The 70,485-nt window shown below is 57.4% G+C and overlaps 1 long non-coding RNA gene across 1 annotated transcript; it reads right to left on the bottom strand.

Annotated features, from left to right (window-relative positions):
- Positions 1-22,588: 22,588 nt before the first annotated feature.
- Positions 22,589-57,784, bottom strand: LOC138566066 (uncharacterized). Its single transcript, XR_011301825.1, has 4 exons — positions 57,738-57,784; positions 34,374-34,553; positions 27,477-27,522; positions 22,589-22,961 (listed from the first exon to the last, which is right to left on the bottom strand). It is a non-coding gene; the product is annotated as an uncharacterized lncRNA (long non-coding RNA).
- Between the last annotated feature and the right edge of the window lie 12,701 nt (positions 57,785-70,485).

Below are 70,485 nucleotides of genomic sequence, written 5' to 3'. Positions count from 1 at the left end.
ACTCATTGTCCTGGGGTCACTCATGGAAAAGCAGACGCCTTGTCACGCTCTCCGGGTGGGGTCTCGTTGCCAACCTTCCCTGATACTGTTCTAGGTAAGAGTCACGTGATTTGTCTCTGTACTCCCTCTCTCTCATTGTTGGATTCTGTGCGAGCATGGATGAGCAATCACTCTGACCAACTGCGAGATTGGGATCCGGTGTATTGTGACGGCTTGCCTTTCGTGCATGATCGTTTGTTTCTTCCCATGCCCGACACCCGTAACCTGGCCCTTGAATGGTCTCATGATGCCCCCTTTAACGCCCATCCCGGCCAGGAGCGTACCATGGATCTCCTAAAGCGCTGGTGCTGGTGGCCCTCTATGAAGCGCGACGTGGAATGTTATGTCAACTCCTGCTCTGTTTGCGCTCAAGCCAAACATAAAAGAGGCCGCCCAGTCGGCCTGTTGCATCCGCTACCGGTGCCCCCTAGACCTTGGCACACATTGACTATGGATTTCGTGACCTATCTCCCCAGGGTGCAGGGTTTTGATACCATCTGGGTGGTGGTGGATACATTTACTAAAATGGCTCGCTTTGTCCCCTGTAAGGGGATCTCTTCGGCCCCGGTCCTGGCTAACTTGTTTTTCGAGTCTGTATTCACTTTGTTTGGGCTCCCTTCTGTCCTCATCTTCGACCGGGGGTCGCAATTCACGTCTCGTTTTTGGAGAGCTTTGATTAAGCTGCTTGGCATCGATACCAGGTACTCCTCAGCCTATCACCCCGAGACTGATGGGCAGACCGAAAGGACGAACCAATCTATGGAGCAGTATCTCCGGTGTCTTATCTTGCAGCAGCAGTCCTTCTGGTTGAGTGTTTTACGGCTTACCGAGTTCGCCTACAATAACGCGGCTCACTCTGCTACGGGTCTCTCTCCTTTCTACCCCCTCTATGGCCAACACCCCAAGGTCTTGCCCGTCCCTGACGCTTCTGTCTCCTTGAATCCTGCGGCCACGGCTTGTCTTAGAGATCTGTCTGCTGTTCATGCTCGTACTCTGGTCCACCTTACTGAAGCAAAGGCCTCCATGAAGTCCCGTGCTGATGGCAAGCGCTTGGCTGCTCCTCCCATTGCGGTGGGTTCCCGGGTGTGGTTGTCTTCTCGTCATCTCCGCCTGGTTGGTTGTCGGAAACTTCTGCCTCGCTTTGTTGGGCCGTATGTGATCTCCCAGGTTGTGAATCCAGTGGCTTTTCGTCTGGTTCTCCCGAGCTCTTGGCGAATCCATCCTGTTTTTCATGTCTCCCTTCTCAAGCCTTGCCCTGATTCCTCCCGTCTCCGTGCCCCGGTGGCCCCGGTGTCCCTGGCCTCCCCTGATGTCTTTGAGGTGTCAGCTATTCTGGGTTCCCGTTGGTTTAGGGGTGGGCTCCAGTATTTGGTGGACTGGACGGATTATGGCCCAGAGGAGCGCTCTTGGGTTTCCGCCCTGGACGTTAACGCTCCTCGGTTGGTGGCCCAATTCCATCGGGATCACCCGTCCTGCCCACGGGGTCGTGGGCCATTGAGGGGGGGCTATGTTAGACGCTCCTCTGCACACCAGAACACTGCTAGTACCCCCATAACACCTTCCCTGGGTTCCCACACTACTCCCTCCAGGTTTCGAGACTCACGTGATGTGGTTGCCCCAAAGGACCGAAAGCTCCGTACCGGTTACAGTGTACGTGCCCGGTTGCAGCCCTTCCTGCATTGGCAGTTGCCATGGAGAGCATACGGCAGAAGGGTCGGTGGAACGCTTCCGCATCGAACAATCGTCCGCTCACGTGATTCAGAGCGGCGTTTCCCATGTGACGATGGAAGGCGTCACATGACTCGGAAGTGCACAGTATTTAACGCTTGATGCACGGAGCACTCACCGCTTCTCAGCTGTCTTTCGACTCCTGTTTGGCGCTACGTTTGGACTTACTCTGCTGGTTTACCTTGACTTTGGATCACGCACCTGGACTCCCTCGGATTATCCTTTTGTCCCTTTGCTTGGAACTGTTTACTCATTGCTGAACCTCGGCCCGTCCCTCAACTGCCTTCGGATCTAACCTTGGAACTTTATTGGACTTCTAAGCCATTGCCCTTTGGGGACTCACGCTACGCCTCCAGCTCTAGTTTCAGGTGGGCTGTCCTGTGTCCACGTGTGACTCCGGTCCCTGTTGTTCTAGGGATTGCCTCTCATCTGAGTCTCGAACCTCCCTCACTAGGTCTCCCGGGTTTTCCCACCACCAGATAGGTAAGACTATTCAGATCCTGTGATTCTTGTATTCTATTGTATTTGCCTGGTACTTAACCCTGTTTCTTTTCAGCAGCATCAGTGTTCCAGAGGTTCCGTGGATCCGGGAAGTAACATCTCCCACCTGTGACTCCAAAGGTCGCACAGCGGGGTTCTTTTGGTTCCCCTGTGCGTCACTTGGGGACGGAGGTCTCAACGGTCTACACGACACTCAAGTCAGAACAGGATGCAACAATAACTGGCATTAATCACTTCTTCTCTCACAGTATCTGTTACCAAGCTTGAACCTGCAACACTACGCCACAGACCTCAACAGCACCAACAATGCCTAAGGTGCCAGGAATCCCAGAAAAGACAAGGAAGCCAACCACAATGGTAGTAGAACTGTTCAGAAGCGACTCCTCCACCCCTTCAGTGGAGTTGAGAGTGTCACTGCTAATCAGTCCTGGCATAGCTCCACACAATGCCCACCAGGCACCATTAACAACACCACCAAGGGCATTGCATAAGGCACTGGAGACTAACTACCTAGGAGCCTATTTTGATGTGGAAGAGGTGGACCCTCAAGTACAGGGGAGAGTGGATATACTCCTGGATAAGGGAGTACATGGCATTGGAGGTCGAAGAGACCATTTTGAGATACTGAGTATGAGTTCCTTAAGGACCTACAAGATGCCAGAGGTTTGAGCATGTCAACAGAGACAATCATGAATGAGAGGGTGTCTTAGGGCCCCAATGCTGAATTTGTATCTTACATGGCCTTTGTGAGAAGAGCAGTGTGATAAATGAGGGCACAAGGGAGGACCTACCTTTCCTGCCTTTTGAGGAATGCTTCAAGAACCCAATTATGGATTATTTGGGAAAGGTCATTGCCTTTTCCTGCACTGAAACAAACATTCTGCGAAATTACAGGTCTGTAATGGGAGGTCCCTTCCTATATGTAAGACTACCTGGCAGCGGACTCGGTGCTTGGGCATGCTGCAAATACTAGGGGGTGCCTAAGTGCCATTTCTACACAATCTTCAGCGCTTTAGCCAAGAAGGTTTTTAGATCAGGCTTGTTAGACCTTCGCTCGGTTAGTGCTCTCAGTTTACCCTGTAGCAGGTGCTGGATAAAGCTTTGACGCCTCCAGACACATCATTCAGGTGGACATAAAGGAGACTCTGTGGTCAGAGGAATGGCAACCTCAAGAGCGATTGTCAGGGTTTTCACTGATGTGCAGCCAAAGATTATGGCCATGCCCTTTCAGAGGGAGAGCATATTTGAGGACAGGGTGGATCATACCTTGGAAGAGTTCAAGTAATCTGGACTGACTACTAGGTCACCGGGCCTATGTGCAACCCCTAAACTGTTTTTCTAAATTCTAGCAGTACAAGGACACCTCAGCCAGCCCTTAACAGCAGCATTTTGGCTGGGGCACTATAATGAGCACCTGGGTACAGAGAAGGCCATTCAATGTTAGGCGTCAGAGGAATAATGAACCCAGGAATTCAATAGCTGAGGGGGCAGCATCGCCTGGCAAGCTGTTTTAAATAATCCTCAACACATGCAACACCAGTGAGGTCAGGCTGTGGGACTTCTTCAAGCAATAGAGGCCTGTGACCACAGATCAGTGGGTCGGATCTGCGTGATTTTTCCGTCGTGGAAAAGTCAGTGATAGAAAGGTTTGCATGAGAAATGTGCAAACCACAAAAGGTTCACACATTTCCCATGCGAACACGCATTCAAAACCCCTACATACCCCCACCCACACCCCCAACATGAACAAACCCTACTTACCTTTTTTACACACTGAGTCCCTGCAGTGCTAGTTCCCTTTCACTTCCGTGATCGGGAACCGGCGCCACAGGGTCCTTTTGTTTTTTTGGGAGCTGCAGAGGTGTCCCTCGCAACCCGCGCTCGCTATACCACACAGTATAGTGAGCAGGGTGTTGCGGGGACACCCCTGCAGTCTTTTTTTTATACTTACCTACAATACTACCACCAAAGGTTCGAACCTTTGGTGGTAGCATTTTTCTGACTTTTTGTACGGTCAGCCATTTTTTTCCGGTCCGATCGTACAATACCCAGTGGGTCCTGCAGATTGTGGAAAATTGTTACAGCCTCCCATTCTTGAGTTTTCCCTGAGTCTATGCCACACAGTGCAGAACACAGGAGCTTTATCAAAAGGAGTCCCTGTAGTAAGTAGAGCAGATATTTGAAAAACGAGCTATAGAAGCGGTACTCGAAGTAGAACACCATACCAGGGGCTACTCAAGATAATTTCCAATCCGAGAAAAGAGAACCAGGGAAGTTGTGACCCATTCAAGACCGATGACACCTCAGCAAATACATCAAGAAAAACAATTTAAAAATAGTACCAGAGGCTAAGATGCTGGCCATCATGTGTCAAGGCGACTAGATATCATTGAACCTCGAGGAAGAATCCTTTCATATGCCCATTCCACCAACCCACAGGAAGTTTGTTCTCATTGTAGGGGCCGGTCGACACCGGCAGTTCCATGTGCTGCACTTCAGCCGACATTTGCGCACAGAGCGATGACGGTCATGGTATCCCATTTGCAGCTGGCTGAAATGGAAGTATTTGCCCTATCTTGAGAAATGTTTGTTGAAATTGTACAACCGACAATGGATCCTGTCTGTGATTTACAGACCAATGGGCTGCCTTACAGTCTAGGTTTTCCACTGAACGCCAAGAAGTCAAACCTAACCCATACAATATGGCTACAGTTCATATTAGCGGTTCTTGACACAATGTTGATGAGGCCCTTTCCACCTCATGTAATGCTTCAAGCCAGTGAATGGACTATGAACAACCTCAGGATCAGGGCATGGATAGTTCTGAGCCTCCTGGGTTTGGTAGCCTCATGGATCCTGCTTATAGATCAAGCAAATATTTGCATGAGGGAACTTAAGTTTGGTAGGAGCCAGCTGGCTGGGTCCCTTGAGGACAATCCACTGGTGGGCATTGAGTTGGTGGAGGACTTGAGCTGGTGGTACAAGGAGGAAAATGTCATGGTGAGAGAGCCATTTGCACTCCCAGGTTTTTTAGCACAGATCACAGATGCTTTGATGCCGGGTTGCAGAGCCTACCTCGATGACTCGCAAAGCCTCAAGGGCTTAGTCATTCACAACCCACCGGTGTCGGCTTGGTGATTCACTACCTACCGGTGCCCTCCGAAAAGCCCCAGTGTGACCTTAACATGGCCTTTACACAACTGATGGCTCCACCTTTTAAGCCAAAACACAGCTACGACTTCAAAGATCTTATTTGAAAACTACCTTTTTAGAGGACATCACATCGTCAATGCAGGCGATTGAACTCCAGGCCTTGTTGGCTGACAGTCCTTAACATTTTCATGAATGACGAAGTGACGCTTTAGGTGAAGCCATCTTCATAAGCAAAGGCAATGTCCTAAATTAATTTTGCACCAAACAATCAAATAAACTTCTGTCCTTCTTTCCACCTCCCCATCTATCCCAAGTGGAGGAGAACTTGCACAAACTAGACCTGAAATACCCACTACATTCCCAAGTTGGTTGAGTACTGCTCTAAGTTCACCCTATAAGAGGGCATACATTAGGGCAGGCATTAAAGGTTTAGCAAACATATCTGGAAATGCAACGTTTTTTTTCAGCCCAAATGAGAAGGTTTTGATCCAGGAAAACAAGAAAAACAACCATGAGAGAAGGTAAGCACAGTCGAGGTGAATGAGAGGGTGAGGAGGCCAAGTGCAGGGGGAGCAAGAGATCCAGGGGTAGGAATGGCCATTGGCCATAGTCTCCTGCGCTAGTAGATGAACAGGTTAACAAAGAAATAGCTGTCAAAATTAACTTTGCATTTTGAGCCTTCTTATCTGATTGGGTTATCGCCTTACCATTCCATCTGTCGTTTTCTGCCAGCCCGTTGGGGAACTGTTGGATCGTTGTTTGCGGGCAGAAGTGATTTTCTCTCCATGTTTAATCCAGTTAGGGGAGTGTTGTGTTGAACGTTAAGGGTGGATTTACTAGCTATCTTAATGGCAGCTACCTTTAATAATGTTCTCCCCCGCCCCCGGCCCGAGTTTGCGCTTTTACTGTGGAAAATAAATCTTCATGCAAGGGGCACAGTTAACAGAAGATTGTAGGTGATTAAGTTCATCATTTTAATTTTGCAAGTCTGAACCAAGTTTGTTCTGCCGTGAAATAGTTAATGCTCTGTGTCTTTGAGTTCTACAGGGGTCTCGCTTTGGCAAAAGACAATATCCTACATTTGCCAGTCACATCCTTTGCTGTGTTGTGGGTCTTCGCTGGTGATGCCACCTGCCTGTGGAGCTCTCAACAGTGATTTTGCGCAATGTGTCCAACCTGCTAATCTAAGTGTCAAATCAAGAATGTTTTAACCCAAACTCTTCCCAACTGTAGCTTAGTGTTCTGTGCACCATCCTCAAGATCTTTATGTACATTAAAACTGTCCTTATGTGTTAATAAGTTGGACTGCACGTTGCTTGAAGGTGGCGAGGTGTGTCAAAGACATTCATAAATACCCCACCTGCAGAGAAGCATTGATAGTCACCCTCAGGAAAGCTGAACCATTTATGATGTGTCAATGTAGTTTTTAATCATAAAAAGGTGATAACCTTGCTCTTTTTCCTTTTTCTGTTTGGCTTAACTCACCACAGTATTTCAGGAATTCTAATGTCCAGATGCTCTCCCCTCTTCCAGATAAGTCCAAAGCCCTGCTCCTGCACCGGGCCAGTCGCTAGAACTGCTCTTTTTTAATTGCAAAACTGTAGCTATAGTTTTAGAAATACTCAGTATGCACACAACCCATGACCGGTTCTCTCTACCCTAAAGAAATATAGAGTCGAAGCAGTTTAACTGACATGTCCTTGCACACGTAATCTTTTCTTATTAAAAGTTCATGTCCCAATTGAGCTGGGTCTGTGGCTCAATGTGCTAATCTATCCACTGAAAGGGTCTGTGTTTGTCCTATTGTTTAAACTGCACACCGACATCCTTCGGAGGTCAATGAAATGACCATCCTTCGGTTTGGTAACGATATCCATCTGTTATCTTATCTACAAATCCAATATAACCCTGTTGGAATCAATTTGCACTATACAAACATATCTCTTAAGTTACTGGACTTTTTTGGGAGTCTATCAGCTCTATACGCTCCTTTATTGGCTTTCGGCCTACCGTGAGCCAGCATCAGAGGCACGGGCAATTCCCATCCAGTGCAGATGTGTGCCTCTAGCATATGCGGGCAAAGGAAAGGGGACCAGCTCAAGAGGCAAGGAGGCGACGTTGCACCTCAACTGGTGCCACCTGGACATAGATAAGAAAAACCTGTACCCTGATTGGTGCATGTGCCTTTTGCTTCCATGTGTACCTGCCAGAAAGTTTCTAGTGCAATTTGAGATTTCTCTAGGCCATTAATGTAGCTTGCATATTGGATCCTTAATGCTGCAATTTGCATAGACACAATTTCCAGCCAAACGTGTCAGTACATTGGAGATTAAGAATAGGTCCCTTCCCAGTGCTCATAGTGAGTTCCTTCTCTGGTGCTGGGTATGGCACTGGATATTTCTCATTTAGGTTCTGTTCTTTTTCATCATGACACTCCTGCAGACTTGGGTGTTAATATTCCAGACGCTGGTGTGGCGCCTTCAGTTGATGTTCTTTTAACACCAAGGTTCACTTCTATTTCAGACATTTCTCCTACTTAGCATACAGGGCTAAATGTATTCTTGATAAGTCTTCAATGCCCAGTGTCTTATTTTTTATATACAGTAGCTGCCTTTTTGCTACCTCTATCAGGGGGCACTCATGTTGCAATTTCTCAGTGGATTTTTCTCACTCATCCTGTCTTATTGTTCCTCTGATGAGCAGGAGGGAAGGAGGTTGACCATTACAGCATCAGAATAAGATTGGTTGCTTGACTATCAGCCTCATCACGGGTTTGACAGTAACCCTTAAATGCAGCAGTAACGCTATAACCGCTGCATTTAAAGGTCTGCTAAATCATAGGTTTGGAAGGATTTACCCCCAGCTCTGAGCTGGAGGTTAATACGCCACGAATTTGCTGATTTTCAGCATGATTACCGCACGGTAATACCACCGATGGTAGTTGCGCTAAAAATTCCTGAATGTGAAATTCCTGAATTATCCCAATGTGGAATTCCCGTTCCACCAAAGCCGTGATACAGCGCTAACAGCACTGGGGGGTTTGGCGGTAATGCTATTGGCACAGGCAGTTTCCCAGCAGGAATACCGCCAGGATACTGCCCAACTCGTGATGAGGCCCTATGTCTTTTGCTTATTCATTGCATTTTCTTTCTAATAAGCTTATGATTACCATTTCACCTACTCCTGCCCAGCCTGACATTGAGGCAGCACCTATGTACATGGGTACTCCTATGGTATAACCTGTAGCTGCGTCTCTTGTGGTTGAGCCAACTGCTCCCCCTTAGAGGGGCTGACCATTTGGATACTACTTCTCTACTTACTCAGAGTGGATGAGCCATGTGTCCTCTTAAACATATTTTCCAGGAGTATAATCAGTTAAGCAACAGAGGATTTGGGGTTAGTATCACTGGAAAAGTCATTGGGTCTCATTACGAGTAGCGCAGTAAAAACGGGGTCATTACCGGCATGGCGGAATGAGCGGGTCCGTGCTCATATGACCCCGCTAATAGCGGGTGAGTGCGCGAGCACGCGCGAATCCTCATGCCGGTAATGGCCATACCGGCATGCCGCAAAAGGCACTCCAAGCCCCCGATAGCGCCATCACGGGACCCGCCGATACCGCCACCGCCTAGGAGGAACCCCTAAATACTGACCCGATAATACCAACATGCTAATACCGGGCTTGTAATCCAGGACCCGGAAATAACGTCATTGCGTCGGAAAGGGAAATGGGCCGGCGGTCATCTTTAAAAACACAATCCATTGCAATCCTCCAAAACCACCAGTTGATTCCTCGAGAGCTCTGTGCCAATCCTTCCAGAATGTCTAAAGCAACCAGGAAGACCACCCCTCGGCTGCGGAAACAGCGCTTTACCGAAGCAGAGCTAAATATGTTAGCTGTCACCCTTGCAGCACACGCAAACATAAAATCCCACAGCCTGAAGCGTGAGGTGCAGCAGCAGAAAAAGGACATGTGGCAGGAGGTAGCCCGCAAGGTGTCGCCCGTAGGAACCACCCCACGTAGTGTGAAGGACTGCAGGAAGCGGTGGGATGACCTCCGCTTGCGGGTGCGTAACATGGCAAGCAACAGGAGGGAGGCCATGGCCACAGGCGGGGGTGCCCACTCTCCTGTAAATATGACCACCTGGGAGGAGATTGCAAACTCATTCATCAGTCCAGAGACCATCAAGGTATTTGGGGAGATGGAGACGGGTGCGGCATCATCACCAAAAGGGGTGAGTGACCCTGCAGATCCCTGTAGGGGAAACCATGACGTAGCACAAGTGATGGGGAAGAGAGTCTAGGCAAGGCAATGCATGTCCCAACACCCACATGGACACATACAAGTCCAGATGGCGGCCCAAACCCTGCCAGACAGAAATGCATGCTGAGTGCCAATCCCATCGACCGTGCTCATGTAATACATCACACAAACCCCAATTCAATGGCATGCCACCTGCCATGCAGCGAATGCCTAAAGGCCCCCTCAGACTACCCTGTGTGACACACCTTTAAGACATGAATGCATGATTAAATGAATAATGAACAGCTCCACAGTATGCTTCTGACATGTAACACCATCACTGATGCCCTGCATCTCTTCTACCCCCCAGGCACCGATGGTGAAGATGCCAGCGAAGACACCACGAGGGCATCCACCTCCCACCCAAAGAAAAGGGCTACCACCACCACCTCGGGGGCCGCCAAGCAGGCCACTCCTACAGCCAGTGTGCCTGACACTCGAGACCCAGCAGCCCACACCCACACCAGTGGAAGGGGAGTGCCTACAACCACTGGCTACCACTGAGGATGACTTGGAGGAGAATGTGGCCCAGGGGGAAGCCACGGTAGTGACATGTCCACCCACCCCAAGCCCTGTGTCCAGCCCTCACCCATCCACAGCAGTGCTGATCCCTGCCTCCATGATTCGGACCTGAGCCCCTTCCCGGAGGACAGCACCGAAGATGAAGGCCCCGTGAGCGCAGCACCCACCACTCCTGCTCCCACCAACACCTTCTAGTCACGTCTGGCGAGGGTGGAGGCCCGAAAGGAGTCCATGTCGGAGCTCCTGCGGCAGTACATGTCAGATGGCGAGGACACCAGGCGGGAAATCGCCACTGCCATAGCGGGGACCGCTGCTGCTATCAACGCCAATACAGCTGCAGTGAATGCGTCGGCAGTGCTAAGGAGGGACTGCCTGGGGCAGTGACACAGGTACTTACGTCCATACTGCTCCACATGCAGCGGCCACGCCTCGCAGCAGCCGTGGACCCTGCCACCGACTCCTCATCAGCCACCACACCTGCTTCCTCAGTCCCCACCAGCCCTGTGCGTCCTACCAGGAGGAGTGCAAGGCACACCGGAATGCTGTCCCCAGACAGCAAAAAGTCCCGCAAGTAGTGTGGGCAGACAATGGGAATGGGACACATGGTTGGGGGTGAATGTGAGCATATAGTGGAATCGATTGGGGGGGGATTTGGGAGTTCACTGGGGGGGGTTTGGGAGTTGACGGGGGGGGGGTTTGGGAGGGTAGTCACATTTTGGCTGTTTGATCCAATACACCCGTTCTAAGAAAAACATAACGGCTGGATATGGGTCATTTGGTGTGAATCCATTTATTGTATGACAGTGTTCAGTGCCCAAATCCCAACATTCCCTGTGTGCATGTCAACATGGACCGCGTGTGTCACTGCCAAATGTCTGTCAAAGGCCCTGTGGTTCAGAAGTATTCGTGAATCAGTGATTGGCATACTGCATGACCATCCTGTGCATCACGTACTGGCAGGGGTGCTGCTTCACCTCCGTCTCCATCCTCATCATCCTCTCCCGGTGCATGCATATCAATGTCAGGTGGCAGTTGTACATTTCTCCGGATGCACATGTTGTGCAGCATGACACAGGCCATGGTGATTTTCCCCACCTTCTCGGGCCTATAAAGGAGTGCTCCACCAGACCTGCTTAGGCAGCGGAACCGCGCCTTCAACAGGCCAAAGGTCTGCTCAATCACAACACGGGTACGGGTGTGTACCTGATTGTACACTCTTCATGGCTGTTTTGCGGGTTCCGCAGAGGGGTAAGTAGCCACGGCCTCAAGGGATATCCTCCATCACCTGCAAGCAAATACAAATAGGAGTGTGTCACTCTGAGCTGCCACCTTAACGAATCACAGTCATGGCCGCTGCTATTTGGTGTGGACATGCACATGTCCCTGTACATATGCACGAATGTCATCTCGATGCATACTATACTGCTATGAGGTGTGGTAGTCTGGATGGCGTTAAATAGATGATGCATGGTGAAATGACGCATGCTGAGGGGGATTTACTGTGGTTGTACAACAATGTTTAGCCTCCCATTAATGCTGTGTATACAACACAGTAGTCACATTGGCACAGTTGCAATCCTGTTCAGTAATGCATTGCTTGGCATTCACATGGTGGTCAGGTTGTGCGTCTTACATGTGGTCATTGACATGCGTTATTGGTCAGATGTGTGCCAATGATGTGTCATGTTGGGGGGGGGGGTCAGGTCCGGTGTCATCGGTTGTGCGTACATTCTCCACTCATCGTCCATCTCCACCCAGGTGGGGCATGCATTCCCCCCCCCCCCCATCTCCACCCAGGTGGGGCATGCATTCTCCCCCATCTCCACCCAGGTGGGGCATGCATTCTCCCCCCCCCCCCCCAATTCCCACCCAGGTGGGGCATGCATCACAATACATCCCTACCCCAATGCACTGCCATGGCCCATTCACGCGACTCACCAAGCAGCCAGGCACGTGGTCCAGCATGTCGCTCCATGTGACGGGGTAGCGTGGAGTTGCGCAGCACCATGGCATTGTGTGTTGATCCGGGAAATAGGGCGCAGCAATGTGTGATGATCATGCTGGAGTCACATACCATCTGCACATTGGAGTGATATTGCTTGCGATTGCGGTACACCGCCTCTACGGAATGGGGGGACAACCAATTCGACATGGGTGCAGTCCAAGGCACCAACACAATTGGGCATGCCTGCCAGTGCATGGAAGCCTACTTTGGTGTCGGCTATCTCCTGGGCAGTTCGTGTTAGGGATATGTGGGTGCTAGCGTGCTTCAGGAAGGCATCCAGCACTTGGGTCAGCATGCGTGAAAATAGTGGTTGTGAAATGCCATGCAGGTGGCCCACTGTGTGCTGGTAGATGCCTGTGGCCAGGAACTGGAGCACAGACACCACCTTTAGTAGCGGTGGGATGGCATTGTGTATTTCTATGAGGCTGGCAATGTCGTTGCCTATCATGTCCACTATGGTGGTGATGTTGTCCTGGTCCAACCGGTACAGGGTGTGGATCTGCTCAGGGGTTAAGTTGAATGGACTGGGTCTGATGCGAGGGATTGGCGGCTGCCTACGAGGGACTACTGCCTGCGCCGGTGGTAATTGCTGGGTCTGTCTCACCCTCCTTCTCCTCCTGCGTCTCCTCTGTGCTGCCTGTTGTTGCTGCTGTAGTTGTTGTAGTTGCTGTAGTTGTAGCAGTATAGGCATGTCCTCCAGCGTCATGATTGCAACAGCTAGTGGTAGCATTTTGGTGTAGTAAGGGGTGTGGTTTGTGGGTGTACTCATTTTATACTGGGACTGACTCCACCGAATCCACCTGTGGTGATTGTGTGCACCTGTGGCAGTTGGCTTGATTGCTGATTTCTGTTTGCGGGTGGTCCGCGATGCCTGTATGGCCAGCATTGTACAGCCCCTGATTATCGCCTTCGGGATGCCGGTATTTGCATGTCCGCGTGGGTTGTGATGTCCTCGTATTACCGGCATGCCGGTATTTGCTCCCAGAAGGGGTGCGTGTACGAGCACATGCCGGTATTAGGGGGCACAGTATGGGCGGTGCCTGTATTGGCGGGTTGTCGGGTCGGAATGCCCCGGACCCGTTAACGATGCCGCTATTACCATTCCACCTTCCTTTTTTAATTATTTCCATTCTCATGATGAGGCCCATTGTGTTTAGGATCGCTTGCCAGAATTTAACCCATGTACTCATCGCCTTTCTCCAATAAAAACATTTGCAGCATATTTGTGGCAAAACCCCTTTTGCAGAGTGGCTGTTTCCAAAACATAAGTGATACTGAGACAGAATCCAACTATTCATTTTTTGGCAGCCTTCCAAAAAGCGACCATAGTTTTCAGTGAAAAGTAAATCTGTGTCTCTGGATATTTGTTTTCCCAGTTACCAGGCCTTGGTAGGGCACCGTCTGAATCCTAGTTTCTCACCAAACCTGGAAGTGGTAGGCACAGCAGAAATAACAATGACTTATTCCAATAGGTTTTCAGTCCAGTCAAGTCACTAAACTCATTTACCTCATCAGTTAACAGAGCAATATTTACCTTACATTTATAGATGTACAGCAGGAGGTCATCTGCTTAGAATGGTGTTAATGGCCACTGATTATAGAAAACAAGCCCCCTATATGTATGGACCTCATGCAAGAGGCCAGCTGAGGGTGCACTACCAATGGTAAATATTAATATGGATAGGGGACATGCACCCTCATCCTTTTCAGAACCATCAACACGAAAAACATTTCCATCATGTCAGATGCCTTTTGGCACCCAGCAACATAACCTACATCCAGGATATTTGGGTTTAGCCAGTTCTGTGAATACTCACCTGAATTTTTGTCTGGGTGGTCCTTCCAGTTATGAATATAGATTGGTCCAGCAGAGAAACCTTAGCCAGGAGTAGGGGAGTTGAGTACCATAAAGGATCTTTGTGAAGATGGTATTATCCAAGTTCACCTGTGACAAGAAGAGGCAGTAAAGATCATTTATGTTCCACTTAGCCAGCTTAAGGAATTACACTAATAAGCATTGTGTGGAATAGCTGTATAGTGGAGGGCCAGGGTTCAGAACATTTCCTCCATGCAAGTAAACACTGTTAGATTCCCTGTGTTAAAGATCCTCCACCTAGGCAGGATGTGAATGTGGTTGTGGATTTGGTTACCAGGACATCTATAGAGCCAACTGGCTCTTGTAAATGTGACTCTCTCTCCTGGTAGTCTCTCTTTGTGGTTGCAGTTCCTTCTACCAGTGGAGTAAGGGAGTGGTAGGCTCTATCCTAAATGAACCGTATACATATCTTCATGCTCAAAGTGGTGTTAAGGACAGTTCTCTATTCACCCCTATCGGAATTCCATTTGAGGTAGCAAATCTTTGTACACGTGTTTTAACATAGGACATGCATTTCTGCAGAACCTGGATGTGGCTGTGACTTTGAAGTTCTATTTAAACAGAACAAGCCCCTTACATAGGTCTCTAATTTGTGTTTCACCTGCCCATAATGTGGACAAAGAGATTGTTGGCTGACGAATGGAGTTGGGTTTATCTGACGTCTGCACTTTGCATTATTCTCCAATCCTGAGATACTTCATACACATTACAGTGGATCAAAACGATACATCTGCAGCTTGCTAAATGCCTTTATTTTAGGCCGGGCACTTCTACATACCTTGTTTGCTCGACATTTGTTGTCATACACGGTCACTCACTCTGTATTTGTAGGCTGTTTAATCTGTTCCTAGGGATCGGGTGACTTAGATAGCAATATGCATCCTCTTTAGTCGGTAGCTTTCCCTTCATAATCCCACATGGCCGTCTACTTGTGTAAGAGGCAGCGTCATCTTGTTGTAAAAACATAGGAACTGGTGGTTGGCCCCTGTTAGGGAGAATTCTCATTTTATGGCTAATTTCCCTCACCTAGTGAGTCCCCCAGCAGCTTTACTGGATTTCTGGAGTTTGTTTTTTCCACTTGGTAAGAGTGTGCCTCTTTTCCCCACTCTTACCTGTGTTTTGCCATGTGTACTTTATCTGTTTTTGTGATTGTGGACTCTGGAGTGCACCACTTCAGTAGCCCCCTTCTGTGTGTTACACGGCACCTTCAGTGCAGTGACACAGGGTTGTCTTTTAGACTTCCCACCGACTCAATTTCTGGGGCTGACTACAGTCCCCCAGAAAAGGGTAAAGTTTCCATTTACTTTACTTAGTCAAATAACTACAAATCCAGTAACCCAACCTTACATGGAATAATGGAAAGAGTTAATCCTTAGCCCTTTTTTATCTGTCCCTCGTAGAGCTTTGTTTTGCTCTTTTAACATTTAGACTTGGCTGGTGGCAGTGGTATCTGCCCTAAATTTTCTACCGCGATTATACTATTTAAACGTGGTATTGTTTTAGGCTATTATATTAGCCTCGAACATAAACCCGCTTGACCAAATACTTTCTTTTGGCTCTGCTTGGGTTTATTCGCCATTTCTTTTTGTTAAAGTCCTTCTTGTGTTTTACTTTGCGCGGCAAACCAGGTTTGCCTTCTTTGTTCACTGTCTTTTGGCGTTCTTCTGCCAAGAAGCCCTCCTCTGGACGCCTGGGTGTCTAGGTGGGCTGAATGTGAGGGAGGGGTGTAGTCACCCACTGCACAGGGTATCCTAGGAAACCCAAGTCGCACTTTGCCATGATTGGCTGAGGTGGTTGTCCGTGCTGGACAACCACCCTGCTGTGTGATCGACAGCCATGCTCTGCGAATGGTGCATTTTCGCATAAACGGCAGGACTCTTGGGCTGGTAGTCAGAGTCACCACCGGAACTACAAGGAACCGAAGAGAAGCGGAGAAGAAGCCGGCTGCTGCAACTACCTCGTCCTGGTGAAGTCCTGCGCCATCAACCCTTGAACGACCAGAGAAGATCCAGTCCAGAGTCTTCTTCCCTTGAGCTTGGTGGGGTTAACAGCTCATCTTCCACAGCCAGCGGATTCTCTTCGTGGTCGAAATCGCTGCACACTGCTGTAGTGGTCCGGATAGCCATCTGAAGTGCCTCACCTGTTTTAAAGGAGCGCACCTTTTATTCACCGTCGCTGCTGCTGGCTACATCCCTGTGGGTGCAGACCCCTCCAGATGTCCTCCTTGCCGAAGCTCCAGGAACCATGGGTCTGCAGGAAACCAACAGGAACAACTGCTGTGGCATCAGCTTCTTCATTTGAATAAGGTACTGTGTTCTGCTTGAGGAATTAGGGTGAATCCCTTTTCTCCTCTTCCAAGGCTTGCCCTTGTCTTCCCTCCTTCTTATAACTTTTGCTTCCTCTGTTGACAATATCCAAGTACTCCTGGCAACGCTGAATCTTGAACTGTTTGACTGTGTGATCCTCGACAACAGGAACCCGGTTCCACTTGACACTGGCTCCGGCCTATTGACTTTTGTATTTCTGTCAGCGAGTGTTCTCTGATTCTGTCTTCCTTGACAAAAGTATTGCATACGATTTTTGCCCCCAACTCTCTGGTCAGCCCAGGTGCTAAGTGTGTTTTGGCCCGGTAACGTTTCTTATCGCGGATATGCGTTTCTTTAATACGACTGAGTTGTCAAAAAGGGATTGCATATGTGTTCCCGGTAACGTCTTTTGATTCACAACACCGGTCTGCCAAAACACAAGGTACTTACTTACTTTGAGCTATTCTGTACCAAGAGAAAGGATTGGTTGCAGTATATGTTATGTATTGTTTTGAATGAATAAAGTGTTGTGCTTTACAGATGGTTTAAAAATAAATGTATTTTTTACCTGAAACCTTGAGTCAGTGTTTGCTTGAGTCCCAGTAATTGTGGTCCCTTTGTGTAATCTCTGCTACTGCTCATATACTCTTGAGATAAGCCTGGCTGCTCCGCTACTGCTACCACTTTAACATAGTAGTACAGGCTTGTACCAAAGGTGAACTGATCACTTGTAGTCTTAATTGTGTGTAGTGGTCCCCAAGGGCACTGCACAGGATTCTGGCTAACAGCCCCTCTGGAACAGCCCCGTCTAATTGTGTAAGATGTAAAACCATAGGAACTGGTGGTTGGCCCCTCTGGATGCATACCTAGAGGACAGGAAACCGCTGGGACCTGAAATAATGTGCAAATACAGAGGGCGTTCTAACTCTATAGCTGCAGTTCATAATAGAAGAGTATTCTGGACAGTCACAGTTCCCAACAACTTGTGAAGGGGGGATAGCTACAGACTAAGTGTTCCTGAATGACCATGAAAATAATATATCCTGAAGGCTCTAATGTGCACACATTCAAGCCTCCCCCTCGACCCTCATATCCAGTGCACCCATTCTAATGCATATCCCTTCTTTGGTGCCTTCCTGTCCTCCCTGGCATGAGCATTGTTTCACTAAACTCATATTGACCTTTTCACTAAAAGGGTTTACAGAAGTTGTGCAATAAATCACATTTGACAACAAATCCTCTCAAGGACATCCACCACCATCTGGTCTAGCATTTACACAACTCATTCAATCCATATTGCTTGCTTCTGAGAGTGAAAGCCATTTCCTTCCGGCCAGAAGAAAGGCCCGCACTGGGATGTTTGTGGCAATCATCCACAGCCAATGGGCCTAGGCCTTTCTGCATAGCTTGAGGGAGCCCACTTTGATGTACTTGTTTACATAGTGCAAAGCGATAGTGTTGTTGGATCAGCAGTCCCTCCATAGGAGCTGCAGTTGGAAAGCTTGCAGGGCCAGGCGCATGGGCCTCGGCTCCATGATGTGGAGTCATCGAGGTAGGCTCTGCAACCCGGCATCAAAGCATCTGTGATATCTGTGCTAAAAAAAAACGGAGTGCAAATGGCTCTCTCACCATGACATTTTCCTCCTTGTACCACCAGCTCAAGTCCTCCACCAACTCAATGCCCACCAGTGGATTGTCCTCAAGGGACCTAGCCAGCTGGTTCCTACCAACCTTGAGTTCCTTCATGCAAATATTTGCTTGATCTATAAGGATACATGAGGCCATAGCTGCAAGTTGGCCAGCTTTTCCAGGAGTTTACCTAGAAAATGAGAGATGGAGATCAGGCGAGTGTTTGCCAGACAGGAAGGATCAGCAGAAGGCTTTTTAGGGATGCACATGGGAGTGCTTCAGTAGAGAGGGGAAAGTTCCAGTGGCAAAGAAAGGCGAGGAAAGTAGAGGAGGGGCAAGGCGGCCAAAGGGGGCCTGAGAGAAGAGAGGAAAAGGGAAGTGAGGAAAGGATTGGGTTTTATTGTTGAAATGAGAAGCCAAAGCCGGGCAGAGGGCCTGGGAGGGAACGGGACAGACAGACTGCAGTAGGATTGGACAGCTACTTGCAGATTTGAAAGAGTTTGGCGATGTTAAAGGCCACAGAGACGCAGCCTTGAATATGGACCCTCTTCTTGGAGAGTGATTCTCTCAAAGATCCTGCAGTGCAGAGTTAAATACCTTTCTTCGAATTTAAACACATTTTTGTTGGGTTAATATCAGGAGAAAGTATCCAAAAAAGAAAGAAGCACTAAGTGTATAGGGGTCTGGAGAATACTCTGCAAGTAAATACTTGCCCAGTTGCTGTGCTGTAATGGTGAATAACAACATAAGGGGGTGAGATGAGCAGGCTTAACACAGAAGAAAGAAGGCCATTACAGGGGCATGTAAGGGGCGGCGTGCCAATAGGAAGATTACAATGGGGCGGGGAGGCAGCTAGTCACATGATGGTATCGCTCTTGCTTAAAGGGGTGTAAATATGGACTGCTGGATTAAAAAATAAGAAAAGGGAACAATGGCCCAGTTAAAATGGGCTTTGCACATGATACAGGCAGTCCAAAACTGCAGAAAAAAAGTAATAATCTGGGACACGTTTTTATAAATGTGTGCAAAAAGGTAAATTCCACTTAAAAAACTGCAAAATGTACAAAAAAACACAATATTAATTCTATATTTTTTAGCAAAAATTACATTTGCTGCCATGCATTGCGCATCGACAGCACCTGTTCCAAAAAGGAATAGGGAATGCGCTAGTGTCCTGCATCCCATTTGTGAATGCACTTTCAACTCATCTTAAAGGCGCTTAAAACCGGAGACCAGTCTCTAAGCGTGGGACCAGAATTAAAAACTGTTGCTTCCAAGACAAACTCTGCCCCTAAGCTATCCTCTTGGCCCAAGATGAACTGCAACGCTCCCCGATTGCAAAATTGTGCAAAGGGAATGAAAAAGGGCGTGTCAGCGTGCACATCTTTCTTAAGCACATTCATGTGCCCTTTGGAAACGCAGTGGAACTTTTCTGGTGTAAACGAAGAGGGTGCGTGACTAAACAATTGGAGAATTGTGCCCATACTGAGCGCGTCCATCTATAGATGGGGAGGGGGTACAATTCGATACGCCACAAATTGACAGGCACTAAATAAGCTTCCTTCCATCTACACAGCACAAGTGGGTAATGTGAAACTATTATGGTGTAGTTTATCTCATGGAAATATGAAACTGGCATGACAATTCTCTGGAAAATGAAACTAGTTTAGAATGCTTCTCCCAATGCAATGTGAAGTGGGGAAGGTAGTTTTCTGGGGCATTGATGGGGTAGATGCTTAATCCACTCTGTGAAACTAGGGCGTACGGTTCTTACTATGGGATGCTATCCGAGATGTGCCTATCATTTCCCCAGCATGCCCACCCGCAAGGTCTACCTGTACAGGGCCGGTGCTAGCACTAGACAAGGTTAGGTGCTTGCCTATAATTTGAGAATGTTGGAGCGGAAAATGCGGCAGACTGCAATAAGCACATTGTGTACCGTATTCTCTCTCGTCATCACGACTACGAGGCACTCTGTCAGCACTGCAGGTACCGCAAGGTTTGGGTTGGGTGTGGCAGTGCAGGGCTGTATGCTGCACCTGCTTACAGCATTTGCCCCTGTGAAAATATTGTTTCTTCTCTGTGTTAGGGAGACTTCTCATTATGTGGCTAATTTCCCTCACCTAGTGAGTCCCCCAGCAGCTTTGCTGGATTTCTGGAATTTATTTTTCCACCTGGTAAGAGTGTGAACCTTTTTCCCACACTTACATGTGTTTTGCCATGTGCATTTCTACTTTTTTTGTGATCTTGGGCTCTGGAGCACACCACTCCATGAGCCCAACTTTTTGTGTGTGTTCCACAGCACCCTCAATGCAGGGACACAGGGTTATCTCTAAGGCTTCTCACTGACTCCATTTTTTTGGGGCTGACTACTCTCCCCAGAAACAGGTAAAGTTGCCATTTACTTTATGTAGTCATTTAAAATGCAGACCCAATACACCCCATCTTACATGGGGTATTGGAAGGGTTAATTCCTACTCCTTTCTGTCTGCGTCTCTTGGAGCTTTGTTTCGCTCCCTTAACACTAAGGCTTGGCTGGTGGCAGTGGTATCTACCCTAACCTTTCTACCGCGATTATATTATATAAACATGGTGCTGTTTTAGGCTATTATATTAGCCTTGAACATAAACCCGCTTGACCAAATACTTTTTATTTTGGCTCCGGTCGGTTTAGTCACCATTTATTTTTGTTAATCTCCTTGTGTTTAACTTTGCGCAGCAAACCAGGTTTGCCTTCTTTGTTCGTCAACCTTTGGCGGGCTTCTGTCCAGAAGCCCTACTTTGGCGTCTGGGTGTCTAAATGGGCTGAATGTGAGAGAGGGGTTTAATAACCCCCTGCACAGGGTCTCCTTGGAGACCCAAGTCGCACTTTGTGTCCATTGGCTGAGGTGGTTGTCCGGGCTGGACAACCCCCCTGCTGTGTGATTGACAGCCAGGCTGTGTGAATGGGGGATTTTCGCATAAAAGGCATGACTCTTGGGCTGGAAGTCAGAGTCGCCACTGGAACTACACTGGAACTACAAGAACCGAAGAGAAGAGAAGAAGACGACGGCTGCTGCAACTCCCGAGTCCCGGTGAAGTCCTGCTGAAGTCCTGAGCTATCTACCCTTCAACGACAGAGAAGATCCAGTCCGGAGTCTTCTTCCCTTGAGCCTGGTGGGACCAACCAGCTCACCTCCAACAGCCAGAGGATCCTCTTCTTGGTCGAAATCGCTGCACATACCTGGTCCTGTTTTAAAGGAGCGCACCTTTTATTCACTGTTGCTTTTGCTGCTGCTGGCTTCATCCCTGGGTAGTGCAGATCGCTCCAGACGTCGTCCTTGTCCCCACGACTGAAGCTCCAGGAACCGTGAGTCTGCAGGAACTACCAGGAACAACTGCCGTGGCACAAGCTTTTTCTTCTTACAAATAAGGTACTGTGTTCAGCTTTGAGGAATTGGGATGAACCCTTTTCTCCTCACCCAAGGCTTGCCCTGGTCTTCTTTCCCTCATATAACTTTTGCTTCTCTTCTGACAATATCTAAGTACTCCTGGCAATCTCGAATCGTGAACTGTTCTAACCTTGTGATCCTCAACAACAGGACCCCTGTCCCACTGACACAGGCCTATTGACTTTTATCTACGTCTTAGAAAGTGTCTTTTGATTCTAGCTGCCTTGACAAACGTATTGCCTATGATTTTTATCCCCAATTTTCTTGTGTTAATTCATGCGCTAAGTGTGTTTGACTACGGTAACATTTCTTCTCGCGGGTACGATTTTCTTTCGTAAGACCGAATTGTCATTACTGTCAAAAAGTGATTGCTCAACAACCCCCCGGTAACGTCTTTGTTTCACAACACCGGTCTGTCAAATCCAAAGGTACTTTCTTTGAATTGTCTGCACAAGGGCAATTGGTTGTGTGTGGTGTATTTGAAGTGTGGTTTTAATTTAATAGAAGTGAAGTGTTTTGTGAACAGATGGTCTAAAAATAAATGTACTTTTACTTTTTAACCAGAAACCTTGAGTCACTGTTAGCTTGAGTGGCAGTAATTGTAGTCCTTTGTGTGATCTGTACTACTGCTCATTTGCTCTTGAGATAAGTCTGGCTGCTCCGCTACTGCTACCACTTTAACTGTGTAGTACAGGCTTGTACCAAAGGTGAACCTGTATTACCACTTGTGGTCTTAATTGTGTGTAGTGGTCCCTAAGGGTACTGCAGAGGATTCTGCCTAACACTCTGGACCATCAATGACCCGCCCTGCGCCATGGAGGGAGCCCTGCCTGAGAGAGACTATCAGACACACGCACAGGCAGCTGAAGGGCCCATATTGTTTTGTAATTGTCCTCTAAGGTCGGGGGCAGCAATAGCCAAATTGGGATGAAAAAGACCAAATTGGAGCTGAAGTTTGTGGATTGCAGGCCGACAGTGCTGGAGGAGCTGCAGGTGGGGTTGTGCCACTCTTATCCGTCCTGCTCCCCACCGACACCAATGACCTTCACACACAGCACTCTGCAACACTGAAATAACCACACGGGAGACCAGAAGTAGAAAGGATGGCATGTATTAAAAGCAGGAACCAAATGCCTGGGTGGACTGCTCTCCCACCTCAGGCCAGTTGCATCTTGATAGAGACACAGTGGCTACTCCAGTCCTCATTACTCATGTTACAGTTTTGCCCGCGGGCTGTGTCCGGGTCCATGTAAGGCATGTCGGGGCAAGCAATAAATGTGTCAAGGTTCCGAGAATATGGTCTTCCTGCGAACGGGGCAGTTTAGCCTTGAGGGTCTGGTTCAGCTTGTAGTCACGAACAGCGTGTACTTCAAGGAGATGCTTTCCCACCGCCTGAGGCATGTCCGTCATGCATTCAATAGCCATTGGGACCTTGCTGGCGCCAGTCCAACATCTCCTTGCGCAGGGCCTCAAGAAAAGTAGATAAACACAGTTAGATCTTTGAACATTCACCCACTTTTCTCTCTCTTTTGTTGCCAAATATTCCACATTTCTGTAATCACTAATCCTTTCTGCCCTATACATTTTACAAGAGCAATAGGACATGCATTACTTACCGTAATAGCATTTCCGATTATTGTACCTGCTTAGATTCACATGATGTGCATATAGTGCGACATCTAGTGGCAATTGTAGAGTACTGCATCTTGTGGGAGGTCGACATGGGCGTGCTTGTAACACTATCCCTTACGTGACATGTAGTGTACCCAAAATCCTTCAAGCATCGAGGTCCTTTCTGGTTGTGTTTTTTCTGCTGTGAGGGAGCCTATGACCATTGTGAGCGATTACAGAGAGAGAAGAGTAAGATGTCTATGTTCCTTCTACTCCGAGAGGGGTGTGGCATGTGAATCTAAGCCGATACAATCATTCGAAATGCTAGTACGGAAAGTAATGCAAGTCTTCTGATGCTTGTGAATCTGCTTAGATTCACGTGCTGTGCATAGACTAGCGAGCAGGAGCCACCGTTGGCGGTGGGATGTGTGAATGAGCAGTAGCAAAGAGATGTCTCAGTACTGCTGTTCCACCTGAGAATCAGACCTAGAATTAGTATCCAGGCAGTAGTTTTTTTAAAAGGTGTGTACAGCACTCCAGGTTGCTGCTTTGCAAATAGATTGAGAGGAACATTTGCAAGCCCCAGTGTCACGAGTAGTGTGCTTTAGGCTTGGAGGGCAGATCTCTCCTAGCCATAGTGTAGCACAGTGCAATGCAGTTTACAATCCATTGTGAAATGGCTGATTTAGAGACACAGTCCCCTTCTCTAGCAGCTGCCACTGAAATGAAAAACTGGTTTGTTTTTCTTAGTGGTTTAGTTTTTCTCCAGATAGTATACAACTGTTCTCCTCACAACCAGTGTGTGAGGCTTTTTTTCTGCCACACTGGTGGGGTATTTTGGAAGAAAGTGGGTATGTGTATTGACTGGTTTATATGGAACGTTGAAATTAATTTAGGCGAAAATGGTGGGTGAGTGCGCATAACCACTTTATCTTTGTGAATTGTGACAAACCGGTCTAGAACTGAAAGGCCCTGCAGATCGCCAATTCTTATTGAGATGACTGCCACCCGGAAGACGGTCTTGTGAGTGCTTTGAGGCTAGCGTTATGCATCGGTTCAAAGGGAGGACCCATTAGCCTTGTTAGAACAGCCTTCAGGTCCCATCCAGGAGCTGGTTTGGCAATAGGGGGATGACATCTTTTAACCCTTTCCATAAACGCCTTGATAATTGGTATTTTCAACCACTAAACCTTTTTCTGGGACGTAGTGTATAAAGTGCAGCTAAGTGTACCTTCAGTGAATTAAAAACTAGGCTCGAGTCTAGCAGGTGAGTCAGGTATAGGACAATATGTGTAGGTGAGCATTCTATGGGATTGAGGCCCTTGGAATGGCAACAGATGAAGAAGGCTTCGATTTATTGGAGCTGCAATGTCTGGTGTTAGGCTTTCTCTGAGTATCTCCATGCATTTTTGAGGAAGTTGAAGGTGCCCGAACCCGTTGATCTCAGGAGCTAGGGCGCTAAATTGAGTATGTGGGCATGGATGGAGGGTTTCCCCTTTGTCCTGTGACTGCATGTTGTATGGGCATGGTAGTTTCCTCCCCAGGGAAACTGACATTGTCATCAGATGAGAAGCAGGGATTGTGGGGCCACTAGGATCATCGTGACTGGTTCCTGGCGCATCTTGTGCACTATCTTGTTCAGTTAGGCAGTTGGTGGGGGGAGGTGGGGTGGTGGTGTAGAAAGCATAAACAAATTTCCCTGATCGTGTTATCCAGAGACCGTTCCCCTTGGAGCGGTTCTGCGGGTACCTGGAGGCATAATCTGGGCATTGGGCCTTCTACAGGTTGATCTCTGGGAATCCCCAGTCTGCGTAGAAGTTGGATGGATGGATTTGTGCAATTACCACTCATACTCTACGGTTAGTGGGAAGTCTCTGCTGAGCACGTCTGCTACAAGATTGAGTTCCCCTGGAATGTGTTGTGACACAAGGACCATCTTGTGTTTGAGAGCCCATTTCCACATGTTCTCCGACTGTTTGGATATCCCTGGAGAGTGCGTGTCCCTTTGTTTGTTCAAGTAGTACAAGGTTGTGGTGCTGTTCATCAGACCTAGGACTGTCTTTCCCTGTAGATGTGTCTGAAAAGCTTTCAGGGCTCTCAATACTGCAAGCAACTCCAATCGGTTTATGCGGTTGGATGCTACCGCTGGGGACCAACTGCCATGCGTTGTGTGATAAAGAGGTGAGCTCCCCACCCCGTAAGTGATGAGTCCGCGGTGAGAGTGTCTTCCCCTGCAAGATGTTCTCTTGACCACCACGGCAGAGAGCACGAGGGCTGCCGAGACAACCACTAGATCGCTCCATTGTCTGCTGGCCTGACACCATTGGCTTGAGAGCCACTCGCATGGCACATAGGCAAACATGCGTGTGGGACTAGATAAATACAGGCAGCCATCATCCCTAACAGACGCATTGCTTTGTGTACGGTTACCGCGCGATTGTCTACATAGTGAGGGATCTGGAACAGCATGTTTTGAACCCTCTCATTGGAGGGGAAGATGAGCCAGTCTTTGGTCCGAATTAGGGCTTCCGGAAATTGCTCGACTTGGCTAGGGTCCAAGCTGGACTTTCTCATTGATTGAGAATACCAGACTTAAGAGGTAGTCTACCGTCTTCTGAGTATTTGATAAGCATGTTCCGTATGAGTCCCCTGTTATTGACCAGTCATTGAGGTATGGATAAACTGGGATGGACTGCTTGCACAGGTGAGGCGCTACTACCGCCAGCCCCTTTGTAAATACCCTTGGGGCTGAGGCAACGCCGAAGGGAAGGACCTTGAACCGATAGTGCTGGTTGTCTAGCATGAATCTTAGGTACTTTCAGTGTGCTGGCAGCACTGAAAAAATGAAAGTCTGCATCTTTAATGTCCAATGTTGCTATGTAATCCCCCTGTGTTAGCAGAGGGATTACTTCATGTAATGCCATCCTGAACTTGAAGTTTGACAAGTGTTCACTGGGCGCAAATCTAACACAGGGCACATGGTGAGATCCTTTTTGGGTACAAGGAAGTACACTGAATAGAAACACTTTTTTGCCTGTAGAATGGGGACAATTTCTATCGAGTAGAATCTTCAGGTGCGCTGGAGATCGGCGTCTGGATGTAGGGGGTTTGTATCGAGGTGGTCATCTGAACTCTATACAGTACCAGCGGGCGACGGTGTTGAGAACCCACTGATCTCTGGTGATTCCCCCTCCCTTGCATGATTCGTCCCCGACCAGGGAGGCATGGGAGGGGACCCGGACTAGTGAGTCACTTTTGACCACAGGCAGGGAATCCTCGAGGGGTGGAGTTTCTACCCCTTCCCTTTCCTCAGCGTTGGCCTCTGTTGATATTGGCCCGTAGTAGTTGCTCCTTCTCCGGAGGAGCACTGTGTATTCCCTGTTCTGTACTGGATGTGGGAGGACGTGGGAAGGATTTCCCCCGAAAGGACCGGTGAGAGCTATCTCCTCGATGCTGGTATGGTCTTGCTGTAATCTGGTTTAGGGAGTAAGGTTTCATACTCCTTTTTTTGCAGTTTCAAGGGCATCATCCACTGCCTTTCCAAATAAGTTAGTTTCCTCCACAGGCTTATTAATAAGGGAAGCCTGTGTCTCAGGAGTAAAGCCCATATTTCTGAGCCATGGTGCCTTTTAAGTAGGGTACCCTGGGCCAGGGTTCTTCTTGCTGTTTCTGCAGCATCCAATGTGATAGGTTGAAACACTGGTTAAAACACAGGTTGGCTTTTTCTTTGCTTGTTCAGTTAGAAATAATGGAACTTTATCTTTTGTATGTTGAGTTAGAGTGAACAATCTGTTTTAAGTGTTTGGTTTAATAAAACCTCATAATACATCATTGGCATTTGAATTGAATACTGAAGGGACATCAGAATACAACCAGTATTAGAGGCATAAACTGCTGCAATTCAAGACGTATGGGTTTGGTGCTGGAACTAGATCTTTTAGACTGTCTACAAGAAGGATAGGCAAGGAAGAAAGAATACGAGAAACAAAAATGGACATGGAAAGGAAACTAGGACATAGAATAGGCACTATAAAGAGACTGGTGCTGTGAAAAGGGAATATGATTGAGACGAATGCTCAACAAATTTCACCTGCTTAAAAAAAGCCCTCCCCACCCTGTATATCAGTCAAAATAAAATGGACACAGGAACTGGTTATATCCAAACTAGATTACTGCAACAGCATGTGTGTGTATATAAGCCACCCCAAGACAAATATCCATATCCTATCTCATGCGATCTTCTGCCTCAAACATAGGGTCTAGCTTTTATTGCTTTAGATTATAAATGCTATGGATGGGGCAACAACAAATCCACAAAATTATCATATGACTCACAAGGCCTTTTGAATGTAGCACCAAATTATATACCTACCAGATCCCTTGGTTCAGCATCTTCAAACAACTGCAACTGGAAAGTCCTAGAAAAAAAAAAGGACCAGACAAGATTAGTCTCAACCCAAGGCTTAATCACCCAAGGCTCCAATGATTTAAGACCCTGAAACATTGGAAAGACCCAGCAAAAACGCAAAGGCCCCTCGGCAGAACATTATTCCTTCACATCATGAACCTCCTAAATGCACTGTGCTAACCACACCTACCCATCTCATGAAAAATCGCTCAACCTTACTTACCACCACAGCACTAGTCATGGAACATTTTGTGCACTTCCCCAAGCAAGAATTTTTGGGAAACCTGACTGCTTGCTGAGGCCCCACCAGGGCGAGAGGCAGAGGCCGAGGCCCCACCAGGGCGAGAGGCAGAGGCCGAGGCCCCACCAGGGCGAGAGGCAGAGGCCGAGGCCTCACCAGGGTGAGAGAGGCCGAGGCCTCACCAGGGCGAGAGAGGCCGAGGCCTCACCAGGGCGAGAGAGGCCGAGGCCTCACCAGGGCGAGAGAGGCCGAGGCCTCACCAGGGCGAGAGGGGCCGAGGCCTCACCAGGGCGAGAGAGGCCGAGGCCTCACCAGGGCGAGAGGCAGAGGCCCCAGCAGGGCAAGAGGCAGAGGCTGAGGCCCCAGCAGGGCGAGAGAGGCTGAGGCCCCACCAGGGCGAGAGAGGCAGAGGCCCCACCAGGACGAGAGGCCGAGACACCCCAACAGGGCGAGAGGCAGAGTCCGAGACACCCCAATAGGGCGAGAGTTCCAGCACCAAATCCATAGGTCTTAAATTGCCAGCAGTTTATGCCTCATATAAATACTGGTTGAATTTTCATGTTACAATCAATATTTAATTCACATTTCAAATGAATATTTTATTAAACCAAATCCTCAACATACATAGGTTGTATTTCTTCTAAATGAACAAGCACAAGCAAAGAAATTGATACAGTATCTGTAGATCACTTTCCTAATCTGCAACAAATACAAGTTGAACACATACAAGCTGAATAGCTTGCACTTGAATTAACTTGATAGTTAGAACATCCCACCCTAATGGAAAAGAAATAAAATATAGCCTGTGTTCCTGAAAAGACTGTCTGTCATTTGAATCGCTTATGTACAACCAGTGGAGTGTTCCTAGCTTCTAAATTGGAGGAACCTCTTTCAGGCTCCATCCAATAGCTTTCCTCACGGGCGCCCACGAGGAAAGCCCTGAATATATAGTTCAAGCTATTCGGTGCAGATTAGGAAAGTGATCTACAGATAAGTGTCAATATGGCCCGGATGAAAACCTGTTATAGGTTGAAACACTGGTTGGCTTTTTCTTTGCTTGTTCAGTTAGAAAGAATGGAACTTTATCTTTTGTATGTTGAGTTAGAGTGGAACAATCTGTTTTAAGTGTTTGGTTTAATAAAACCTCAAAACATCATTGGCATTTGAATTCAATATTGAAGCGACATCAAAATACAACCAGTATTTGAGGCATAAACTGCTGCAATTCATGACTTATGGGTTTGGTGCTGGAACTAGATCTTTTAGACTTTCTACAAGAAGGCTAGGCAAGGAAGAAAGAATGGGCATGGAAAGGAGACTAGGAAGCGGGAATAGGACACAGAATAGGCACTATAAAGAGATCGGTACTATGAAAAGGGAATATGATTGAGAAGAATGTTCAACAAATTTCACATGCTTAATATATCAGTCAAAATAGAATGGACCCAGGAACTGGCTATATCCCAACTAGATTACTGCAACAGCATGTGTGGGTTTATAAGCCACCCCAACAAAAATATCCATCTCCTACTTATGTGTCTCATGCGATCTTCTGCCTCAAACATAAGGACTAGCTTTTATTGCTTTAGATCATAAATGCTATGGATGGGGTCACAAAAAATCCGAGACACCCCACAAGCGTGAGAGGCAGAGGCCGAGAGAGGCCGAGGCCCCACCAGGGCGAGAGAGGCCAAGGCCAAGGTCCCACCAGGACGAGACGTCGAGGCTCCACCAGGGCGAGAGGCCGGGCCTCACCAGGCGGAGAGGTAGAGGCCAAGGCCCCACCAGGGGGAGAGGTAGAGGCCAAGGCCCCACCAGGGCGAGAGGTAGAGGCCAAGGCCCCACCAGGGCGAGAGGTAGAGGCCAAGGCCCCACCAGGGCGAGAGAGGCCGATACCCCACCAGGGCGAGAGAGGCAGAGGCCCCACCCAGGGCGGGAGGCAGAGGCCCCACCCAGGGCGGGAGGCAGAGGCCGAGGCCCCACCAGGACGAGAGGCAGAGGCCGAGGCCCCACCAGGGCGAGAGGCAGAGGCCGAGGCCCCACACGGGCGAGAGGCAGAGGCCGGGGCCCCACCAGGGCCAGAGGCCGAGGCCCCACCAGGGCGAGAGGCAGAGGCCGAGGCCCCACCAGGGCGAGAGGCAGAGGCAGAGGCCGAGGCCCCACCAGGGCGACAGGCCGAGACACCCCAACAGGGTGAGAGGCTGAGGCCCCACCAGGGTTGGAGGCCGAGGCCCCACCAGGGTTGGAGGCAGAGGCCGAGGCCCCACCAGGAGAGAGGCAGAGGCCGAGGCCCCACCAGGAGAGAGGCAGAGGCCGAGGCCCCACCAGGAGAGAGGCAGAGGCCGAGGCCCCACCAGGGCGAGAGGCAGAGGCCGAGGCCCCACCAGGGCGAGAGGCCTAGGCCCGACCAGGGCAAGAGGCAGAGGTTGAGGCCCCACCAGGGCTAGAGGCGGAGGCCAAGGCCACACCAGGGCGAGAGGCCGAGGTCACACCAGGGCGAGAGGCAGAGGCCGAGGTCACACCAGGGCGACAGGCCGAGACACCCCAACAGGGTGAGAGGCCGAGGCCCCACCAGGGTTGGAGGCCGAGGCCCCACCAGGGCAGCTTAGGCTCCACCAGGGGGGGAGGCCGAGGCCCCACCAGGGAGGGAGGCAGAGGCTGAGAAGCCAAGGCCCAACCACCAGGGCGAGAGGCCGAGGCCAAGGCCCCACCAGGGCGAGAGGTAGAGGCCAAGGCCACACCAGGGCGAGAAAAGCCGATGCCCCACCAGAGCGAGCAAGGCCTATACCCCACCAGGGCGAGAGAGGTTGATGCCCCACCATGGCGAGAGGCAGAAGCCGAGGCCCCACCAGGGCGAGAGGCAGAGGCCGATGCCCCACCAGGGCGAGAGGCAGAGGCCGAGGCCCCACCAGGGCAAGAGGCCGAGGCCCCACCAGTGCAAGAGGCCGAGGCCCCACCAGCGCAAGAGGCCGAGGCCCCGTCAGGGTGAGATGGCGAGAGGCTGAGGCCCCACCAGGGCGAGAGGCAGAGGCCCCACCAGGGCAGGATTGAGGTTGAAAATTGTGCCAGGTTTTTAGGGGAGGTTGGTGCTCTCACTCATTCTCATACCATTGGAGCAGTGATGGGAGTTTTACCTGATTGCTACAAGGAATATAGTGATGTCTTTGATGAGGTAGTGGCAGGTAGTCTTCCTCCTCATAGATCATTTGATTGTAAAATAGAACTTGAGCCAGGGGCCACGTTACCGTGTAGCAGGGTTTATGCACTTACGGAAAAGGAAAATGATTATCTTAAGGAGTATTTAACTGAAAATTTAGCAAAAGGTTTTAGACATTCCAAGTCCCCAGTGGCATCGCCTTTATTTTTTGTGCCTAAAAAAGAGGGAACATTAAGGACTTGTATTGATTATAGAGCGTTGAATAAGGTTACCATCAAAAATAGATATCCTTTACCTTTAATTTCAGTTATGTTAGATCAAATACAAGGAGCAGAGATTTTCTCTAAATTAGATTTGAGAGGTGCTTATCATCTTGTTAGAGTAAAGGAGGGGGATGAATGGAAGACAGCTTTCAAGACTAAGTATGGGTTATTTGAATATTTAGTGATGCCTTCCGGATAATGTAACGCCCCAGCTTCTTTTCAGTTTTTTATTAATGAAGTTTTATGTGAGTTTTTGGACATTTTTGTTGTAGTTTACATCAATGACATTCTGATTTATTCACAAAATTTGAAGCAACATCAAAATCATGTAAGATTGGTCCTACAAAAATTGAGAGAAAACCATTTATTTGCAAAATTGGAAAAGAGTCAATTTCATACTTCATCAGTAGAATTCCTTGGTTTTGTGATTACTCCAAAAGGTTTGGAGATGTATCTTAAAAAGATTAAAGCTGTCAAAGATTGGCCATCTCCGACTAAAGTTGAGGTACAGAGTTTTTTGGGTTTTGCCAATTTTTATAGGAGATTTATCAATGGGTTTTCTCAATTTATTACTCCTATTACTAAATTTATAAAGAAAGGAGTAACATTAATTTGGAGTAAAGAAGCTGAAGAGGCTTTTCAAGTCCTGAAAGAGTTTCATTACGGGACCAGTGCTTTTACATCCTGACCCTTCCAAGCCCTTTTTTGTAGAGGCAGATGCCTCCAATTTAGCAATGGGAGCGGTTTTATCTCAACAGCATGGAACCACTGGACAATTGCATCCAGTTGCTTATTTTTCCAAGAAGTTTTCTTCTTCTGAAGTTAATTATACCACCATGGATCGCAAACTCTTAGCGATCAAGGCAGCTTTTGAGGAATGGCGCCATTATTTAAAAGGAGCAAGACATCCTGTCACAGTTTTGACTGATCATCGAAATCTCTTGTTTTTGAAATCAGCTAAAACTTTGACGCCAAGACAATTGAGATGGTCATTGTTTTTTTCAGACTATGATTTTGTAATCACTTTTAAACCAGGAAGTCAAAATGGGAAGGCTGACGCTTTGTCTCGTCAGTTTCCTGGTAGTGAAAAATTGAGAGATTGATCAACAACCTGTGATTTCTTCTGAACATTTTATTGCTGTTGGAACACTTGATGAAGGAAGTTCAAGACAGTATGACTTTAGAGCAAATGGATGAATGGGTTAGACAAGATCCAGTAAGAAAGATTAAAGATGGTTTACCTTATTTTGACAATAGATTATATCTTCCTTCTGAGAAGCCCGTGAAAAAAATGTGATTGATTGTCATGAATCAAAGTTCCCAGGTCATCCAGGATTTAGAAAAACTTTAGAATTAGTCAGAAGGGAATTTTGGTGGGAAAAAATGAGAAGTGACATTTTACATTTTGTTAGGACATGTGAAACTTGTACAAGAGCCAAGTCACATGTGGGAAAACCAATGGGTTTGCTAGAACCTCTTCCCATTCCACCGCATCCGTGGCACACTATTTCTATGGATTTTATTGTAGATCTTCCTAAAGATCAGGGCTGTCCTACAATTTTGGTTGTAGTTGATTTACTTACTAAGGAAAGTCATTTTATTCCTATAAAAGGGGAAATTACTGCAGAAAGATTAGCACATCATTTTTCTCAAGGTATTGTTTGACTTCATGGATTACCTAGTCAGGTGATCTCAGATAGAGGTTCTCAGTTTATTTCAAAATTTTGGAGAGCCTTTTGTAGAAGTCTTAGTGTGGAAGTTAAATTAACATCTGGATACCATCCCGAGACTAACGGTCAAGTAGAACGCGTTAATCAAGAATTGGAAACGTATTTAAGATGGTACTAGAAAGCTGGAGATAGTTGGGTAGATTTAATTTGGATAGCAGAATTTGCATATAATAATTCCATGAAAGATTCTACTTTAATGTCACCTTTTTTCTGTAGTCGTGGTTTCCATCCTCGTTTCCTTAGAGAGCCGATTAAAAAAGACATTGGTAGTCCAGCAGTTGAGATTAGATTACAGTCTATGAAGGAAAATTTGGAACGAGCTGTGAAGGCACTTCAATTGAGTAAGGATAGTTACAAAAGGTTTGCTGATGTTAAACGCAAGTCTGGGCCAGAATTTTGTGTTGGGAATAAAGTCTGGTTATCTACAAAGAATTTGAAAATCAAGGGTAGAACTAAATTTAGTCCAAGATTTATAGGTCCTTTTCAGATTGAGACTGTGATAAATCCAGTTACAGTTAGATTGAAACTTCCTGAAAATTTAAAGGTGCATCCAACATTTCACATTAGTCAGTTAAAGCCATTTGTTGTTGGAACTACATTGGCAGTTCCTCCTAGTCCATTTTTAGTGGAGAATCAATCTGAAGAATTTGAGGTTAAAGCAATTTTGGACTCTAGAAGTCGTGGAAAACTTCAATATTTAATAGACTAGAAATGGTTTGGGCCTGAAGAACGCTCTTGGGAATTTGCTAGTGATGTCCATGCCCCACTTTTCATAGCAAAATTTCATAGAAAGTATCCTTTCAAGCCTGGTCCGGGAGGGAGGCCCTTAAGAGGGGGTACTGTCAGGTTCCATAGTAAATAGGTGGTTAATTCAATTTAACAATCATACAATGTCCTAGTTAATTTTAATATTTGGTTTAAAGATTTATTTAGTTTGTTCACTCAAGATTGGTTGGGCCTTGACCTTTGCATTCAGAGTACTGCAAATACCCCAAGCCAAGATGGAGGGCAGAGGCAGGAGTTCTGATTGGGTGGCAGGTTGACAATAGTTTGTTTTCCAACATTCTAAACTGCCTTTCATTAGTTACTTCTTCTGAGCTAGTCATGTTTTTGTCTGTCTCCTGTTTTTTGGGCCTTGGAAGATTCTTCTAGAAGAAAATTTTCATGAAAGAAGAACAAAAAACAACTTGTAAGAAATTATTTATTTTTGGTGAAATAATCTTTGGAGAGGAAGAAGAAAGCTGCAAAGTCTTCTACTACACAATTCAAGTTAAGTGTTTTTACATATCATAAACTGTCCTGCACAGCAAGGGTTAGCTGTTATTCAGTTTTATTTATTTTGATTTTTATCCTGAAGTTAAAGGGTTAACTCTCGCTATTTTAATGAGGACATTTGTAAACAGGAAAAGTTATGTTTAGACCTGGTTCGCGCGTGCGTATGAGAAACTGTTTATTAAAACTCATACTTACCTTGTCAGAGTCATCGTGTTCGGGTTCCTGTGGACGTCGGCTGCAGCTGCGTCGCGTTTCGCTTCCATTTGAAGAAACTGACGGTTCCGCGGTGGCGGTGATTTCTTCGCGTCGGCAGAAGCGAAAAAGCAGAAACTTCCTTGTCGGGTCTGACTGCCGTATGCAGGTTAACTCTGTTTGCTAGAAGGAACAAGGTAAGATTGCACGTTTAGATTTTCTAAAGACGTCGTGTTGTTATTACTGTTTCTAAAACATGGCGAACTTAAAAATAAAGACTGGGTATTGAAATTATGAAAAAACAAACGGCAAAAGAAGGCAGTAGCATCATTTGCAAGCATTTCAAAGGAGCTGCACACGTTTATTAACAATATATATACTAAAAAAAGACGCTCAACTGTGAAAGGTACCTTTCAAGTATTTTATAACTTCATTTACTGTATGGTAAAGGAAAAGAGTGAGCTGTAAAAAGAAGGTTATTTTTTTTGGAAGACGCTAAAGACAAATTCTGTGTTTCCACCATACTATCAAGCGTGCATTTAAAGAACTCATTTTATTTGAGACATGAATGAGTAGAAGTTCATTGTTTTTTCAACAGTCTTCTTTAATAGACTTACTTCAATATTTTCACATTTTTACTTGGTTCATTTCAAATTCATTTATCCCAGTCAAGTATTTGAAAAGACATGCTGAACATTGTTTTTTGAGCAGCGCAGTTTATAAACATGATCCTAAAGGGTTTTAGCAGTTTGGGTAGAAACCAGAACTTAAAACTAAAGTTATAAGAATTATTAAATCCTCTGGGCTTATCGCAGAGGATATTCAGGTAGGATAGTTTTTAATTCATTTAATAACAAGTTGTTTTGTTAATGTGATTATTTAATGTTTAACAATTTTCATTCATGCACAGACCGGAAGAAGATAGAAGATCCAGTGTCTGACTTTATTATTTTATCCACTATTCCCCTTTACCCCCAGGGGTGTCTAGTACTCAGCTGTTCAGTTTAGTTGTGAGCTAGACATCTTAGTGGGATTGTGGGACTCAGCAGCTCCTGCGTTGAATATGATATACCAGCCCTGACACCACCAGAGCGGGAGGCCGAGGCCCCACCAGGGCAAAGGAGGCCGAGACCCGACCAGGGCAAGAGGCAGAGGCCGAGGCCCCACCAGGGCAAAAGGCAGAGGCCGAGGCCCCACCAGGGCAAAAGGCAGAGGCCGAGGCCCCACCAGGGCAAGAGGCAGAGGCCGAGGCCCCACCAGGGCGAGAGGCCGATGCCCCACCAGGGCGAGAGGCCGAGGCCAAGGCCCCACCAGGGCGAGAGAGGCTGATGCCCCACCAGGGCGAGAGAGGCTGAGGCCCCACCAGGGCGAGAGAGGCTGAGGCCCCACCAGGGCGAGAGACAGAGGCCCCACCAGGGCGAGAGGCAGAGGCTCCACCAGGGTGAGAGGCAGAGGCCCCACCAGGGTGAGAGACAGAGGGCGAGGCCCCACTAGGGTGAGAGGCTGAGGCCCCACCGGGGCGAGAGGCCGAGGCCCCGTCAGGGTGAGATGGGGAAAGACGAGGCCCCACCAGGGCGAGAGGCCGAGGCCCCCACCAGGGCGAGGCAGAAGCCGAGGCCCCACCAGGGGGAGAGGCAGAAGCCGAGGCCCCACCAGGGGGAGAGGCAGAAGCCGAGGCCCCACCAGGGGCCGAGGTCCCACCAGGGCTGAATAGCTTGCACTTGAATTAACTTGATATTTAGAACATCCACCCTAATGGAAAAGAAATAAAATGTAGCCTGTGTTCCTGATAAGACTGTCTGTCATTTGAATCACTTATGTACAACAAGTGGAGTGTTCCTAGCTTCTAAATTGGAGGAACCGCTTTCAGGCTCCCTCCAATGGCTTTCCTCACGGGCGCCCACGAGGAAAGCCCTAAATATCAAGTTCAAGCTATTCGGTGCAGATTAGGAAAGTGATCTACAGATATGTCTCAAGGTAGCCCGGATGAAAACTTGTTATAGGTTGAAACACTGGTTGGCTTTTTCTTTGCTTGTTCAGTTAGAAATAATGAACTTTATCTTTTGTATGTTGAGTTAGAGTGAACAATCTGTTTTAAGTGGTTGGTTTAATAAAACCTCGAAACATTATTGGCATTTGAATTCAATATTGAAGGGACATCAAAATGCAACTAGTATTTGAGGCATAAACTGCTGCAATTCAATTCGAGAAACAAAAATGGACATGGAAAGGAGACTAGGAAGCGGGAATAGGACATAGAATAGGCACTATAAAGAGACTGGTACTATGAAAAGGGAATATGATTAAGAGGAATGTTCAACAAATTTCACCTGCTTAATATATCAGTCAAAATAGAATGGACCCAGGAACTGGCTATATCCCAACTAGATTACTGCAACAGCATGTGTGTGTTTATAAGCCACTCCAAGAAAAATATCCATATCCTACTTATGTCTCTCATGCAATCTTCTGCCTCAAACATAGGGACTAGCTTTTATTGCTTTAGATCAAATGCCATGGATGGGGCAACAAAAAATCTGAGACAACACCAGGGCGAGAGGGCAGAGGCCGAGGCCCCACCAGGGTGAGAGGCCGAGGCCCCACCAGGGTAAGACGGCGAGAGGTCGAGGCCCCACCAGGGCGAGAGGCCGCGGCCCCACCAGGGCGAGACACCCCAACAGGGCGAGAGGCCGAGGCCCCACCAATGCGAGAGGCCCCACCAGGGCGAGAGGGCGAGGCTCTACCAGTGCGAGAGGCCAAGGCCCGACCAGGGCGAGAGGCCGATGCCAAGGCCCGACCAGGGCGAGAGGCCGATGCCAAGGCCCGACCAGGGCGAGAGGCCGATGCCAAGGCCCGACCAGGGAAAGAGGCAGAGGCCAAAGCCCCACCAGGGCGAGAGGCAGAGGCCAATGCCCCACCAGGGCGAGAGGCAGAGGCCAAAGCCCCACCAGGGCGAGAGGCAGAGGCCAAAGCCCCACCAGGGCGAGAGGCAGAGGCCGAGGCCTCACCAGGGCGAGAGGCCGAGGCCTCACCAGGGCGAGAGGGCGAGAGGGCGAGACACCCCAACAGGGCGAGAGGCCGAGGCCCCACCAGGGCCTCACCAGGGCGGGAGGCCGAGGCCCCACCAGGGCGGAAGGCTGAGGCCCCACCAGGGCGGAAGGCTGAGGCCCCACCAATGCGAGAGGCTGAGAGGCCCAGGTCCCACCAGGGCGAGAGGGCGAGGCTCTACCAGTGCGAGAAGCTGAGGCCCGATCAGGGCGAGAGGCCGAGGCCAATGCCCCACCAGGGCGAGAGAGGCCGAGGCCCCACCAGGGCGAGAGAGGCCGGGGCCCCACCAGGGCGAGAGAGGCCGGGGCCCCACCAGGGCGAGAGAGGCCGGGGCCCCACCAGGGCGAGAGAGGCCGGGGCCCCACCAGGGGGCGAGAGAGGCCGAGGGCCCCACCAGGGCGAGAGAGGCCGAGGGCCCCACCAGGGCGAGAGAGGCCGAGGGCCCCACCAGGGCGAGAGGCAGAGGCCCGCCAGCCGAGAGGCCGAGATACCCCAACAGGGCGAGAGGCCAAGACACCACAACAGGGCGAGAGGCCAAGACACCCCAACAGGGCGAGAGGCCGAGGCCCCACCAGGGCGAGAGGGGCCGATGCCCCACCAGGGCGAGAGGCAGAAGCCGAGGCCCCACCAGGGCGAGAGGCAGAAGCCGAGGCCCCACAAGGGCGAGAGGCAGAAGCCGAGGCCCCACAAGGGCGAGAGGCAGAAGCCGAGGCCCCACAAGGGCGAGAGGCAGAAGCCGAGGCCCCACAAGGGCGAGAGGCAGAAGCCGAGGCCCCACCAGGGCAAGAGGCCAGGGCCCCACCAGGGCAAGAGGCCAGGGCCCCACCAGGGCAAGAGGCCAGGGCCCCACCAGGGCAAGAGGCCGAGGCCCCACCAGGGCAAGAGGCCGAGGCCCCACCAGGGCAAGAGGCAGAGGCCCCACCAGGGCAAGAGGCAGAGGCCCCACCAGGGCAAGAGGCAGAGGCCGATGCCCCACCAGGGCGAGAGGCAGAGGCTGATGCCCCACCAGGGCAAGAGGCAGAGGCCGATGCCCCACCAGGGCAAGAGGCAGAGGCCAATGCCCCACCAGGGCCAGAGGCCAAGGCCCCACCAGGGCAAGAGGGCGAGAGGCCAAGGCCCCTCCAGGGCGAGAGGCAGAGGTCCCCCCAGGGCGAGAGGCCGAGGCCCCACCAGTAATATATGCAAATATACAATTTGAAAGCAATGTGTTTGGCAAGCTGGAGAGTACCATGGATGATACCAAGACTCGCCCTCTGACTCTAAAGAAAGCTATATAATGTCTAAAAGATCCAGTTCAAGCACCAAACTCATAGGTCTTAAATTGCCAGCAGTTTATGCCTCAAATAAATACTGGTTGTATTTTGATGTTCCAATCAATATGTAATTCACATTTCAATTCAATGTTATGTGGCTTTATTAAACCTAATCCTCAACATACATAGGTTCTATTTCTTCCAACTGAACAAGCTCAAGTAAAGAAATTGACACAGTATCTGTAGATCACTTTCCTAATCTGCAACAAATACAAGTTGAACAGATACAAGCTGAATAGCTTGCACTTGAATTAACTTGATATTTAGAACATCCACCCTAATGGAAAAGAAATAAAATGTAGCCTGTGTTCCTGATAAGACTGCCTGTCATTTGAATCTCCTATGTACAACAACCAGTGGAGTGTTCCTAGCTTCTAAATTGGAGGAACCTCTTTCAGGCTCCCTCCAATGGCTTTCCTCACGGGCGCCCACGAGGAAAGCCCTAAATATCAAGTTCAAGCTATTCGGTGCAGATTAGGAAAGTGATCTACAGATATGTCTCAATGTAGCCCGGATGAAAACTTGTTATAGGTTGAAACACTGGTTGGCTTTTTCTTTGCTTGTTCAGTTAGAAATAATGAACTTTATTTTTTGTATGTTGAGTTAGAGTGAACAATCTGTTTTAAGTGGTTGGTTTAACAAAACCTCGAAACATTATTGGCATTTGAATTCAATATTGAAGGGACATCAAAATGCAACTAGTATTTCAGGCATACACTGCTGCAATTCAAGACTTATAGGTCTGGTGCTGGAACTAGGTCTTTTAGACTGTCTACAAGAAGGATAGGCAAGGAAGAAAGAATGCGAGAAACAAAAATGGACATGGAAAGGAGACTAGGAAGCGGGAATAGGACATAGAATAGGCACTATAAAGAGACTGGTACTATGAAAAGGGAATATGATTAAGAGGAATGTTCAACACATTTCACCTGCTTAATATATCAGTCAAAATAGAATGGACCCAGGAACAGGCTTTATCCCAACTAGATTACTGCAACAGCATGTGTGTGTTTATAAGCCACTCCAAGAAAAATATCCATATCCTACTTATGTCTCTCATGCGATCTTCTGCCTCAAACATAGGGACTAGCTTTTATTGCTTTAGATCATAAATGCCATGGATGGGGCAACAAAAAATCTGAGACACCCCACCAGAGCGAGAGGCAGAGGCCGAGGCCCCACCAGGGCGAGAGAGGCAGAGGCCGAGGCCCCACCAGGGCTAGAGGCAGAGGCCGAGGCCCCACCAGGGCGAGAGGCAGAGGCCGAGGCCCCACCAGGGCGAGAGGCAGAGGCCGAGGCCCCACCAGGATAAGACGGTGAGAGTCCGAGGCCCCACCAGGGCGAGAGGTCGAGGCCCCACCAGGGCGAGAGGTCGAGGCCCCACCAGGGCGAGAGGCCGAGGCCCCACCAGGGCGAGGCTCCACCAGGGTGAGAGGCCGAGGCCAAGGCCCGATCAGGGCGGGAGGCCGAGGCCAACGCCCGACCAGGGCGAACGGCAGAGGCCCCACCAAGGCAAAAGGCAGAGGCCCCACCAGGGCGAAAGGCAGAGGCCCCACAAGGGCGAAAGGCAGAGGCCGGGGCCCCACCAGGGCGAAAGGCAGAGGCCGAGGCCCCACCAGGGCGAAAGGCAGAGGCCGAGGCCCCACCAATGCGAGAGGCCGAGAGGCCCAGGCCCCACCAATGCGAGAGGCCGAGAGGCCCAGGCCCCACCAGGGCGAGAGGGCGAGGCTCTACCAGTGCGAGAGGCCGAGGCCCCACCAGGGTGAGAGGCCGAGGCCAAGGCCCAACCAGGGCGATAGGCCGAGGCCCAGGCCCGACCGGGGCGAGAGGCGGAGGCCAAGGCCCGACCAGGGCGAGAGGCCGAGGCCAAGGCCCGACCAGGGCGAGAGGCCGAGGCCAATGCCCGACCAGGGCGAGAGGCCGAGGCCAATGCCCGACCAGGGCGAGAGGCAGAGGCCCTACCAGGGAGAAAGGCAGAGGCCCCACCAGGGCGAGAGACCGAGGCCCCACCAGGTCGAGAGGCCGAGGCCAAGGCCCTACCTGGGCGAGAGGCCGAAGCCAAGGCCCTACCTGGGCGAGAGGTAGAGACCAAGGCCCCACAAGGGCGAGAGATAGAGGCCAAGTCCCCACCAGGGCGAGAGGGGCCGATGCCCAACCAGGGCGATAAAGGCCGATGCCCCACTAGGGCGCGAGGCAGAAGCCAAGGCCCCACCAGGGCAAGAGGCCGAGGCCACACCAGGGCGAGAGGCAGAGGCCCCACCAGGGTGAGAGAGGCAGAGGCCGAGGCCTCACCAGCCGAGAGGCAGAGACACCCCAAGAGGGCGAGAGGCCGATGCCCCACCAGGGCGAGAGGCCGAGGCCACACCAGCCGAGAGGCAGAGACACCCCAACAGGGCGAGAGGCCGAGGCCCCACCAGGGGAAGAGGGCGAGAGGCCAAGGCCCCTCCAGGGCGGGAGGCAGAGGCCGAGGCCCCACCAGGGCGAGAGGCAGAGGCCGAGGCCCCACCCGGGCGAGAGGCAGAGGCCGAGGCCCCACCCGGGCGAGAGGCCGAGGCCCCACCCGGGCGAGAGGCAGAGGCCCCACCCGGGCGAGAGGCAGAGGCCCCACCCGGGCGAGAGGCAGAGGCCGAGGCCCCACCCGGGCGAGAGGCAGAGGCCGAGGCCCCACCAGGGCGAGAGGCAGAGGCCGAGGCCCCACCAGGGCGAGAGGCAGAGGCCGAGGCCCCACCAGGGCGAGAGGCAGAGGCCCCACCAGGATAAGACTGAGAGGCCGAGGCCCCACCAGGGCGAGAGGCCGAGGCCCCACCAGGGCGAGAGGCCGAGGCCCCACCAGGGCGAGAGGCCGAGGCCCCACCAATGCGAGAGGTTGAGAGGCCCAGGCCCCACCAGGGATAGAGGGCGAGGCTCTACCAGTGCGAGAAGCCGAGGCCCCATCAGGGTGAGAGGCCGAGGCCAAGGCCCGATCAGGGCGAGAGGCCGAGGTCCAATGCCCCACCAGGGCGAGAGGCAGAGGCCCCACCAGAGTGAAAGGCAGAGGCCCCACCAGGACGAAAGGCAGAGGCCCCACCAGGGCGAAAGGCAGAGGCCCCACCAGGGCGAAAGGCAGAGGCCCCACCAGGGCGAAAGGCAGAGGCCCCACCAGGGCGAAAGGCAGAGGCCAAGGCCCCACCAGTGCGAGAGACAGAGGTTGAGGCCTCGCCAGCCGAGAGGCAGATGCCGAAGCTCCAACAGGGCAAGAGGACGAGGCCCCACCAGGGCGAGAGGCCAAGGCCCCACCAGGGCGAGAGGGCGAGGCCGAGGCCAAGGCCCGACCAGGTCAAGAGGCCAAAGCCAAAGCCCCACCAGGGCGAGAGGCAGAGGCCGAGGCCCCACCAGGGCGAGAGGCAGAGGCCGAGGCCCCACCAGGGCGAGAGGCAGAGGCCGAGGCCCCACCAGGGCGAGAGGCAGAGGCCGAGGCCCCACCAGGGCGAGAGGCAGAGGCCCCACCAGGGCGAGAGGCAGAGGCCCCACCAGGGCGAGAGGGAGAGGTCGAGGCCCCACCAGGGCGAGAGGGAGAGGCCGAGGCCCCACCAGGGCGAGAGGCAGAGGCCTCACCAGGGCGAGAGGCAGAGGCAAAGGCTCCACCAGGGTAAGACGGTGAGAGGCCCCACCAGGGCGAGACACCCCAACAGGGCGAGAGGCCGGGACCACACCAGGGCGAGAGGCTGAGGTCCCACCAGAGCGAGAACCCAAGGCCTCACCACGGTGAGACCCCCACCAGGGCGAGAGGCCGAGGCCACACCAGGGCGAGAGGCAGAGGCCCCACAAGGGTGAGAGAGGCAGAGGCCCCACAAGGGTGAGAGAGGCAGAGGCCTCACCAGCCGAGAGGCAGAGACACCCCAACAGGGCGAGAGGCCGATGCCCCACCAGGGCGAGAGGCCGAGGCCACACCAGCAGAGAGGCAGAGACACCCCAAAAGGGCGAGAGGCAGAGGCCCCACCAGGACGAGAGGCCTAGAGGGTGAGAGGTCGAGGCCCCACCAGAGCAAGAGGCCGAGGTTCAACCAGGGCGAGAGGCCGAGGCCAAGGCCCGACCAGGGCGAGAGGCCGAGGCCAATGCCTCACCAGAGCGAGAGGCAGAGGCCAAGGCCCCACCAGGGCGAGAGGCAGAGGCCAAGGCCCCACCAGGGCGAGAGGCAGAGGCCAAGGCCCCACCAGGGCGAGAGGCAGAGGCCAAGGCCCCACCAGGGCGAGAGGCAGAGGCCAAGGCCCCACCAGGGCGAGAGGCAGAGGCCAAGGCCCCACCAGGGCGAGAGGGGCCGATGCCCAACCAGGGCGATAAAGGCTGATGCCCCACTAGGGCGAGAGGCAGAAGCCGAGGCCCCACCAGGGCGAGAGGCAGACGCCGAGGTCCCACCAGGGCGAGAGGCAGAGGCCGAGGCCCCAGCAGGGTGAGAGGCAGAGGCCGACCCCAGCAGGGTGAGAGGCAGAGGCCGAGGCCCCACCAGGGCGAGAGGCAGAGGCCGAGGCCCCACCAGGGCGAGAGGCCGAGGCCCCGTCAGGGTGAGATGGCGAGAGGCCGAGGCCCCACCAGGGAGAGAGGCCGAGGCCCCACCAGGTCGAGAGGCCGAGACCCCACCAAGGCCCCACCAGGGCGAGAGGCCGAGGCCCCACCAGGGCGAGAGGCCGAGGCCCCACCAGGGCGAGAGGCAGAGGCCCCACCAGGGCGAGAGGCAGAGGCCCCACCAGGGCGAGAGGCAGAGGCTGATGCCCCACCAGGGCGAGAGGCCGAGGCCCCACCAGCGGAAGAGGGCGAGAGGCCAAGGCCCCTCCAGGGCGAGAGGCAGAGGCCGAGGCCCCGCCGGGGCGAGAGGCAGAGGCCGAGGCCCCGCCGGGGCGAGAGGCAGAGGCCGAGGCCCCGCCGGGGCGAGAGGCAGAGGCCGAGGCCCCGCCGGGGCGAGAGGCAGAGGCCGAGGCCCCACCAGGGAGAGAGGCAGAGGCCGAGGCCCCACCAGGGAGAGAGGCAGAGGCCGAGGCCCCACCAGGGCGAGAGGCAGAGGCAGAGGCCCCACCAGGGCGAGAGGCAGAGGACTCACCAGGGCGAGAGGCCGAGGCCGAGGCCCCACCAGGATAAGACGGTGAGAGGCCGAGGCCCCACCAGGGCGAGAGGTCGAGGCCCCACCAGGGCGAGAGGCTGAGGCCCCACCACAGGGCGAGAGGCCGAGGCCCCACCAGGGTGGGAGGCCGAGGCCCCACCAGGGCGGGAGGCCGAGGCCCCACCAGGGCGGGAGGCTGAGGCCCCACCAATGCGAGAGGCTGAGAGGCCCAGACTCTACCAGTGCGAGAAGCTGAGGCCCCACCAGGGTGAGAGGCGGAGGCCAAGGCCCGATCAGGGCGAGAGACAGAGGTTGAGGCCTCGCCAGCCGAGAGGCAGATGCCGAAGCTCCAACAGGGCAAGAGGACGAGGCCCCACCAGGGCGAGAGGCCGAGGCCCCACCAGGGCGAAAGGCAGAGGCCAAGGCCCCACCAGTGCGAGAGACAGAGGTTGAGGCCTCGCCAGCCGAGAGGCAGATGCCGAAGCTCCAACAGGGCAAGAGGACGAGGCCCCACCAGGGCGAGAGGCCGAGGCCCCACCAGGGCGAGAGGCCGAGGCCAAGGCCCCACCAGGGCAAGAGGCCAAAGCCAATGTCCCACCAGGGAAAGAGGTAGAGGCCAAAACCCCACCAGGGCGAGAGGCCGAGGCCAAGGCCCCACCAGGGCGAGAGGCCGAGGCCAAGGCCCCACCAGGGCGAGAGGCCGAGGCCAAGGCCCCACCAGGGCGAGAGGCCGAGGCCAAGGCCCCACCAGGGCGAGAGGCCGAGGCGAAGGCCCCACCAGGGCGAGAGGCCGAGGCCCACCAGGGCGAGAGGCCGAGAGGCCGAGGAAAAGGCCCCACCAGGGAGAGAGGCCGAGGCCCCACCAGGGAGAGAGGCCGAGGCCCCACCAGGACGAGCGGCAGAGGCCAAGGCCCCACCAGGATGAGAGGCAGAGGCCAAGGCCCCACCAGGACGAGAGGCAGAGGCCAAGGCCCCACCAGGGCGAGAGGCAGAGGCCAAGGCCCCACCAGGACGAGAGGTCGAGGCCCCACAAGGGCGAGAGGCCGAGGCCCCACAAGGGCGAGAGGCCGAGGCCCCACAAGGGTGAGAGGCAGAAGCCGAGGCCCCACCAGGGCGAGAGGCAGAGGCCGAGGCCCCACCAGGGCGAGAGGCAGAGGCCGAGGCCCCAGCAGGGCGAGAGGCAGAGGCCGAGGCCCCAGCAGGGCGAGAGGCAGAGGCCGAGGCCCCAGCAGGGCGAGAGGCAGAGGCCGAGGCCCCAGCAGGGTGAGAGGCAGAGGCCCCAGCAGGGTGAGAGGCAGAGGCCGAGGCCCCAGCAGGGTGAGAGGCAGAGGCCGAGGCCCCAGCAGGGCGAGAGGCAGAGGGCGAGGCCCCAGCAGGGCGAGAGGCCGGGGCCCCACCAGGGCGAGAGGCCGGGGCCCCACCAGGGCGAGAGGCCGGGGCCCCACCAGGGCGAGAGGCCGGGGCCCCACCAGGGCGAGAGGCCGGGGCCCCACCAGGGCAGAAGGCTGAGGCCCCACCAATGCGAGAGGCCCAGGCCCCACCAGGGCGAGAGGCCGAGGCCAAGGCCCGACCAGGGCGATAGGCCGAGGCCCGACCAGGGCGAGAGGCTGAGGCCCGACCATGGCGAGAGGCCGAGGCCCCACCAGTGCGAGAGGCAGAGGTTGAGGCCTCGCCAGCCAAGAGGCAGATGCCGAAGCTCCAACAGGGCAAGAGGACGAGGCACCACTAGGGCGAGAGGGCGGGACACCCCACCAGGGAGAGAGGCCGAGGCCCCACCAGGGAGAGAGGCCGAGGCCCCACCAGGGAGAGAGGCCGAGGCCCCACCAGGGAGAGTGGCCGAGGCCCCACTAGGGCGAGAGGCCGAGGCCCCACCAGGGATAGAGGCCGAGGCCCCACCAGGGCGAGAGGCCAGGGCCACACCAGGGCGAGAGGCCAGGGCCACACCAGGGCGAGAGGCCAGGGCCACACCAGGGCGAGAGGCCGGGGCCACACCAGGGCGAGAGGCCAAGGCCCCACCAGGGCGAGAGGCAGAGGCCGAGGCACCACCAGGGCGAGAGGCAGAGGCCCGCCAGCCAAGAGGCCGAGGCCCCGCCAGCTGAGAGGCCGAGACACCCCAACAGGGCGAGAGACAGAGACACCCCAACAGGACGAGAGGCAGAGGACCCACCAGGGCGAGAGGCAGAGGCCCCACCAGGGCGAGAGGCAGAGGCCCCACCAGGGCGAGAGGCCGAGGCCCCACCAGAGCGAGAGGCCGAGGCCCCACCAGGGTGAGATGGCGAGAGGCCGAGGCCCCACCAGGGCGAGAGGCAGAGGCCGAGGCCCCACCAGGGCGAGAGGCAGAGGCCGAGGCCCCACCAGGGCGAGAGGCCGAGGCCCCGTCAGGGTGAGATGGCGAGAGACCGAGGCCCCACCAGGGCGAGAGGCCGAGGCCCCACCAAGGCCCCACCAGGGCGAGAGGCCGAGGCCCCACCAGGGCAAGAGGCAGAGGCCCCACCAGGGCGAGAGGCAGAGGCTGATGCCCCACCAGGGCGAGAGGCCGAGGCCCCACCAGGGGAAGAGGGCGAGAGGCCAAGGCCCCTCCAGGGCGGGAGGCAGAGGCCCTCCAGGGCAAGAGGCAGAGGCCGAGGCCCCACCAGGGAGAGAGGCAGAGGCCGAGGCCCCACCAGGGCGAGAGGCAGAGGCCGAGGCCCCACCAGGGCGAGAGGCAGAGGCCGAGGCCCCACCAGGGCGAGAGGCAGAGGCCGAGGCCCCACCAGGGCGAGAGGCAGAGGCCGAGGCCCCACCAGGGCGAGAGGCAGAGCCCGAGGCCCCACCAGGGCGAGAGGCAGAGGACTCACCAGGGCGAGAGGCCGAGGCCCCACCAGGGCGAGAGGCCGAGGCCCCACCAGGGCGAGAGGCCGAGGCCCCACCAGGGCGAGAGGCCGAGGCCCCACCAGGGCGAGAGGCCGAGGAAAAGGCCCCACCAGGGAGAGAGGCCGAGGCCCCACCAGGGAGAGAGGCCGAGGCCCCACTAGGGCGAGAGGCCGAGGCCCCACCAGGGATAGAGGCCGGGGCCCCACCAGGGCTAGAGGCCGGGGCCCCACCAGGGCGAGAGGCCGGGGCCACACCAGGGCGAGAGGCCGGGGCCACACCAGGGCGAGAGGCCGGGGCCACACCAGGGCGAGAGGCCGGGGCCACACCAGGGCGAGAGGCAAAGGCCCCACCAGGGCGAGAGGCTGAGGCCAAGGCCCCACCAGGGCGAGAGGCTGAGGCCGAGGCCCCACCAGGGCGAGAGGCTGAGGCCGAGGCCCCACCAGGGCGAGAGGCCGAGGCCCCACCAGGGCGAGAGGCAGAGGCCCGCCAGCCAAGAGGCCGAGGCCCCGCCAGCCGAGAGGCCGAGACACCCCAACAGGGCGAGAGGCAGAGACACCCCAACAGGGTGAGAGGCCGATGCCCCACCAGGGCGAGAGGCCGAGAGCCAGAGGCCCCACCAGGGCGAGAGGCCGAGAGGTCAAGGCCGAGGCCCCACCAGAGCGAGAGGTCGAGGCCCCACCAAGGCGAGAGGCCAAGGCCCGACCAGGGCGAGAGGCCGAGGCCAATGCTTCACCAGGGCGAGAGGCCAAGGCCCCACCAGGGCGAGAGGCCGAGGCCCCACCAGGGCGAGAGGCCGAGGCCCCACCAAGGCGAGAGGCCGAGGCCCCACCAAGGCGAGAGGCCGAGGCCCCACCAGGGCGAGAGGCCGAGGCCCAGTCAGGGCGAGAGGCAGAGGCCGAGGCCCCACCAGGGCGAGAGGCAGAGGCCGAGGCCCCACCAGGGCGAGAGGCCGAGGCCCCGTCAGGGCGAGAGGCAGAGGCCGAGGCCCCACCAGGGAGAGAGGCAGAGGCCGAGGCCCCACCAGGGCGAGAGGCAGAGGCAGAGGCCGAGGCCCCACCAGGGCGAGAGGTAGAGGACTCACCAGGGAGAGAGGCCGAGGCCCCACTAGGGCGAGAGGCCGAGGCCCCACCAGGGATAGAGGAGGCCCCACCAGGGCGAGAGGCCGGGGCCCCACCAGGGCGAGAGGCCGGGGCCACACCAGGGCGAGAGGCCAAGGCCCCACCAGGGCGAGAGGCCAAGGCCCCACCAGGGCGAGAGGCCAAGGCCCCACCAGGGCGAGAGGCAGAGGCCCCACCAGGGCGAGAGGCCGAGGCCCCGCCAGCCAAGAGGCCGAGGCCCCGCCAGCCAAGAGGCCGAGGCCCCGCCAGCCGAGAGGCCGAGACACCCCAACAGGGCGAGAGGCAGAGACACCCCAACAGGGCGAGAGGCCGATGCCCCACCAGGGCGAGAGGCAGAGGCCGAGGCCCCACCAGGGCGAGAGGCAGAGGCTGAGGCCCGCCAGCCAAGAGGCCGAGGCCCCGCCAGCCGAGAGGCCGAGACACCCCAACAGGGCGAGAGGCCGATGCCCCACCAGGGTGAGAGGCAGAGGCCGAGAGCCAGAGGCCCCACCAGGGCGAGAGGCCGAGAGGTCAAGGCCGAGGCCCCACCAGAGCGAGAGGTCGAGGCCCCACCAAGGCGAGAGGCCAAGGCCCGACCAGGGCGAGAGGCCGAGGCCAATGCTTCACCAGGGCGAGAGGCCAAGGCCCTACCTGGGCGAGAGGCCGAAGCCAAGGCCCTACCTGGGCGAGAGGTAGAGACCAAGGCCCCACAAGGGCGAGAGATAGAGGCCAAGTCCCCACCAGGGCGAGAGGCAGAGGCTGAGGCCCGCCAGCCAAGAGGCCGAGGCCCCGAGCCGAGAGGCAGAGACACCCCAACAGGGCGAGAGGCCGAGGCCCCACCAGGACGAGAGGCCTAAAGGGTGAGAGGTCGAGGCCCCACCAGGACAAGAGGCAGAGGGCCCCACCAGGGCGAGAGGCAGAGGCCCCACCAAGGCGAGAGGCCGAGGCCCGACCAAGGCGAGAGGCCGAGGCCCCGTCAGGTTGAGATGGCGAGAGGCCGAGGCCCCACCAGGGCGAGAGGCAGAGGCCGAGGCCCCACCAGGGCGAGAGGCAGAGGCCGAGGCCCCACCAGGACAAGAGGCAGAGGGCCCCACCAGGGCGAGAGGCAGAGGCCCCACCAAGGCGAGAGGCCGAGGCCCGACCAAGGCGAGAGGCCGAGGCCCCGTCAGGTTGAGATGGCGAGAGGCCGAGGCCCCACCAGGGCGAGAGGCAGAGGCCGAGGCCCCACCAGGGCGAGAGGCAGAGGCCGAGGCCCCACCAGGGCGAGAGGCAGAGGCCGAGGCCCCACCAGGGCGAGAGGCCGAGGCCCCGTCAGGGTGAGATGGCGAGAGGCCGAGGCCCCACCAGGGCGAGAGGCCGAGGCCCCACCAGGTCGAGAGGCCGAGACCCCACCAGGGCGAGAGGCCGAGGCCCCACCAGGGCAAGAGGCCGAGGCCCCACCAGGGCAAGAGGCAGAGGCCCCACCAGGGCGAGAGGCAGAGGCTGATGCCCCACCAGGGCGAGAGGCCGAGGCCCCACCAGGGCGAGAGGCCGAGGCCCCACCAGGGGAAGAGGGCGAGAGGCCAAGGCCCCTCCAGGGCGGGAGGCAGAGGCCCTCCAGGGCGAGAGGCAGAGGCCGAGGCCCCGCCGGGGTGAGAGGCAGAGGCCCCGCCGGGGTGAGAGGCAGAGGCCCCGCCGGGGTGAGAGGCAGAGGCCGAGGCCCCGCCCGGGCGAGAGGCAGAGGCCCCGCCCGGGCGAGAGGCAGAGGCCCCGCCGGGGCGAGAGGCAGAGGCCCCGCCGGGGCGAGAGGCAGAGGCCCCGCCCGGGCGAGAGGCAGAGGCCCCGCCCGGGCAAGAGGCAGAGGCCCCGCCCGGGCAAGAGGCAGAGGCCCCGCCCGGGCAAGAGGCAGAGGCCGATGCCCCGCCCGGGCGAGAGGCCGAGGCCCCGCCCGGGCGAGAGGCAGAGGCCCCACCCGGGCGAGAGGCAGAGGCCGAGGCCCCACCAGGGCGAGAGGCAGAGGCCCCACCAGGGAGAAAGGCAGAGGCCGAGGCCCCACCAGGGCGAGAGGCAGAGGCAGAGGCCCCACCAGGGCGAGAGGCAGAGGACTCACCAGGGCGAGAGGCCGAGGCCCCACCAGGATAAGACGGTGAGAGGCCGAGGCCCCACCAGGGCGAGAGGTCGAGGCCCCACCAGGGCGAGAGGCTGAGGCCCCACCACAGGGCGGGAGGCCGAGGCCCCACCACAGGGCGGGAGGCCGAGGCCCCACCACAGGGCGGGAGCCCGAGGCCCCACCACAGGGCGGGAGGCCGAGGCCCCACCACAGGGCGGGAGGCCGAGGCCCCACCAGGGCGGGAGGCCGAGGCCCCACCAGGGCGGGAGGCCGAGGCCAAGGCCCGATCAGGGCGAAAGGCCGAGGCCCCACCAGAGTGAAAGGCAGAGGCCCCACCAGGGCGAAAGGCAGAGGCCCCACCAGGGCGAAAGGCAGAGGCCAAGGCCCCACCAGTGCGAGAGACAGAGGTTGAGGCCTTGCCAGCCGAGAGGCAGATGCCGAAGCTCCAACAGGGCAAGAGGACGAGGCCCCACCAGCGTAAGACGGCGAGAGGTCGAGGCCCCACCAGGGCGAGACACCCCAACAGGGCGAGAGGCCGAGGCCCCACCAATGCGAGAGGCCGAGAGGCCCAGGCCCCACCAGGGCGAGAGGGCGAGGCTCTACCAGTGCGAGAGGCCAAGGCCCGACCAGGTTGAGAGGCCGAGGCCAAGGCCCGACCAGGGCAAGAGGCCAAAGCCAAAGCCCCACCAGGGCGAGAGGCAGAGGCCAAAGCCCCACCAGGGCGAGAGGCAGAGGCCAAAGCCCCACCAAGGCGAGAGGCAGAGGCCAAAGCCCCACCAAGGCGAGAGGCAGAGGCCAAAGCCCCACCAAGGCGAGAGGCAGAGGCCAAAGCCCCACCAAGGCGAGAGGCAGAGGCCAAAGCCCCACCAAGGCGAGAGGCAGAGGCCAAAGCCCCACCAAGGCGAGAGGCAGAGGCCAAAGCCCCACCAAGGCGAGAGGCAGAGGCCAAAGCCCCACCAGGGCGAGAGGCAGAGGCCAAAGCCCCACCAGGGCGAGAGGCAGAGGCCAAAGCCCCACCAGGGCGAGAGGGAGAGGCCAAAGCCCCACCAGGGCGAGAGGGAGAGGCCAAAGCCCCACCAGGGCGAGAGGCAGAGGCCGAAGCCCCACCAGGGCGAGAGGCAGAGGCCGAGGCCCCACCAGGGCGAGAGGCAGAGGCCGAGGCCCCACCAGGGCGAGAGGCAGAGGCCGAGGCCCCACCAGGGCGAGAGGGAGAGGCAGAGGCCTCACCAGGGCGAGAGGGCGAGACACCCCAACAGGGCGAGAGGCCGAGGCCCCACCAGGGCCTCACCAGGGCGGGAGGCCGAGGCCCCACCAGGGCGGAAGGCTGAGGCCCCACCATTGCGAGAGGCTAAGAGGCCCAGGCCCCACCAGGGCGAGAGGGCGAGGCTCTACCAGTGCGAGAAGCCGAGGCCCCACCAGGGTGAGAGGCCAAGGGCAAGGCCCGATCAGGGCGAGAGGCCGAGGCCAATGCCCCACCAGGGCGAGAGGGAGAGGCCGAGGCCCCACCAGGGTGAGAGAGGCCGAGGCCCCACCAGGGCGAGAGAGGCCGAGGCCCCACCAGGGCGAGAGAGGCCGAGGCCCCACCAGGGCGAGAGAGGCCGAAGCCCCACCAGGGCGAGAGAGGCCGAGGCCCCACCAGGGCGAGAGGCAGAGGCTGAGGCCCGCCAGCCGAGAGGCCGAGATACCCCAACAGGGCGAGAGACCAAGACACCACAACAGGGCGAGAGGCCAAGACACCCCAACAGGGCGAGAGGCCGATGCCCCACCAGGGCGAGAGGCAGAGGCCCCACCAGGGCGAGAGGCAGAGGCCCCACCAGGGCGAGAGGGCGAGGCCCCACCAGGGCGAGGCCCCACCAGGGCGAGAAGGCGAGACACCCCAACAGGACGAGAGGCCGAGGCCAATGCCCCACCAGGGCGAGAGGCCAAGGCCCCACCACGGTGAGACCCCCACCAGGGCGAAAGGCAGAGGCCCCACCAGGGCGAAAGGCAGAGGCCAAGGCCCCACCAGTGCGAGAGGCAGAGGTTGAGGCCTCGCCAGCCGAGAGGCAGATGCCGAAGCTCCAACAGGGCAGGAGGACGAGGCCCCACCAGTGCGAGACACCCCAACAGGGCGAGAGGCCAAGGCCCCACCAGGACGGGAGGCCGAGGCCCCACCAGGACGGGAGGCCGAGGCCCCACCAGGGCGAGAGGGCGAGGCTCTACCAGGGCGAGAGGCCGAGGCCCCACCAGGGCAAGAGGCCGAGGCCAAGACCCGACCAGGGCAAGAGGCCAAGGTCCCACCAGGGAAAGAGGCCGAGGCCAAGGCCCCACCAGGGCGAGAGGCAGAGGCCAAAGCCCCACCGGGGCGAGAGGCAGAGGCCAAAGCCCCACCGGGGCGAGAGGCAGAGGCCAAAACCCCACCGGGGCGAGAGGCAGAGGTCAAAGCCCCACCGGGAAGAGAGGCAGAGGCCAAAGCCCCACCGGGGCGAGAGGCAGAGGCCAAAGCCCCACCAGGGCGAGAGGCAGAGGCCAAGGCCCCACCAGGGCGAGAGGCAGAGGCCAAAGCCCCACCAGGGCAAGAGGCAGAGGCCAAGGCCCCACCAGGGCGAGAGGCCAAGCCCCCACCAAGGCGAGAGGCCAAGGCCCGACCAGGGCGAGAGGCCGAGGCCAATGCTTCACCAGGGCGAGAGGCCGAGGCCAAGGCCCCACCTGGGCGAGAGGTAGAGACCAAAGCCCCACCTGGGCGAGAAGCCAAGGCCCCACCACAGTGAGACCCCCCACCAGGGCGAGAGGCCGAGGCCACACCAGAGCGAGAGGCCGAGGCCCCACCAGCCGAGAGGCAGAGACACCCCAAGAGGGCGAGAGGCCGAGGCCCCACCAGGGCGAGGCCGAGGCCCCGCCAGCCGAGAGGCCGAGGCACCCCAACAGGGCGAGAGGCCGAGACACCAGCAGGGCGAGAGGCCGAGGCCCCACCAGGGCAAGAGGCCGAGGCTCCGCCAGGGCAAGACGGCGAGAGGCAGAGGCTCCACCACGGTGAGACCCCCACCAGGGCGAGAGGCCGAGGCCACACCAGCCGAGAGGCAGAGACACCCCAACAGGGCGAGAGGCCAAGGCCCCACCAGGGTGAGAGAGGCTGAGGCCTCACCAGGGCGAGAGAGGCCGAGGCCCCACCAGGGCGAGAGGCGCCGAGGCCCCACCAGGGCGAGAGGCGCCGAGGCCCCACCAGGGTGAGAGGCAGAGGCCCCAGCAGGGTGAGAGGCAGAGGCCGAGGCCCCAGCAGGGTGAGAGGCAGAGGGCGAGGCCCCAGCAGGGCGAGAGGCAGAGGGCGAGGCCCCAGCAGGGCGAGAGGCAGAGGCCGGGGCCCCACCAGGGCGAGAGGCCGGGGCCCCACCAGGGCGAGAGGCCGGGGCCCCACCAGGGCGAGAGGCCGGGGCCCCACCAGGGCAGAAGGCTGAGGCCCCACCAATGCGAGAGGCCCAGGCCCCACCAGGGCGAGAGGCCGAGGCCAAGGCCCGACCAGGGCGATAGGCCGAGGCCCGACCAGGGCGAGAGGCTGAGGCCCGACCATGGCGAGAGGCCGAGGCCCCACCAGTGCGAGAGGCAGAGGTTGAGGCCTCGCCAGCCAAGAGGCAGATGCCGAAGCTCCAACAGGGCAAGAGGACGAGGCACCACTAGGGCGAGAGGGCGGGACACCCCACCAGGGAGAGAGGCCGAGGCCCCACCAGGGAGAGAGGCCGAGGCCCCACCAGGGAGAGAGGCCGAGGCCCCACCAGGGAGAGAGGCCGAGGCCCCACCAGGGAGAGTGGCCGAGGCCCCACTAGGGCGAGAGGCCGAGGCCCCACCAGGGATAGAGGCCGAGGCCCCACCAGGGCGAGAGGCCGTGGCCACACCAGGGCGAGAGGCCAGGGCCACACCAGGGCGAGAGGCCAGGGCCACACCAGGGCGAGAGGCCGGGGCCACACCAGGGCGAGAGGCCAAGGCCCCACCAGGGCGAGAGGCAGAGGCCGAGGCACCACCAGGGCGAGAGGCAGAGGCCCGCCAGCCAAGAGGCCGAGGCCCCGCCAGCTGAGAGGCCGAGACACCCCAACAGGGCGAGAGACAGAGACACCCCAACAGGACGAGAGGCAGAGGACCCACCAGGGCGAGAGGCAGAGGCCCCACCAGGGCGAGAGGCAGAGGCCCCACCAGGGCGAGAGGCCGAGGCCCCACCAGAGCGAGAGGCCGAGGCCCCACCAGGGTGAGATGGCGAGAGGCCGAGGCCCCACCAGGGCGAGAGGCAGAGGCCGAGGCCCCACCAGGGCGAGAGGCAGAGGCCGAGGCCCCACCAGGGCGAGAGGCCGAGGCCCCGTCAGGGTGAGATGGCGAGAGACCGAGGCCCCACCAGGGCGAGAGGCCGAGGCCCCACCAAGGCCCCACCAGGGCGAGAGGCCGAGGCCCCACCAGGGCAAGAGGCAGAGGCCCCACCAGGGCGAGAGGCAGAGGCTGATGCCCCACCAGGGCGAGAGGCCGAGGCCCCACCAGGGGAAGAGGGCGAGAGGCCAAGGCCCCTCCAGGGCGGGAGGCAGAGGCCCTCCAGGGCAAGAGGCAGAGGCCGAGGCCCCACCAGGGAGAGAGGCAGAGGCCGAGGCCCCACCAGGGCGAGAGGCAGAGGCCGAGGCCCCACCAGGGCGAGAGGCAGAGGCCGAGGCCCCACCAGGGCGAGAGGCAGAGGCCGAGGCCCCACCAGGGCGAGAGGCAGAGGCCGAGGCCCCACCAGGGCGAGAGGCAGAGGACTCACCAGGGCGAGAGGCCGAGGCCGAGGCCCCACCAGGATAAGACGGTGAGAGGCCGAGGCCCCACCAGGGCGAGAGGCCGAGGCCCCACCAGGGCGAGAGGCCGAGGCCCCACCAGGGCGAGAGGCCGAGGAAAAGGCCCCACCAGGGAGAGAGGCCGAGGCCCCACCAGGGAGAGAGGCCGAGGCCCCACCAGGGCGAGAGGCCGAGGCCCCACCAGGGCGAGAGGCCGGGGCCCCACCAGGGCGAGAGGCCGGGGCCCCACCAGGGCGAGAGGCCGGGGCCACACCAGGGCGAGAGGCCGGGGCCACACCAGGGCGAGAGGCAAAGGCCCCACCAGGGCGAGAGGCTGAGGCCAAGGCCCCACCAGGGCGAGAGGCTGAGACCGAGGCCCCACCAGGGCGAGAGGCCGAGGCCCCACCAAGGCCCCACCAGGGCAAGAGGCAGAGGCCCCACCAGGGCGAGAGGCAGAGGCTGATGCCCCACCAGGGCGAGAGGCCGAGGCCCCACCAGGGGAAGAGGGCGAGAGGCCAAGGCCCCTCCAGGGCGGGAGGCAGAGGCCCTCCAGGGCAAGAGGCAGAGGCCGAGGCCCCACCAGGGAGAGAGGCAGAGGCCGAGGCCCCACCAGGGCGAGAGGCAGAGGCCGAGGCCCCACCAGGGCGAGAGGCAGAGGCCGAGGCCCCACCAGGGCGAGAGGCAGAGGCCGAGGCCCCACCAGGGCGAGAGGCAGAGGCCGAGGCCCCACCAGGGCGAGAGGCAGAGGCCGAGGCCCCACCAGGGCGAGAGGCAGAGGACTCACCAGGGCGAGAGGCCGAGGCCGAGGCCCCACCAGGATAAGACGGTGAGAGGCCGAGGCCCCACCAGGGCGAGAGGCCGAGGCCCCACCAGGGCGAGAGGCTGAGGCCGAGGCCCCACCAGGGCGAGAGGCCGAGGAAAAGGCCCCACCAGGGAGAGAGGCCGAGGCCCCACCAGGGAGAGAGGCCGAGGCCCCACCAGGGAGAGAGGCCGAGGCCCCACTAGGGCCAGAGGCCGAGGCCCCACCAGGGATAGAGGCCGAGGCCCCACCAGGGCGAGAGGCCGGGGCCCCACCAGGGCGAGAGGCCGGGGCCACACCAGGGCGAGAGGCCGGGGCCACACCAGGGCGAGAGGCCGGGGCCACACCAGGGCGAGAGGCAAAGGCCCCACCAGGGCGAGAGGCTGAGGCCGAGGCCCCACCAGGGCGAGAGGCTGAGGCCGAGGCCCCACCAGGGCGAGAGGCTGAGGCCGAGGCCCCACCAGGGCGAGAGGCCGAGGCCCCACCAGGGCGAGAGGCAGAGGCCCGCCAGCCAAGAGGCCGAGGCCCCGCCAGCCGAGAGGCCGAGACACCCCAACAGGGCGAGAGGCAGAGACACCCCAACAGGGCGAGAGGCCGATGCCCCACCAGGGCGAGAGGCCGAGAGCCAGAGGCCCCACCAGGGCGAGAGGCCGAGAGGTCAAGGCCGAGGCCCCACCAGAGCGAGAGGTCGAGGCCCCACCAAGGCGAGAGGCCAAGGCCCGACCAGGGCGAGAGGCCGAGGCCAATGCTTCACCAGGGCGAGAGGCCAAGGCCCCACCAGGGCGAGAGGCCGAGGCCCCACCAGGGCGAGAGGCCGAGGCCCCACCAAGGCGAGAGGCCGAGGCCCCACCAGGGCGAGAGGCAGAGGCCCCACCAGGGCGAAAGGCAGAGGCCAAGGCCCCACCAGGGCGAGAGGCCGAGGCCAATGCCCCACCAGGGCGAGAGTCCGAGGCCCCACCAGGGCAAAAGGCAGAGGCCCCACCAGGGCAAAAGGCAGAGGCCCCACCAGGGCGAGAGGCAGAGGCCCCACCAGGGCGAGAGGCAGAGGCCGAGGCCCCGCCAGCCGAGCGGCCGAGACACCCCAACAGGGCGGGAGGCCGAGGCCCCACCAGGGCGGGAGGCAGAGGCCCCGCCAGCCGAGAGGCCGAGACACCCCAACAGGGCGGGAGGCCGAGGCCGCGCCAGGGCAGGAGGCAGAGGCCGAGGCCCCGCCAGCCGAGCGGCCAAGACACCCCAACAGGGCGGGAGGCCGAGGCCCCACCAGCCGAGAGGCCGAGACACCCCAACAGGGCGGGAGGCCGAGGCCCCGCCAGGGCGGGAGTCCGAGGCCCCGCCAGCCGAGAGGCCGAGGCCCCGCCAGCCGAGAGGCCGAGGCCCCGCCAGCCGAGAGGCCGAGACACCCCGCCAGCCGAGAGGCCGAGACACCCCGCCAGCCGAGAGGCCGAGACACCCCGCCAGCCGAGAGGCCGAGACACCCCGCCAGCCGAGAGGCCGAGGCCCCACCAGGGCGAGAGGCAGAGGCCAAGGCCCCACCAGGGCGAGAGGCAGAGGCCAAGGCCCCACCAGGGCGAGAGAGCCCAATGCTCCACCAGGGCGAGACAGGCCGAGGCCCCACCACGGCGAGAGGCAGAGGCCCCACCACGGCGAGAGGCAGAGGCCCCACCACGGCGAGAGGCAGAGGCCCCACCACGGCGAGAGGCAGAGGCCCCACCAGGGTGAGATGGCGAGAGGCCGTGGCCCCACGAGGGTGAGAGGCCGAGGCCCCACCAGGGCGAGAGGCTGAGGCCCCGTCAGGGTGAGATGGCGAGAGGCCGTGGCCCCACCAGGGCGAGAGCCAGAGGAGGCCCCTTATGATGAGGAAGAGGGACCACAATGATAAGGATAATGTAGTCTAGAATGAGGTTATACCAAAGTCTGAGAGAGAAAAATGGACATGGAAAAGAGACTAGTAAGCGGGACTAGGACACAGAATAGGCACTATAAAAAGATCGGTACTATGAAAAGGGAAAATGATTGAGAGGAATGCTCAACAGATTTCACCTGGTTAAAAAAAAAAAACTCCCCACCCTGTATATCAGTCAAAATAGAATGGACCCAAGAATTGGTTATATCCCAACTAGATTACTGCAACAGCATGTTTGTGTTTATAAGCCACCCCATGAAAAATATCCATCTCATACATGTGTCTCATGTGGTCTTCAGCAACATAGGGACTAGCTTTTACTGCTTTAGATCATAAATGCTATGGATGGGGCAACACAAAAATCCACAAAATCATCGTCTGACTCACAAGGCCTTTTGCAATGTAGTACCAAATTATATACCTACCAGATCCCTTGGATCAGCATCTTCAGACAACTGCAACTGGAAAGTCCTAGAAAAAAAAAAGACCAGGCAAGATTAGCCTCAACCCAAGGCTTCATCATCCAAGCCTCCAATTATTCAAGACCCTTTTAAGAATGGAAAGACCTAGCAAAAACGCAAAGGCCCCACAGCAGAACATTATTCCTGCACATCATGAACCTCCTAAATGCAGCGTAATAACCACACCTACCCATCTCATGAACAATCGCTCAATCTGACTTACTACCACAGCACTAGTCATGGAACATTTTGTGCACTTCCCCCAGCAAGAATTTTTGGGAACCCTGACTGCTTGCCGAGACCGAGGACCCGCCAGGGCTAGAGGCCGAGGCCCCACAAGGAGGCCCACTGGGGCAAGAGAGGCCGAGGCTGCTCCAGGGCGAGAGACAGAGGCCGAGGCCACACCAGAGCGAGAGGCCGAGGCCCCACCGGGCTGAGAGGCCGAGGCCACACCAGGGCGAGAGGCAGAGGCCCCACCAGTAATATATGCAAATATACAATTTGAAAGCAATGTGTTTGGCAAGATGGAGAGTACCATGGATGATACCAAGACTCACCCTCTGACTCTAGAGAAAGCTATATAATGTCTAAAAGATCCAGTTCAAGCACCAAACCCATAGGTCTTAAATTGCCAGCAGTTTATGCCTCAAATAAATACTGGTTGTATTTTGATGTTCCAATCAATATGTAATTCACATTTCAATTCAATGTTTTATGTGGCTTTATTAAAGCTAATCCTCAACATACATAGGTTCTATTTCTTCCAACTGAACAAGCTCAAGTAAAGAAATTGACACAGTATCTGTAGATCACTTTCCTAATCTGCAACAAATACAAGCTGAACAAATACAATACAAGCTGAATAGCTTGCACTTGAATTAACTTGATATTTACAACATCCACCCTAATGGAAAAGAAATAAAATGTAGCCTGTGTTCCTGATAAGACTGTCTGTCATTTGAAATGCTTATGTACAACCAGTGGAGTGTTCCTAGCTTCTAAATTGGAGGAACCTCTTTCAGGCTCCCTCCAATGGCTTTCCTCACGGGCGCCCACGAGGAAAGCCCTAAATATCAAGTTCAAGCTATTCGGTGCAGATTAGGAAAGTGATCTACAGATATGTCTCAATGTAGCCCGGATGAAAACTTGTTATAGGTTGAAACACTGGTTGGCTTTTTCTTTGCTTGTTCAGTTAGAAAGAATGGAACTTTATATTTTGTATGTTGAGTTAGAGTGAACAATCTGTTTTAAGTGGTTGGTTTAATAAAACCTCGAAACATTATTGGCATTTGAATTCAATATTGAAGGGACATCAAAATGCAACTAGCATTAGAGGCATAAACTGCTGCAATTCAAGACTTATAGGTTTGGTGCTGGAACTAGGTCTTTTAGACTGTCTACAAGAAGGATAGGCAAGGAAGAAAGAATACGAGAAACAAAAATGGACATGGAAAGGAGACTAGGAAGAGGGAATAGGACATAGAATAGGCACTATAAAGAGACTGGTACTATGAAAAGGGAATATGATTAAGAGGAATGTTCAACAAATTTCACCTGCTTAATATATCAGTCAAAATAGAATGGACCCAGGAACAGGCTATATCCCAACTAGATTACTGCAACAGAATGTGCGTGTTTATAAGCCACTCCAAGAAAAATATCCATATCCTACTTATGTCTCTCATGCGATCTTCTGCCTCAAACATAGGGACTAGCTTTTATTGCTTTAGATCATAAATGTTATGGATGGGGCAACAAAAAAACTGAGACACCCCACCAGGGCGAGAGGCAGAGGCCGAGGCCCCACCAGGGCGAGAGAGGCCGAGGCCCCACCAGGGCGAGAGAGGCCGAAGCCCCATCAGGGCGAGAGGCAGAGGCCCCACCAGGGCGAGAGGCCGAGGGCCCACCAGGGCGAGAGGCCGAGGCGCCCCAACAGGGCGAGAGGCCGAGGCCCCACCAGGGCCCCACCAGTGCGGGAGGCCGAGGCCCCACCAGGGCGGAAGGCTGAGGCCCCACCAATGCGAGAGGCCGAGAGGCCCAGGGCCCCACCAGGGCGAGAGGCCGAGGCCCCACCAGGGTGAGAGGCGGAGGCCGAGGCCCCACCAGGGCGAGAGGCCGAGGCCCCACCAGGGCGAGAGGCCGAGGCGCCCCAACAGGGCGGGAGGCCGAGGCCCCACAAGGGCCTAACCAGTGCGGGAGGCCGAGGCCCCACCAGGGCGGAAGGCTGAGGCCCCACCAATGCGAGAGGCCGAGGCCAAGGCCCCACCAGGGCGAGAGGCCAAGGCCCCACCAGGGCGAGAGGCCAAGGCCAAGGCCACACCAGGGCGAGAGGCCGAGGCCAATGCCCCACCAGGGCGAGAGGCCGAGGCCAATGCCCCACCAGGGCGAGAGGCCGAGGCCAATGCCCCACCAGGGCGAGAGGCCGAGGCCAATGCCCCACCAGGGCGAAAGGCAGAGGCCAATGCCCCACCAGGGCAAAAGGCAGAGGCCCCACCAGGGCAAAAGGCAGAGGCCCCACCAGGGCAAAAGGCAGAGGCCAAGGCCCCACCAGTGCGAGAGGCAGAGATTGAGGCCTCGCCAGCCGAGAGGCAGATGCCGAAAGCTCCAACAGGATGAGAGGGAGAGACACCCCAACAGGGCGAGAGGCCGAGACACCCCAAGAGGCCGAGAGGCCAAGGCCCCACCAGGGCGAGAGGGCGAGGCTCTACCAGGGCGAGAGGCTGAGGCCAAGGCCAGACCAGGGCAAGAGGCCGAGGCCAAGGCCAGATCAGGGCAAGAGGCAGAGGCCAAGGCCAGACCATGGAAAGAGGCAGAGGCCAAGGCCCCACCAGGGCGAGAGGCAGAGGCCGAGGCCCCACCAGGGCGAGAGGCAGAGGCCGAGGCCCCACCAGGGCGAGAGGCAGAGGCTGAGGCCCCACCAGGGCGAGAGGCTGAGGCCCCACCCGGGCGAGAGGCTGAGGCCCCACCAGGGCGAGAGGGCGAGACACCACAACAGGGCGGGAGGCCGAGGCCCCACCAGGGCGGGAGGCCGAGGCCTCACCAATGCGAGAGGCTGAGAGGCCCAGGCTCTACCAGTGCGAGAAGCCGAGGCCCCACCAGGGTGAGAGGCCGAGGCCAAGGCCCGATCAGGGCGAGAGGCCGAGGCCAATGCCCCACCAGAGTGAAAGGCAGAGGCCCCACCAGGGCGAAAGGCAGAGGCCCCACCAGGGCGAAAGGCAGAGGCCAAGGCCCCACCAGTGCGAGAGACAGAGGTTGAGGCCTCGCCAGCCGAGAGGCAGAAGCCGAAGCTCCAACAGGAAAAGAGGGCGAGGCTCTACCAGGGCGAGAGGCCGAGGCCCCACCAGGGCAAGAGGCCAAAGCCAATATCCCACCAGGGAAAGAGGTAGAGGCCAAGGCCCCACCAGGGCGAGAGGCCGAGGCCCCACCAGGGCAAGAGGCCAAAGCCAATATCCCACCAGGGAAAGAGGTAGAGGCCAAGGCCCCACCAGGGAGAAAGGCCGAGGCCAAGGCCCCACCAGGGCAAGAGGCCGAGGCCAAGGCCCCACCAGGGCAAGAGGCCGAGGCCAAGGCCCCACCAGGGAGAAAGGCCGAGGCCAAGGCCCCACCAGGGAGAAAGGCCGAGGCCAAGGCCCCACCAGGGAGAAAGGCCGAGGCCAAGGCCCCACCAGGGAGAGAGGCCGAGGCCCCACCAGGGAGAGAGGCCGAGGCCAGACCAGGGAGAGAGGCCGAGGCCCGACCAGGGCAAGAGGCAGAGGCCAAGGCCCCACCAAGACGAGAGGCAGAGGCCAAGGCCCCACCAGGACGAGAGGCAGAGGCCAAGGCCCCACCAGGGCGAGAGGCAGAGGCCAAGGCCCCACCAGGGCGAGAGGCAGAGGCCAAGGCCCCACCAGGGCGAGAGGCAGAGGCCAAGGCCCCACCAGGGCGAGAGGCAGAGGCCAAGGCCCCACCAGGGCGAGAGGCAGAGGCCAAGGCCCCACCAGGGTGAGAGGGGCCGAGGCCCCACAAGGGCGAGAGGGGCCAAGGCCCCAGCAGGGTGAGAGGCAGGGGCCGAGGCCCCAGCAGGGTAGGACGGTGAGAGGCCAAGGCCCCACCAGGGCGAGAGGCCGAGGCCCCACCAGGGCGAGAGGCCGAGGCCCCACCAGGGCGGGAGGCCGAGGCCCCACCAGGGCGGGAGGCCGAGGCCCCACCAGGGCGGGAGGCCGAGGCCCCACCAGGGCGGGAGGCCGAGGCCCCACCAGGGCAGAAGGCTGAGGCCCCACCAATGCGAGAGGCCGAGAGGCCCAGGCCCCACCAGGGCGAGAGGGCGAGGCTCTACCAGTGCGAGAGGCCGAGGCCAAGGCCCGACCAGGGCGATAGGCCGAGGCCCGACCAGGGCGAGAGGCAGAGGCCAAGGCCCCACCAGTGCGAGAAGCAGAGGTTGAGGCCTCGCCAGCCAAGAGGCAGATGCCGAAGCTCCAACAGGGCAAGAGGACGAGGCCCCACTAGGGCGAGAGGGCGAGACACCCCAACAGGGCGAGAGGGCGAGACACCCCAACAGGGCGAGAGGGCGAGACACCCCACCAGGGCGAGACACCCCACCAGGGAGAGAGGCCGAGGCCCCACCAGGGAGAGAGGCCGAGGCCCCACCAGGGAGAGAGGCCGAGGCCCCACCAGGGCGAGAGGCAGAGGCCCCACCAGGGCGAGAGGCAGAGGCCCCACCAGGGCGAGAGGCAGAGGCCCCACCAGGGCGAGAGGCAGAGGTTGAGGCCTCGCCAGCCAAGAGGCAGATGCCGAAGCTCCAACAGGGCGAGAGGGCGAGACACCCCAACAGGGCGAGAGGGCGAGACACCCCAACAGGGAGAGAGGCCGAGGCCCCACCAGGGAGAGAGGCCGAGGCCCCACCAGGGAGAGAGGCCGAGGCCCCACCAGGGCGAAAGGCCGAGGCCCCACCAGGGCGAAAGGCCGAGGCCCCACCAGGGAGAGAGGCCGAGGCCCCACCAGGGAGAGAGGCAAAGGCCCCACCAGGGCGAGAGGCAGAGGCCCCACCAGGGCGAGAGGCAGAGGCCCCACCAGGGCGAGAGGCAGAGGCCCCACCAGGGCGAGAGGCAGAGGCCGAGGCCCCACCAGGGCGAGAGGCAGAGGCCGAGGCCCCACCAGGGCGAGAGGCAGAGGCTGAGGCCCGCCAGCCAAGAGGCCGAGGCCCCGCCAGCCGAGAGGCCGAGACACCCCAACAGGGCGAGAGGCCGATGCCCCACCAGGGTGAGAGGCAGAGGCCGAGAGCCAGAGGCCCCACCAGGGCGAGAGGCCGAGAGGTCAAGGCCGAGGCCCCACCAGAGCGAGAGGTCGAGGCCCCACCAAGGCGAGAGGCCAAGGCCCGACCAGGGCGAGAGGCCGAGGCCAATGCTTCACCGGGGCGAGAGGCCAAGGCCCTACCTGGGCGAGAGGCCGAAGCCAAGGCCCTACCTGGGCGAGAGGTAGAGACCAAGGCCCCACAAGGGCGAGAGATAGAGGCCAAGTCCCCCACCAGGGCGAGAGGCAGAGGCCGAGGCCCCACCAGGGCGAGAGGCAGAGGCTGAGGCCCGCCAGCCAAGAGGCCGAGGCCCCGCCAGCCGAGAGGCAGAGACACCCCAACAGGGCGAGAGGCCGAGGCCCCACCAGGACGAGAGGCCTAGAGGGGTAGAGGTCGAGGCCCCACCAGGGCGAGAGGCCGAGGCCCCGTCAGGGTGAGATGGCGAGAGGCCGAGGCCCCGTCAGGGTGAGATGGCGAGAGGCCGAGGCCCCGTCAGGGTGAGATGGCGAGAGGCCGAGGCCCCGTCAGGGCGAGATGGCGAGAGGCCGAGGCCCCGTCAGGGCGAGATGGCGAGAGGCCGAGACCCCACCGAGGCCCCACCAGGACGACAGGCAGAGGCCCCACCAGGACGAGAGGCAGAGGCCCCACCAGGACGAGAGGCAGAGGCCCCACCAGGACGAGAGGCAGAGGCCCCACCAGGACGAGAGGCAGAGGCCCCACCAGGACGAGAGGCCGAGGCCCCACCAGGGCGAGAGGCTGAGGCCGAGGCCCCACCAGGGCGAGAGGCCGAGGCCCCACCAGGGCGAGAGGCAGAGGCCCGCCAGCCAAGAGGCCGAGGCCCCGCCAGCCGAGAGGCCGAGACACCCCAACAGGGCGAGAGGCAGAGACACCCCAACAGGGCGAGAGGCCGATGCCCCACCAGGGCGAGAGGCCGATGCCCCACCAGGGCGAGAGGCCGATGGCCCACAAGGGCGAGAGGGGCCGATGCCCCACAAGGGCGAGAGGGGCCGATGCCCCACAAGGGCGAGAGGGGCCGATGCCCCACAAGGGCGAGAGGGGCCGATGCCCCACAAGGGCGAGAGGCAGAGGGCGAGGCCCCACCAGGGCGAGAGGCAGAGGGCGAGGCCCCACCAGGGCGAGAGGCAGAGGGCGAGGCCCCACCAGGGCGAGAGGCCAGGGCCCCACCAGGGCGAGAGGCCAGGGCCCCACCAGGGCAAGAGGCCAGGGCCCCACCAGGGCAAGAGGCCAGGGCCCCACCAGGGCAAGAGGCCAGGGCCCCACCAGGGCAAGAGGCCAGGGCCCCACCAGGGCAAGAGGCCAGGGCCCCACCAGGGCAAGAGGCCAGGGCCCCACCAGGGCAAGAGGCCAGGGCAAGAGGCCAGGGCCCCACCAGGGCAAGAGGCAGAGGCCCCAACAGGACAAGAGGCCCCACCAGGACAAGAGGCAGAGAGAGGCCCCACCAGGACAAGAGGCAGAGGCCCCACCAGGGCGAGAGGCAGAGGCCCCACCAGGGCGAGAGGCAGAGGCCGATGCCCCACCAGGGCGAGAGGTAGAGACCAAGGCCCAACCAGTGCGAGAGGTAGAGACCAAGGCCCCACAAGGGCGAGAGGTAGAGACCAAGGCCCCACAAAGGCGAGAGGTAGAGACCAAGGCTCCACAAGGGCGAGAGGTAGAGACCAAGGCCCCACAAGGGCGAGAGGTAGAGACCAAGGCCCCACAAGGGCGAGAGGTAGAGGCAAAGGCCCCACCAGGGCAAGAGGCCAAGGCCCCACCAGGGCGAGAGGGCGAGGCACCCCAACAGGGCGAGAGGGCGAGGCACCCCAACAGGGCGAGAGGGCGAGGCACCCCAACAGGGCGAGAGGCCGAGGCCCCACCAGGGCCCCACCAGGGCCCCACCAGGGCGAGAGGGCGAGGCTCTACCAGTGCGAGAAGCCAAGGCCAAGCCCCGACCAGGGCGAGAGGCCGAGGCCAATGCCCCACCAGGGCGAGAGGCCGAGGCCCCACCAGGGCGAAAGGCAGAGGCCACACCAGTGCAAGAGGCAGAGGTTGAGGCCCCACCAGTGCGAGAGGCAGATGCCGAAGCTCCAACAGGGTGAGAGAGAGACACCCCAACAGGGCGAGAGGCCGAGACACCCCACCAGGGCGAGAGGGCGAGGCTCTACCAGGGCGAGAGGGCGAGGCTCTACCAGGGCGAGAGGCAGAGGCCGAGGCCCCACCAGGGAAAGAGGTAGAGGCCAAGGCCCCACCAGGGCGAGAGGCAGAGGCCAAGGCCCCACCAGGGCGAGAGGCAGAGGCCAAGGCCCCACCAGGGCGAGAGGCAGAGGCCAAGGCCCCACCAGGGCGAGAGGCAGAGGCCAAGGCCCCACCAGGGCGAGAGGCAGAGGCCAAGGCTCCACCAGGGCGAGAGGCAGAGGCCAAAGCCCCACCAGGGCGAGAGGGAGAGGCCGAGGCTCCACCAGGGCGAGAGGCCGAGGCTTCACCAGGGCGAGACAGGCCGAGGCTCCACCAGGGCGAGACAGGCCGAGGCTCCACCAGGGCGAGACAGGCCGAGGCTCCACCAGGGCGAGACAGGCCGAGGCTCCACCAGGGCGAGAGGCAGAGGCCGAGGCCCCACCAGGGCGAGAGGGCGAGGCCCCACCAGGGCGAGAGGCAGAGGCCGAGGCCCCACCAGGGCGAGAGGCAGAGGCCGAGGCCCCACCAGGGCGAGAGGCAGAGGCCGAGGCCCCACCAGGGCGAGAGGCAGAGGCCCCACCAGGGCGAGAGGCAGAGGCCCCACCAGGGCGAGAGGCAGAGGCCCCACCAGGGCGAGAGGCAGAGGCCCCACCAGGGCGAGAGGCAGAGGCCCCACCAGGGCGAGAGGCAGAGGCCCCACCAGGGCGAGAGGCAGATGCCCCACCAGGGCGAGAGGCAGATGCCCCACCAGGGCAAGAGGCCAAGGCCCCACCAGGGTGAGAGGCAGAGGCCGAGAGCCCGAGGCCCCACCAGGCCGAGAGGGCGAAAGGTCGAGGCCGAGGCCCCACCAGAGCGAGAGTTCAAGGCTCCACCAGGGCGAGAGGCCGAGGCCAATGCTTCACCAGGGTGAGAGGCAGTGGCCGAGGCCCCAGCAGGGTGAGAGGCCGAAGCCCCAGCAGGGCGAGAGGCCGAAGCCCCAGCAGGGCGAGAGGACGATGCCCCGTCAGGGTGAGATGGCGAGAGGCCGAGGCCCCAGCAGGGTGAGAGGCCGAAGCCCCAGCAGGGCGAGAGGCCGAAGCCCCAGCAGGGCGAGAGGCCGATGCCCCGTCAGGGTGAGATGGCGAGAGGCCGAGGCCCCACCGGGCCGAGAGGCCGAGGCCACACCAGGGCGAGAGGCAGAGGCCCCACCCCGGCGAGAGGCAGAGGCCCCACCCCGGCGAGAGGCAGAGGCCCCACCCGGGCGAGAGGCAGAGGCCCCACCCGGGCGAGAGGCCGAGGACCCCCAAGGCGAGAGGCAGAGGCCCCACCAGTAATATATGCAAATATACAATTTGAAAGCAATGTGTTTGGCAAGATGGAGAGTACCATGGATGATACCAAGACTCACCCTCTGACTCTAGAGAAAGCTATATAATGTCTAAAAGATCCAGTTCAAGCACCAAACCCATAGGTCTTAAATTGCCAGCAGTTTATGCCTCAAATAAATACTGGTTGTATTTTGATGTTCCAATCAATATGTAATTCACATTTCAATTCAATGTTTTATGTGGCTTTATTAAAGCTAATCCTCAACATACATAGGTTCTATTTCTTCCAACTGAACAAGCTCAAGTAAAGAAATTGACACAGTATCTGTAGATCACTTTCCTAATCTGCAACAAATACAAGCTGAACAAATACAAGCTGAATAGCTTGCACTTGAATTAACTTGATATTTAGAACATCCACCCTAATGGAAAAGAAATAAAATGTAGCCTGTGTTCCTGATAAGACTGTCTGTCATTTGAAATGCTTATGTACAACCAGTGGAGTGTTCCTAGCTTCTAAATTGGAGGAACCTCTTTCAGGCTCCCTCCAATGGCTTTCCTCACGGGCGCCCACGAGGAAAGCCCTAAATATCAAGTTCAAGCTATTCGGTGCAGATTAGAAAAGTGATCTACAGATATGTCTCAATGTAGCCCGGATGAAAACTTGTTATAGGTTGAAACACTGGTTGGCTTTTTCTTTGCTGTTCAGTTAGAAAGAATGGAACTTTATATTTTGTATGTTGAGTTAGAGTGAACAATCTGTTTTAAGTGGTTGGTTTAATAAAACCTCGAAACATTATTGGCATTTGAATTCAATATTGAAGGGACATCAAAATGCAACTAGCATTAGAGGCATAAACTGCTGCAATTCAAGACTTATAGGTTTGGTGCTGGAACTAGGTCTTTTAGACTGTCTACAAGAAGGATAGGCAAGGAAGAAAGAATACGAGAAACAAAAATGGACATGGAAGGGAGACTAGGAAGCGGGAATAGGACATAGAATAGGCACTATAAAGAGACTGGTACTATGAAAAGGGAATATGATTAAGAGGAATGTTCAACAAATCTCACCTGCTTAATATATCAGTCAAAATAGAATGGACCCAGGAACTGGCTATATCCCAACTAGATTACTGCAACAGCATGTGCGTGTTTATAAGCCACTCCAAGAAAAATATCCATATCCTACTTATGTCTCTCATGCGATTTTCTGCCTCAAACATAGGGACTAGCTTTTATTGCTTTAGATCATAAATGTTATGGATGGGGCAACAAAAAAACTGAGACACCCCACCAGGGCGAGAGGCAGAGGCCGAGGCCCCACCAGGGCGAGAGAGGCCGAGGCCCCACCAGGGCGAGAGAGGCCGAAGCCCCATCAGGGCGAGAGAGGCCGAAGCCCCATCAGGGCGAGAGGCAGAGGCCCCACCAGGCCGAGAGGCCGAGGCCCCACCAGGGCGAGAGGCCGAGGCGCCCCAACAGGGCGAGAGGCCGAGGCACCCCAACAGGGCGAGAGGCCGAGGCGCCCCAACAGGGCGAGAGGCCGAGGCCCCACCAGGGCCCCACCAGTGCGGGAGGCCGAGGCCCCACCAGGGCAGAAGGCTGAGGCCCCACCAATGCGAGAGGCCGAGAGGCCCAGGCCCCACCAGGGCGAGAGGCCGAGGCCCCACCAGGGCGAGAGGCCGAGGCGCCCCAACAGGGCGAGCGGCCGAGGCGCCCCAACAGGGCGAGAGGCCGAGGCCCCACAAGGGCCTAACCAGTGCGGGAGGCCGAGGCCCCACCAGGGCGGAAGGCTGAGGCCCCACCAAGGCGAGCGGCCGAGGCCAAGGCCCCACCAGGGCGAGAGGCCGAGGCTAAGGCCCCACCAGGGCGAGAGGCCGAGGCCAAGGCCCCACCAGGGCGAGAGGCCGAGGTCAATGCTACACCAGGGCGAGAGGCTGAGGCCAATGCCCCACCAGGGCGAGAGGCCGAGGCCAATGCCCCACCAGGGCGAGAGGCCGAGGCCAATGCCCCACCAGGGCGAGAGGCCGAGGCCAATGCCCCACCAGGGCGAGAGGCCGAGGCCGAGGCCCCACCAGGGCAAAAGGCAGAGGCCCCACCAGGGCAAAAGGCAGAGGCCCCACCAGGGCAAAAGGCAGAGGCCCCACCAGGGCAAAAGGCAGAGGCCAAGGCCCCACCAGTGCGAGAGGCAGAGATTGAGGCCTCGCCAGCCGAGAGGCAGATGCCGAAAGATCCAACAGGATGAGAGGGAGAGACACCCCAACAGGGCGAGAGGCCGAGACACCCCAACAGGGCGAGAGGCCGAGACACCCCAACAGGGCGAGAGGCCGAGACACCCCAAGAGGCCGAGAGGCCAAGGCCCCACCAGGGCGAGAGGCAGAGGCCGAGGCCCCACCAGGGCGAGAGGCAGAGGCCGAGGCCCCACCAGGGCGAGAGGCAGAGGCCGAGGCCCCACCAGGGCGAGAGGCAGAGGCCCCGCCAGCCGAGAGGCAGAGACACCCCAACAGGGCGGGAGGCCGAGGCCCCACCAGGGCGGGAGGCCAAGGCCCCACCAGGGCGGGAGGCCGAGGCCCCACCAGGGCGAGAGGCAGCGGCCGAGGCCCCGCCAGCCGAGCGGCCGAGACACCCCAACAGGGCGGGAGGCCGAGGCCCCACCAGGGCGGGAGGCCGAGGCCCCACCAGGGCGGGAGGCAGAGGCCCCGCCAGCCGAGAGGCCGAGACACCCCAACAGGGCGGGAGGCCGAGGCCCCACCAGGGCGGGAGGCCGAGGCCCCGCCAGCCGAGAGGCCGAGACACCCCGCCAGCCGAGAGGCCGAGACACCCCGCCAGCCGAGAGGCCGAGACACCCCGCCAGCCGAGAGGCCGAGACACCCCGCCAGCCGAGAGGCCGAGACACCCCGCCAGCCGAGAGGCCGAGGCCCCACCAGGGCGAGAGGCCGAGGCCCCACCAGGGCGAGAGGCAGAGGCCAAGGCCCCACCAGGGCGAGAGGCAGAGGCCAAGGCCCCACCAGGGCGAGAGGCAGAGGCCGAGGCCCCACCACGGCGAGAGGCAGAGGCCCCACCAGGGCGAGAGGCCGAGGCGCCCCAACAGGGCGAGAGGCCGAGGCGCCCCAACAGGGCGAGAGGCCGAGGCGCCCCAACAGGGCGAGAGGCCGAGGCCCCACCAGGGCGAGAGGCCGAGGCCCCACCAGGGCCCCACCAGTGCGGGAGGCCGAGGCCCCACCAGGGCAGAAGGCTGAGGCCCCACCAATGCGAGAGGCCGAGAGGCCCAGGCCCCACCAGGGCGAGAGGCCGAGGCCCCACCAGGGCGAGAGGCCGAGGCGCCCCAACAGGGCGAGAGGCCGAGGCGCCCCAACAGGGCGAGAGGCCGAGGCCCCACAAGGGCCTAACCAGTGCAGGAGGCCGAGGCCCCACCAGGGCGGAAGGCTGAGGCCCCACCAAGGCGAGAGGCCGAGGCCAAGGCCCCACCAGGGCGAGAGGCCGAGGCCAAGGCCCCACCAGGGCGAGAGGCCGAGGCCAAGGCCCCACCAGGGCGAGAGGCCGAGGTCAATGCTACACCAGGGCGAGAGGCCGAGGCCAATGCCCCACCAGGGCGAGAGGCCGAGGCCAATGCCCCACCAGGGCGAGAGGCCGAGGCCCCACCAGGGCAAAAGGCAGAGGCCCCACCAGGGCAAAAGGCAGAGGCCCCACCAGGGCAAAAGGCAGAGGCCCCACCAGGGCAAAAGGCAGAGGCCCCACCAGGGCAAAAGGCAGAGGCCAAGGCCCCACCAGTGCGAGAGGCAGAGATTGAGGCCCCACCAGGGCGAGAGAGGCCGAGGCCCCACCAGGGCGAGAGAGGCCGAAGCCCCATCAGGGCGAGAGAGGCCGAAGCCCCATCAGGGCGAGAGAGGCCGAAGCCCCATCAGGGCGAGAGGCAGAGGCCCCACCAGGCCGAGAGGCCGAGGCCCCACCAGGGCGAGAGGCCGAG

This window comes from Ambystoma mexicanum, chromosome 2p (assembly GCF_040938575.1).
Source record: "Ambystoma mexicanum isolate Mex_15411 chromosome 2p, UKY_AmexF1_1, whole genome shotgun sequence".
Lineage (NCBI taxonomy): Eukaryota > Metazoa > Chordata > Amphibia > Caudata > Ambystomatidae > Ambystoma > Ambystoma mexicanum.
Note: the sequence above shows the minus strand (reverse complement) of the source record. Positions and strands in the feature narration are given on the sequence as shown.